The 65734-nt window shown below is 38.2% G+C and overlaps 1 protein-coding gene across 1 annotated transcript; it reads right to left on the minus strand.

Moving 5' to 3' along the window:
• Window positions 1-16187: 16187 nt before the first annotated feature.
• Window positions 16188-55557, minus strand: LOC118751476 (protein lingerer-like). The gene is made up of 4 exons (XM_036486312.1): window positions 55367-55557; window positions 52531-52687; window positions 19454-19684; window positions 16188-19336 (listed from the first exon to the last, which is right to left on the minus strand). Exons 2-4 carry the CDS (start codon window positions 52574-52576, stop codon window positions 17496-17498), a joined length of 2118 nt encoding a protein of 705 aa, XP_036342205.1. The 5' UTR covers window positions 52577-52687; window positions 55367-55557; the 3' UTR covers window positions 16188-17495.
• Window positions 55558-65734: the final 10177 nt, after the last annotated feature.

The following is a 65734-nucleotide window of genomic DNA, read 5'->3' on the forward strand; positions in this document are numbered from 1 at the left end:
TAATGCAATGAATGGAGTGTCATATCTTAAAAGGTTGGGAGAATTAATGAAAAAAACAAACATTTTGTGGTCTTATGTTTCCTTCAAACCGCATTGCTATTTTTTCTAACTCTTCCTTTTGTTTAGCGCTGTAACCGCTTAAGTTATATTATTTAATTTATACATGTGAGTTATTTTCAATGAGCATTTTTTCATTTGCTCCTGAATTTTGGGTACATTTTCTTATAGTACCTCGCATTATTTTTTATATTACATATCTATGGCTGAGTGGAAGATCGACCTATCAGCAGCCAGTTCGAAAACGCCCTATCTCAGAAAAATTTTCAACAACGATCTATCTCAGAAAACTTTTCAAGAATGCCCTACTTCAGAATTTTATTGAAAACACCCGATCTTAGCTGCCGATTCAAAAACGCCCTATCTCAGCTTATTTTCAATGTATTTTCGTTTGAGATAGGGCGTTTTTGAACCGGATTATGAAATAGGGCGTTATTCAACCAAATTCTGAGATAGAGTGTTTTTCAATAAAATTCTGAAGTAGGGCGTTTTTGAAAAGTTTTCTGAGATAGGGCGTTTTCGAACTGGCTGCCGAGATAGGTCGATCTTCCACTCAGCCATCGATATATACACTCCGCTGTTCGCTGTCGCTCTTCTATTGGTAATAGTAAACCTCCGAGTGTATTCTGTCATGAAAACAGCTTCTCATAAAAATACAATTGCCGTTCGGAGTCGGCGTAAAACTGCCCTTCCCCTTTGTGTGACAAAATCAAGGTGCACGCCCCATATGGGAGGAGAAGCTAGACCAAACACTAACATATTGTGTAAGCGCCAATCTGTATATCGTCGTTTAAACTAAAAAATCGCGTATCGTGGTTCTGCAAAACCTCGTAACTGACATTTGTGCCAAAAAAAGATTTTTGCGCACCGGAAGCTCCTATCATGAAGCCCTTAATCATTTATACTAAAATTTCGATACTTAGACATAAGAGATAAATAGAGATAGAAGAGATAATTAAGTTTAAAATAGGGAACCGTTTTGAATTATGACAAATTTTACTCTCTCCTATAAAATTTAGGCAACCTCACATACAAGGTTTTGCATTTTCTTGATGCGCGGTTTTGTACTTTAAATGACGATATGTAAAAGTATTGCATACATATTTTGGTACCTTTTCAAGTACCCTATGATTTCAACTTATGCCAAACGTTTTTAATATGAAAGACAAAAAAAGTAAACAAGCAATTTCTGAACAAAAAACTATTTATCCACAAAGATGTTTGAATGGAAGCATGACACATTTGAAAAAATAGCAAACCGCAAGGCTTTATTGGCAGTAGGTCCTTTTTAAAGCACATTAAAAATAAAATAAGCTTCTAGTTTCGAAGTTAGCACTAAATGAAATTTTTTTGTTTCTTGTTTACAAAAAAAATACTTGCCAAGCATATACGTTGCCAAGTATATAAGTCAGAAATGTTAAACATATGTGACCTGGTCTACGAAAAGGGAGCTTACGTGCGAAAACTAGTTTTCTGTGAAAAAGCTGTTAAAAGTAAGCAACTCGTTTCGTCAGTTTCTCATTATCTCGTTAATTGTTCTCCGCGCCGGACGTCCAGTAAGTGTTGTTGTTGGTCCAGTAAGTGTTGTTGTTGGTCGGAATATTATTATAGTTTTATTATTATTATTATTAATATTATTATTATTATTATTATTAATATTATTATTATTTTTAGTACACTTCTAAGCAAGTTAGGATTTTCTGCTTTTCACCACGTGAAAAAGCATCTCATCTTCCATCCGAATCAACCAAGAAGTGAAAATTGATTTTTTGACACCTAAGCCCCCTTTCCGTAGACCAGGTCACATATATCGCTTTCATTCATTTCTTTATAGAGTTGGTGCTTCTTTTATAGGAAAATTCATACGGATTATGAACAGATTCATACCATGTAAATGCACCATCATATATGTAATACTCCTATATTGGCAGTAAGAGCTAGTACCGTCCAAAAACACTACAGTACAGATATATCAATAAACACGTACGAAAGAAAAGGAACACATACGTTTATAAATAAACATGTACACGACACATTTACAAAAACGGCACTCAAGTACACAATACATTGACAAAACCAGTACTAGACTGTCTCGCTTTGATTTCGGAATGCTTATGACGCATTTACATGGTATGAAGCCATATGAACTGTTGATACGTTAACATAGAGGGACTACATGTTCTAATGAGGAATTCAATGATATCGAGTGGGATGCATATAATAAATTTGTTCATATGAAAAGTTATGGGGAGATACTGTAAACATACTGTTGTGATACTGTTAAGCATATGAAATTATAGCAAGTTGAATTTTCATACATCTTCCCATAAAAAGTTTAACAGATGCAGAGATACCAAGGGGGGTTTTCCCATTTTGATGCCTTTTTAATATAAAAACCCACCGAAAAGGAGGAAAGCGGCAACTCCGCCATTCACATACATGTCAAAAGTATGAATTTTAAAAATTAAAAACAATAAACAAACAAATTCAAAACAAAGAAATTCTTTGTAATAGAACTTTTTGAATAGAAGCAACTCACGTATAGTGGACAATCAAAATACAAAGCACTATGATAACAAACTTAAAAACAATACATTACAGAACATTTTAATGAGCTTTATATCACATTTAAGTAAAAATAAGCCTATATTTTCCAAGCTGGCAATGAAATTAAAATGTGTATTTTTTAGATTTTAGAACAATTAGTGTATATTTGCAAACTACTGCAAAGAATGGAGTGTCACATCTTAAAAGGTTCAGAGAAATAACGAAACAAACAAACATTTTATGGTCTTATATTTCTTTCACACCGCATTGCTATTTTTTCTATCTTTTCCTTTTGTTTAGCGCTGTAACCGCTTAAGTTATATCTTTTAATTTATACATGTGAATTATTATCAATGAGCATTTTTTCATTTGCTCCTGAATTTTGGGTACATTTTCTTATAGTACCTCTCATTCTTTTTTATATTACATATATACACTCCGATGTTCGGGATAGTATTTTAAATATACCAGCAATATATGTAAAAGTAGTGGCGGCTGTTGTAGAGCATTACGCAGCGCCTGAGCTCAAGCCCAGTTTCCCACCAACATCAAAATATAAAAAACAAAAGATTTTTTTTCTTATAGCGGTTGCGCCTCTGTTGGTAATAGTAAACCTCCGAGTATATTCTGTCATGGAAACGACTTCTCATAAAAATACAATTGCCGTTCGGAGGCGACGTAAAACTGTCCTTTACTTTGTGTGACAAAATCACGCACGCCACATATCGGAGGAGAAGCTAGGCCAAACACTAACATATTGTGTAAGCGCCAATATGTATATCGTCGTTTAAAGTAGAAAGCCGCGTATCGTGGTTCTGCAAAACCTCTTAACTGACATTTGTGCCAAAAAAGATATTTGGTCACCGGAAGCTCCTGGCATCAAGCCCTTAGCCATTTATAATAAAATATCGATACTTAGACATAAGGAGAAGAGGTAATTAAGTTTAAAAGAGAGAACCGTTTTTAATTAGGACAAGTTTTACTCTCTCCTTTTATTTAAATTATTTTAATTTAGGCAACCTCACATTCGAGGTTTTGAATTTTTTTGATGCGCGGTTTTGTACTTTAAACGACGATATGTAGAAGTATTGCATACATATTTTGGTGCCTTTTCAAGTATAAAATCCATTGAGAAACGGAAGAAAACGGCATCCCTATGATTTCAACTTATGCCAAATGTTTCGTAAACAAGCAATTCTGAACAAAAACCTGTTTTTCCACAAAGATGTTTAAATGGAGGCATTACAAATATGGAAAAATTGTAATCCAAAAGGCTTTATTGGCAGTAGGTCCTTTTTAAAGCACATTTAACAAGAAAATAAGCTATTAGTTTCGAAGTTAGCACAAAATGAAATTTTTTTGTTTGTTGTTTACAAAAAAAATACTTGCCAAGTATATAAGTCAAAAATGTTAAATATATATCGCTTTCATTCATTTCTTTATAGAGTTGGTGCTTCTTTTATAGGAAAATTCATACGGCTTATGAACAGATTCATACCATGGTTAAATGCACCATTACACATTGAGATGTTAGCTTACTACCAATATAGAAGTATTACATATATGTGCACCATAACCTATTACAGCGCCGCTGAGGGCAAAATAAAGGAAATTGTAATATTCTAAATTAAGCAAAAGAATCAAACAATGTTTTAAGTTCGCATAGAAAATGATTTCCAAGCTGTTTTTAAGATTCATTTGAATCCCATATGTTTTCAAATATACGAGCCTTAGAACTTTGGTATATGTGATAGCAAATTCACGGCCTATTTACAAAAAAAAAGCATTAATGTTTAATATGACGTTTTGCTTTGATATTTTAAAAATCGTACAGATTTGAGAAAAAGTTCATCAAAAGAGGTTTTTGGCACTTTTTGGTTTTTTTTTGAAGATATCAAAGATTTGAGCTTGGATTCTTTACCTGACTTTGCCACATTCAAAATTCTGTATCTTTGGTTCCACTAATCGCATCGTACCCAATTTGTATACCCGAGCGCACTTGTGCACAAGGGTATTATAACTTTGTTCGCATAACGGTTGCTTGTAACAGCCAAATCGTATCGAGATAGATACAGAAATGTATACATTTTTCTATATCTATCTCGATTCGATTTGGCTGTTGCTTAGAATGAAAAGAGAAATCGATTAAGCTATCTGTCCGTGTACACGATAACTCGAGCAAAAATTGAGATATGTCAACGAAATTTGGTAAGTTGGTTGCCCTTTATCCAAGGTACATTGGGATTAGAGATGGGCGCGGGACCCACGGTACTGATTTAAAATTGGCCCGGATGGGCGGTATCGGGAAGATCTGTAAAAATATGGCGGGCGGGACGGGACCAAAATCCTTTCCCGACAATCCCGATAAAACCGCAACCCCCGCGAATTCACAAAATCTTCCTTAAAACGATGTTTGAAATATTCACTTTTAATGTTTTATTGGGACGAAAAAGAAAAAAATAATAGGAAGATGCCAGATATTTCATTATTATTTTTATATTAAAAATTAATTTGAAAGACATGAACATTTTTGTCAACCTTCGATCGGTTTGCAAACCTCGCCACACACGTTGAAATCTCAACCGATCGTTTAAATTTGTTGTCCGTTTGTAGCCTGCTTTAGAGATAGATATCGGGAACCACGGGACTCGCGGTCCAATTCTAAAAAAACATCGGGATAGGCGGGTTCGGGACTAAAAAATCGAATGTCGGGATGGGCGGGATCGGAATTAAATCTTTAGTCTCGTGCCCATCTCTAGTTTGGATTGAAAACGGGCAAAATCGAACAATAACCACACCCACCTCCCATATAACGGTAATTTACATAAATACTAAAACTGCGATAAATTAGTAACTATTTAAGCGAATTTACTCAAAATCGATATATGCAGTGACCTCTTACCAGAAAATTATATTTAGGCAAATTTTTGGAAAATGGGCGTGGCACCGCCACTTACGCCTACGTATGTGTAGGTATCTCGGTACGTGGTTTATCGATTTCTACCAAATTCGGCACATTTCGCAACCTGGGCGCAAAAAGCAATATGTTGAAAATTTTTGAAATCGGGCTAAAATTACTGCCACTTACTAATAACGGTAAATTTCAGAAATGCGAAAACTAAGATCTTTCAATAACTAAATATGCCAACTTACAACAATCTTTTAACAAGACACAAGATTATTGATTTTTGTTAAATGGGCGTGGCACCATCCACTTATGACTACATAAGTATATATCAATAACCGCCTTACCGATTTCCACCAAATTTGGTCCAATTATTTCAATATAATAATAATAATAGATTGGCGCTTACACATATGTTAGTGTTTGGCCGAGCTTCTCCTCCGATTTGTGGTGTGCGCCTTGATGTTGTCACACAAAGCGGAGGGACCTACAGTTTTACGCCGACTCCGAACGGCGATTGTATTTTTATGAGAAGCTGTTTTTCATGGCAGAAATACACTCGGAGGTTTGCCATTGCCTGCCGAGGGACGACCGCTGTTAAGAAAAAACCTTTTTTCTATATTTTTGCGATGTTGCTTTGACCAGGGTTTGAACCCAGGCATTGTGGAGTGGAAGCGCGCACTGCTTACCACTACACCACAGCGGCCACAACAATATATCATAGCTTATTATTGAAACTGTTGGACATCGGGAAAAATACTCCTCCTTATCATGCAGTTTACTGAATGGTGAAAAAACGATATTTAATACATGCGCCGGGTGTATAAAATTCGGTTTCCCCGAACTTATACTTCTTTACTTGTTATATAATATTTTTGTTTTTCTTGAGAGCTGGAAAACATGCTTTAGGCTCAAAAGTTACATTTTCCCTATATTTTTCCCGATGTCAAACAGTTTTAATAATATGCTATGATGTATTAAAATAATTGGAGCAAACTTGGTGGAAATCTTTAAGGCGGTTATCGATATATACTTATGTAGTCATAAGGGGATGGTACCACGCCCATTTAACAAAAATCAATTAGTTATTGAAAGATCTGAGTTTTCGTATTTCTGAAATTTACCGTTAAGTGGAAACAGTGGCGTAGCCAGGGGGGGTAGGATTCGGGGGGATATATCCTCCCCTTCGTCAGTGAAATGAAACTTTTTATATTTGAATTAATAACACAGTACTATTTTACCCTTCCGATTTATAGTTTTTTTATTTCAGACTGATGAAAAATTATCTTTTAATGAATAGATAAAATTATCGGTTGGTGGATTATGTATTTATTATATATGTAGAGTCGTTGCGCTGGGTATCCAGTTACAGTTGCATGGCTATACTCAATCCCGACTCTTGCGTCCTCGTTCGGCACTCTGGGCAACGTGAGCAACCCATGTGCGAGATGCGGTAGCCAATCCGAGTGGAGCCTTGGGTCACGGCAGAAAGAGAGGGAGCTTCGGTGGGGCCACTCCGACTTATTCGGTTTAAGGGCTCACTGAAGTCTGCAGCGTCTGTTCACCAGTAGGTGCGGCTGCAAGCGGGTGTCTGCTTGAAGCAAGCGGCTCGCTATATAAACGTGTATTTGGTTGCGAAACCACCCTCGTCCCAGCAATGGGTTGTGCGCTGCGTTTGGGACCCGCCACGTAAAAACCATTTCCAGTGAAGAAGCAAGGCAAAGCCTCGGATGACACCCCCCCTTATGATGACGACCACGGTAGACGTTTAAAAGACTACGATTTGAGGGCATGCACCTGGAATGTCCGGACCCTTAATGGGGAAGGTGCCTCTGCCCGGCTGGTTGATGTCCTCGTAAGGACAAAAGCTGACGTCACCGCCATCCAAGAAATGCGATGGACGGGGCAAGGTAAGCAATGTCTGGGGCCTTGCGACGTCTACTACAGCTGCCATGTAAAGGAGCGCAAATTCGGAGTTGGATTTGTGGTGGGAGAGAGACTCCGTCGCCGAGTACTGTCGTTCACCCCGGTGGACGAGCGTCTGGCCACAATCCGCATCAAAGCGAGAGCAGGATGAGGCATCCAAGGATCTCTTCTATGAGGGCTTGGAGGGCACGTACGAGCGCTGCCCCCGACATGATATCAAAATCCTGCTTGGCCAGGATGGGCAAGGAAGGGATCTTTAGAACCACCGTCGAGAAATTCAGACTCCACGACGAAACGTCCGACAACGGATTGAGGCTGATCGACTTCGCCGAGGCCCGAAACATGGTAGTATGCAGTACTAGGTCCAAGCATAAAAAGATCCCTCAAGCTACGTGGCTGTCTCCGGGTCGAAAAACAAGAAACCAAATCGATCATGTTGTGATAGACGGAAGGCACGCTTCCAGTGTTTTAGACGAACGCACTCTCCGAGGTCCAAACATCGACTTGGACCACTAACTTGTTGCCGCCAAGATACGCACCCGCCTCTGTGCAGGAAAAAATGTGCGCCCAAATATGCAAGGAAAGCTTAACGTCAAAAGGCTGCAATCACAACAGACAGCAAGCGCTTTTGCTACTCGACTCTCACACCTGCTCTCAGAGAGCACTCTTCAACAAACCGAAATATGCGAGCAGTGGAACCACATTTCCCGCTCATTAAGTACCGCCGCCGAAGAAGTAGTTGGATTTCAGCGAGCCCGAAAGAACAACTGGTGTCAGGAAGCTGCAGAGCAAAAAAAATGCCGCCTACAGGGCCACGCCTCGATCGGGCGCAACGCGTGCTATATGGGACCGCTATAGGGATCTGAAGAGGGAAGCGAGACGTATTTGCCGCAATAAGAAGAGAGAGGCCGAAATACGTGAGTGCGAAGAGCTTGAAATGCTGGCCGACAGGAAGAATGCCCGAAAATTTTACCAGAGAGTTAGGCGACTTACGGAAGGTTTCAAGACCAGGGCGTACTCCTGTAAGAACAATAATGGCGACCGAATAATCGATGTCCGGAGCATACTTAAATTATGGAGGGAACACTTTTCCGCCCTACTAAATGGTAGCAGCACGGAAAGTTGTGGAGAAGAAGAACCCAAGCCCGCCTGCCTGACTATGACGAGGTACATATAGCAATAACACGGCTGAAAAACAACAAATCTGCTGGAGCTGACAGCCTGCCAGCTGAGCTATTCAAGTACGGCGGCGAAGAGTTGATAAGGTGCATGCATCAACTCTTGTGCAGAATATGGTCAGATGAACGCATGCCTGACGACTGGAATGTAAGTGTGCTCTGCCCAATCCACAAGAAAGGTGACCCCACCATTCGCGCCAACCCCCGCGGGATCAGCCTTCTAAGCATAGGTTACAAGGTCTTATCGAGCGTATTGTGTGAAAGACTGAAGCCCACCGTCAATGAACTGATTGGACCTTATCAGTGTGGCTTTAGACCTGGCAAATCCACCATAGACCAGGTATTCACAATACGCCAAATCTTGGAAAAGACCCGCGAGAAAAGGATTGACCCTCACCACCTATTTGTCGACTTTAAAGCCGCTTTTGACAGCACTAAAAGGAGTTGCCTATACGCCGCTATGTCTGAAATTGGCATCCCCTCAAAACTCATACGGCTATTTAAAATGACGTTGAGCAATACCACCAGCTCCGTCAGAATTGGGAAAGGCCTCTCCGAGCCGTTCGCCACCAAACGAGGTTTCAGACAGGGCGACTCCCTTTCGGGTGACTTCTTTAATCTGATGTTTGAGAAGATAATAAGAGCTGCAGAACTGAACCGCTCAGGAACAATTTACTACAAGAGCGTGCAATTGCTGGCTTATGCCGATGACATCGACATCATCGGTAACAAAAACCGCGAAGTCTGTTCTGCCTTTTCCAAGTTGGATAAGGAAGCAAAGCGAATGGGTCTTGTGGTAAACGAGGACAAGACGAAGTATCTCCTGTCATCAAACAAACAGTCAGCCCATTCGCGCCTTGGCACCCACGTCACTGTTGACAGTTACAATTTCGAGAAAGTAGAGAATTTCGTTTACTTGGGAACCAGCATTAACACCGATAATAATGTCAGCATTGAAATCCAACGCAGAATCACTCTTGCCAACAAGTGCTACTTTGGACTGAGTAGGCAATTCAGGAGTAAAGTCCTCTCTCGACGTACGAAAACCACGCTGTATAAGCCACTCATCATGCCCGTGCTGATATATGGCGCAGAAGCATGGACAATGACAACATCCGATGAGGCGGCTCTTGGAGGGTTCGAGAGAAAGATTTTGCGGAAGATTTACGGGCCTTTACGCATTGGCGACGGCGAGTACCGCAGACGATGGAACGATGAGCTGTATGAGCTTTACAACGACATGGGCATAATGCTGCGAATTAAAATACAGCGGTTCCGCTGGCTTGGCCATCTCTTTCATGTCATGGACACCGACGCTCCAGCTCTGAAAGTATTCAACTCGGAACCCGCTGGGGGTAGCAGAGGAAGAGGGAGGCCCCCACTGCGATGGAAAGATCAGGTGGAGAAGGACTTGGCTTCACTTGTCGTTTCCAATTGGCGTCAGTTGGCACAGAAGAGAAACGACAGCGCCAAAAAAGAAGAAGAAGAAGGATTATGTATTTGAATATTTACGAAATACACTAGGCCATTTTGCTTAGTTTTCCACAATGTTGGGAAATAAAATTATTCCTTCAGTACGAAATCTATACAAAAACTGTACTTTTCGACTGCAAATTGCATCGAATTTTGAGTTTGCTGATATGCATGCATGCATACATAGATTCCCTTCAAGACCAATGATTTGATGGTATTCACGGGAAAGTTTATGTAGGTACGTTTACACATTTTGCACTTTTAACATAAATGTCAAGGCAGATATTTTAAAATACACTTCTTAACAAACAAATTTTTTTAAAGTAATTATGAATGGATAAAAGAGACATCTTCTTTGAATTCAGTACTAAAACTTGACATTTCAAGTGCTTATCAAAACTGTATGCATGTTAACTAGATTCGCCATTTATTTTAAAATTATATAATTTTAATTATTTGTTCATAAAAATGCAGTTTACACTTTAACAAATCCCTTATAAGTGAAAAGTTTAATCTTTGCGCAACATTAAAAAAATCAACAAACTTTCATAAAGCTTTTTAATTAGACTTCCTAGAAATACATATTTTAATTATGCAGTTTTGTAGCCCGATCAATTCAAATAAAGCGCAAGTTTAAAATACATAGCTGCGACTTATCGTTGATTTTTAATATTTTTTTTGTTTGATGAAGGCTCAATTTCTTCATTAAAAAAGTCGTCGAACATAATTAGATAATATGGAAGAATGTTACCGACATCGTCAAAAATATGCCATACATCAACTGTAAATCACAGTTACTTTAAATTTGCACTTTATTAGACTAAAATTCAATGAGCTAAAAAACTGCAAAATATTAAGAGATAAAATTGAGATAGAAAGTTAGAAATTTTTACAAAAGTTTCTAGATTTTTTTTTAATGTTGTTCAAAGATTAAACTTATTTTCATTTAGTGTTTGTTAAGGAATAAACTATATTTTTATAAACAAATAATTCAAATTAAAATATAATAAAATAAATAGTCAAATCTAGTCAATATGTGAGTGTTGTAAAGTTATGATATTTAAGAACATCCATTTCTTAATTAACGATGGCACTGTTTCTATATGAAGCTGATTTCGACATTTTGTTTTAATAAAATTTAGTATCGAAAATATTCTTTCAAAACTTGCCTAGGAATGTGATATAATGGTTCGTTCAAAAGCTTTTTACAAAACTTATAAAGGCAAAAACAAAAAGGCGAAGACAAAAAGGGAGTAAAAAAATTTCCCGCAGTGAATTTTCAGATTTTTAAAACGGTATAGTAATTTAATTTTTTAAATTTAAATAAAGCATGAAGACCCCATGGAATACACGAGTAGAAAAAATATATAACGGTAAAACTGGCACATAAATAAATATATGAAATATATGAAAGAAAGCACTCAGGCGACGCCTCTAGCCATTGTGTGTCACAGATTTAAGTTATCGATGGACATTTTTTTTTCATCCTCCCCCCCCAAAGCCAAATCCTGGCTACGCCATTGTGTGGAAAGTGGCAGTAGTTTTAGTCCGATTTCAGAAATTTTCAACATATTGTTTTTTGCGCCCAGGTTGCTAAATGTGCCGAGTATAGTAGAAATTGATAAACCGGGTACCGAGATACACATATGTAGGCGTAAGTGGGCGGTGCCACGCCCATTTTTCTAAAAATTTGCCTAAATATAATTTCTGATAAGAGGTCATTGCATATATCAATTTGCGATAATTTATCGCAGTTTTCGTACATCTGTAAATTATCGTTATATAGGTGCTGGGCCTTGTTCTTGTCTGATTTCAAAAATTTTCAACGGGTTTCTTAGTGTGGCCCTAAGCAATGCTCGCTCCGAGTTTGGTGGAGATTGGTGAAGGTTATACTGAGATATAGCATTTCATCATAAGGGGGCGGGACCACGCCCATTTAAACAAAAATTTCATAACTATCTTATTTTATGCCAAAATTCTACTTCAAATACCAACTTTCAACAATTTTGATCCAGTATTTGCGGAAATATCTTAGTTTTTGCATATTTCGAAAATAAAGTTATATGGGAGGTGGGCGTGGTTATTGCCTGCTTTTGCCCATTTCCCCATTTTGCCATCCCAACCTACCTTGGATAAAGGGCAACCTGCTTACCAAATTTCGTTGACATATCTCAATTTTTGCTCGAGTTATCGTGTACACGTACAGACAGACGGATAGACATGGCTTAATCGATTTCTTTTTTCATTCTGAGCATTTATGTGTACATTTGTCTATATGCGTTATGCGAACAAAGTAATAATACCCATGTGCACAAGTACGCTCGGGTATAAAAACACGCTCAAGAAATTAAAAACAAATTTTCTTTAAAAATTTGTTGGTCCATTTACAGTTCTCTAGAAATATATATATGCAAATATTTGTTCAAGAAATTTTACAGCAGGGTAAAGAATATTTTGAAGGGAGAGAAACAATGAGAAATATTTCTTGTAATATATCTTCAGCTGGAAACTAAACTTAAAAACAGGAAATTGTTGATATTAAATTTCGCGCTTTTTTAATATAAAAGAATATTTTAATATGTATATATAATGTGAAAATTGAGAACATAAAATCGCGCGATTTTTTATTACAAATTTTCGCCTGCGGCACTTTTTTTGATATAAAACCAATAACTAACGTGATTTTCGTGTCCGATGTATATAATAAACCGTTGCTTGTATCCACATCGTGGAACCATAGAAAACGTCGTGTCTAGTAAAAAGATTCTCAGCTATAGGCGTTGAAAAGAAAATAATGTAGGCAAAGCCGGCTTCCATGATATTCTTTGATAAAAATCCCTTTGGTAATTTCTCTTGCACATTCCAAATTCTTTTGGTTTACAAAAAATTAGGGTTTTGTCACTATACAAGGAGTGACATAATCTCAAATTTTAAAATTTGAGTTATTATGCCACTTGGGGCTATATCACATATACCCCTCTAGTATTTCAAAAATAAGCTGTGTATATTCGGTTTATGTTCAATCAATATGCTTTTGCTTTTCTAGAATTCATGAGAAAAAAAAATTGTTTACAGTGGTAAAACATTCGAAAATTAATTGACTATTTTTTCTAAAGAGGAATATTTCAAATCAGTCCAAAGTATTGCAACTTATACTTACACTACTACATTCAGTTAAAACTCGGATCGAACCGGTTTTATTTATAAATGACATTAATTTGGCAACGTCCGGAAAATATAGAAAAGGTTGTTTATTCAATATGTTTTATTTATTCATTTTTTTTTGAACCAAGTCCAAATATATGTCCACGTAACAAAATAAAATAGGTATTAAAAAAGAAGAAGGTGTTCAAGCTCGCTTAATGCGGTATACTACTATCTGTCAGGGTATAATTCTCATATGGTTAATTGCGCTGTTAGCCCGTATCGAGAACGTTACCCGTCTATGCTTTAAGGGATATAACTTCCAGATAAACTGCTAACACCGTGAAAACGCGTTGCCACCGAATGGTAGTTGGGTTTTGGAAGAAACTGTATCATGGCAGACATGCCATCGGAGGATTACAACTACCTGTCGGAAACCGCTCGTTTAGGGGAAACAACTATTTCTATCGCTTCAATTGATACACCTAAATAGACACTCGCTGTGTGGCACCTCTACCCAAACGGCTACCGCAGTCCCCAACCGAAGAATAGTAGTGATCCCACTCATTAAAAAATTATTGATATACATACAATTTAAGATCTTTTTAGTTTGTTCAAACATTTCTATCGATCCTTGAAGTGCAATATATGCAAGGGGACAACGTTCGCGTAAGTTCCCCCTAACGTTGTTTCAGTTGTTGTTGTGCTCTTAATGATAACACTTCCCAAATTCTGCTGAGTAAAATATTGTATCCGATTATTTCAATTTTTCCCGTAGAATCCGAATCTCACCGTACAGATATTGGATTGGCTATACTTTTGGAGCAACCTAGGTTTAAAGATGCCGAAAAACGAGCTTTTGGACAATTTTCAGCCTCTGTAAAACAATACATTGATGCAATATATCTGTCTGAGTGGGAGGATATAAAAGCCTAAACACTGCCGTTTAATACTAAAAATCAAAAAATTATGATCCGAACACTGAAAGCAATTGGAAACAGTTTTTGTATACGAGTACGCACGATTTTTTTAACTCTTGTTTTGCCCGTTTTTGATCAGTTGTGTTAAATTAATCTAAGGCGCTGGAAATTTCTAAAGAGGCTGAAATTGAAGCTCAAACCTTCATCTAAAACACAGGGCAACAAAATTTATGTTGACTAAAATATTACAGCCGGTCCTTATAGGATTTGCCCCCTAGAACCCACATCTGATCTTAAAAATTTTTAATTGGCTCTAGTTTGCAAGCAACTGGGGTTTCAAGGTGTCTTCCTCATCTTCATTTCCACTGCTAGAGTTAGTGTCCATCGGTATTTGGTGATTAATCCATGAAACCTCGAGTGTGGATAAAGGCCAGTTAACCATATTTTTTGATTTTGAGTGTTAAAGGGAAGTGTTTAGGCTTTCATATCCTCCCACACAGACAGATACATTGCATCAATTTATTATTTTATAGAGGCTCAAACATGTCCAAAAACGCGTTTTTTCGGCACCTATGAACCTACATTCCTCGAAAAATAGAGCCCATCTAATATCTCTTAGGGTCAGATTCGGATTCTACGGAAAAAATCCTTTAAGAATCGGCTGTAATATTTTAGGCAACATAACATTTTTAAATTTTGTTTCCCTGTCTAATTGTCTCCTACCGCCGTATTCTCACGATTATAACAAAACTCATCGCATATCAATTGATTTAACTACTGCGCCTATAAGTGTGCCTAAAACAAGTAAGAAAGTCTAAGTTCGGGCGGAGCCGAACATTAAATACCCGGCGCAAGTATTAAATATATGTTTTCCACCTTTCCGAAAGCTACTGCTACATGATAAGCGGGTGTATAAATATTAAGTAAACTAGCATCCTTAAATTTCGAAATATTGAAATTTCAAGCATTTCTGAAATTTACCGTTATATGAAAAGCGGCCGTAATTTTAGTCCGATTTCAATAATTTTCAACGGTTCGCTTTTATGTGGCAAGCACAATAACCACAACGAGTTTGGTACAAATTGCTAGAACGGTTAGCGAGATACATATATGTGATCATAAGTGGGCGGTTCCACGCCCATTTTCTAAAATTTTATCATAAGCGTATTTCCTAATAAAGAATTGTTGCAACCATCAATTTTGAATAAATTAGCTTTAATATTTACTGATTTATCGAGGATTTCGTATTTCTCGAAATTACCGTTATATGGGATGTGGGCGTGGTTATTGACCGATTTTAAAAATTTTCGGCCATTTGGTATGCTGTACCAGGGTCAACAACTGTGCCAAATTTGGAAGAAATTGGTGCAGCGGTTACCAAAATATGCACATGTAACTATAAGTGGGCGTGGCTACGCCCATTTTTCAAAAATTTTTAATGTTCTTATTTCTCGTCTAAAAGCTATTCTAAATTTCAATTTTGAGTGAATTATCTTCAGTAGTTACTAAAATATCGCAGTTTTCTTATTTCTGAAAATTACCGTTATATGGGAGGTAGGCGTGGTTATTGTCCGATTTCGCCCATTTTCAATACCATCCGTCCTACGCCCAAAAGAAGTGCATATACGAAGTTTCGTTAAGATATCTCAATTTTTACTCGAGTTATCGTGTGCACAGACGGACGGACGGACGGACGGACGGACGGACGGACGGACAGACAGTCACCGCTTAATCGATTTCTCTTTTCATTCTGATCATTTATGTATACATTTGTCTATATCTATCTCGATTCGTTTTGCCTGTTACAAACAACCGTTATGTGAACAAAGTTATAATACCCTTGTGCACAAGTGCGCTCGGGTATAAAAATTGGTTTAATGCGCTCTAACAACGACAATTTTCTATGTTACTGCTATTACTTATTCGAGTGCGTGACAACGCCGAACCAATGTTTATATTACGCGTCAACGTTTTAGGCTCAGCAGTAAAATCAATCGATATGTGATGAGTTTGGTCATTTTTTTGGAAACCGGGCGGTTAGTCTTTGATTTGTTTTGCCTTACTCAGCATAGCTTTTCGCCTTGACTGCTATTCTCGCTCTCACTGCCGTCGACGTCATCTGCCTGTCTTTTTGTGAGGTTCTACGAATACTACCCAAAACGGCGTCACCGTGAGTAAAAACGCAAATACACACATACACTTACATATCGTCATATAAAGAACAAAACCGCGTATGTGAGGTTGCATAAATTATTTTTTAGAGAGCAAAAACACTCATATTTCAAAATGGGTTTCTATTTTATAACGCAAACGCATTTCTGGCTCGTATATTTCAGGACGAATGGATAAGGATTGAGCCAAGAGTTTGTGTGAGCAAATCCAATTTTTGGCAGCAAATGTCAGTTACGCGGTTTACCCAGTTTTGTACTTTAAACGACGATATGTATAGTTTGTGGGCCCAAATGCATCGCTATTGATAGTATCGCGAGAGTTAGTATCTCATAGGTATCACTCCGTGTACCTCTAAGAATTAGAGATGCAAAGGTGGGCCGATCGCGTACCGCTAACCCTCTATTTGTCGATTTGACAACATCTACCATTCTGACACGTCATAAGATACATTTTTCACATTGCATAGTTTTGTTTTCTTTCTTCAAACTCTCTCATTCTAAGTATTTAGTGCAGTGATGCTCGGAGAGTGCTTTTACTCTGTGCGCGCCCATATAAAAACTATAGAGGGCTTTGGAGAGTTCCGCCCGCGGGCGCTGTTTTGAGCATCACTTATTTAGTGGCATCACACCGGGCTAATCTCTCAATTGCCGGAATATTGTATTCTATCCTTCTTGATGCTTATTGCAGGAGTTAATATCACATACGCGTTGATCGTGTATTCTTAATTCTGCTTCGAATCTTTAAAATTACTGTCCCAAATCATGTCAATTATACGTGTAAATGGATATCTGGTGAGGCTCTTGCCTTTTTTTTTTAAATATTTACGACGCTTTGAGTATTTTGCATACTCATCAATATAGTTGTATGGGCGTTCTGATGTTAACAATTTGAGTTTACTTAGAGTTCTTGTTCTCCTGTTTCGTCTTATTACTTAACAATTAATTAAGAATGCATAGATTTTTCTAGTAATGAACCACATTGCTACTTATATTCGGATTGCGTTGAACTATTTTCATTATGTTCAAAACCGTATACGAATTGGTTCGTTTCAATTAATTTAAGTTACGTTTGTTGGTGTTTTGACCGTCTTTGCCGTGTACTTGCGTTCTGTGAGCTTAGCTTTGCGTTCGGTGTTATCTAGGCGATCTTTAGTTTATCGCTCATGAGTGGTTCTCACGCATTGCTATGATGTTGGGCTGCGGAAGTTTGTTGCTGCTGTTGTTGATGGTGGTGTAGCACTGCACTGTTAGTCGTCGCTGTCGCAGAGTTGGCGACAGTGAGAAAGTTGAGTGCACGCGCGTCGTTGTGCAAACGAAGCGCTTGTTCCAGGCGGTGCTCCTGCAGGCGTATTGCCTCGCTAAGATCGGAGGTCAGCTGTGACTGTTGCGACGCTGGGGCCGTTGATTGCTGTAAGCTGCCGGCAGCATTTAGCTTCTGTTGTTGTTGCGACGTTGTGAGCTGGTGCTGTTGTTGCTCTTGATGTTGCATCGCCGCGTCACTGTCGAGTTGTTGCTGATGCTGCGTTTGATGTGCTTCCGCTTTGACCTGAATCGAGGAGTTGTTTTGCGTTGCCGCGCTTTCGCTACTACCAGCGGACATTAAGTTACTCGGGCCGGTTACGGAGGTATGTGAGCCCGAACCGCCACCGCCGATGACACTGTTTGACGCGGCCACCGATGCCGCCAGACGAAAGGCCGCCTCCGTGTGTGAACGAAGTATGGCTTCGGCATGTTGATGCATACGTAGTGCTGTTTCGGGGGAATGTGGCTGCTGCATTTGGTTGAGATGATGATGGTGGTGATGATGGTGGTGAGAGGCGGGATTTTCCAATGACGCCGTTGCCTGATGTTGAACTTGATGGTCGCTGCTGGCTGATGGCATGCTGTGTTGGTTGTAATTGGCGTGGGTTGTCTGCAGATTGGTCGTTGCGTGGTGCTGCACATGACCGTGAGCATGTTGGTCAAGCTGCTGGTGCATGCCGCTTAGTGAGTCTACAACACCCATGCTGGAGCGCATCATGGTGTCGCGCATGGCAGTCATTGTCGCAACCGCGCTAACAGCAGATGCATCTGCCTGCAGGTTCGTCATTCCTGTACGCGGTGAGGTGGCACCTACCCGGAGCCCACTGGACGAAAGCGGCGTTGCGCTCGACGTTTGATTGTTGTCAATGGCGGATACTTGTTGCTGGGTTTGTTGCTGCTGCTGCTGATTCTGCTGCGATTGCAGCTGCTGACTAGATATATTGCTAATCATATTGCCAGCGCTGGATGCAGACCCACTGCTACCACCGCCTATACCAACTCCACCACTGGCTACATTAGCACCGCCGACTTGCTGCTGGCTGACTTGGTTGATGCGCATCGCTGCAGCCAAGTTTACAACGGCAGCTTGCACACTTGATCTGGTGGAGTCGACGCAGCCGACCGGCGATGTCATACCCATGCCAGACACACCACCAACGTTTACACCGCCGCTCACTCCCACGCCACTTGCCGATGCAGCCACAGCGGCTGCTGCGGCTGATGCTGCTGCCATTAGTGACATACGGTTGGCCACGTGCAGGCCCGAGTCGACGCCAACCCCATACTGACTGGTCAGGTGAGGATTACTGCCTGTGCGACTAAGCAGCTCATTGATTTTGTTGCTGTTGCAGTTGTTGTTATTGTTATTGTTATTGTTATTGTTATTGTTATTATTATTGTTTAGCAAGTGTATGCCACTACCCTGGTCCGAGGCAGCAGACGATGACAAGCGTCCCGTCGAAGAGCATTCCGAGTTGGCCGAAGGCGACGGGCACAAAGAATTCGAGCCACCACCATCGCCCAACAATGGCAGCAAACTTGCACCGCCGTTACCACCACCACTACTCGGCCCACAGCCAGCTGATGCGGCTAGTGTGGCTGCCAGTAAGGAGTCACGTTCACGCCTCTCTGCCGCGGCTCGTGATAAAACATATTGCGCTGCAAACTGATGCTTAGGATCCATGCGCATGTGTTCCATGTGTGTGAGAAGACCTGAATAAAAGGGAAAGACAATAGATTGAAGTTATTCGTATCTGGAAAAAAGAATAACTTTTTTCTTACTTCTTTTCTCAGAGCGTTTAGAAAATAATCTTACTAAATTATGCTTACCGTTTTCGTGTGTGAACACCGCCTGGCATACCGAACACGGCCACATGCGCAGGCTATTTGTGAGCTGTGTTGTCTCCGGATGGCAGGCCAAGTGCTTGCGCAGGGAGCCCTCGTTTACGTAATGCTTACCGCAGACCGGACACGGATGGTTGGCAGTGCGCCGCTTGGCCAGATACACATCGTTGGACGTTGATTGTAAACAGCCGGAACCAGAATTGTCTATGTAAGGACCTAATGCAGAATGAAAAATAAAAATTAAAGTGGTAAGAATCCGAAATGCAAAATGCAATTATTTGTGTTGCATTCCCATTAAAACGTGGCATAGTGCTATCTGTACGTACATGTGTAGCAGGCCCGGCCGCGAGGGGGGTGGGGTTGGGGGTTTAAACCCTCCTATGGAGGGAAATCTTTCTTTCTTTGCTAGAGCTTATAAAATATTGCAAAAACCGCGTTTTTTTGAGACTTTGACCTCGTGGGAACTTTGTGCTTACGGATTCGTAATCAGCACAAAAAAAATCTGCCAAAAACAGCTTTAACATTTGCAGTACCAAAATGTTATTATATTTTTGTTGGGCTGTGTTAAACATTAAAAAATAAGCACCTGCGAAAAATTTGTTAAAATCGGATATCGGAAAGACGCGTCTCAAGGCCCTAAAAATCAGCAAATACATGGAATTTTTCACAAAGCGGTCAATATTTTGTCTATAAGTCAGTGGGAAGTTTAATATACATATGTATTTAAATGGCACTTGATGGAGTTTTGTCCCCCGATATCAAAAATAGCTACAGTAGTTTAAACTTCGCCATCTTTAAAAAAAAAAATTTGGGAAAAAGCCGTGAGGCCTTTTGAAAAATTCAACATGGCGTCTCAACTAAGGCATCTAAACTAACCGTAAATTAGATTTTGCACCAGAGAACCAAAAACTAAAATAGAAAAGTTGCCTACAACTTTGGCATTTGAATATGCTACGCATTTTTATCAGAAATTGTTGAAATATGGCGGAAACCGTACAATGCAAAAACTTTTCGCACTTCTTGCTAATTATTTACAATAAAAGTGATTTTTTTTAAGTTTGTATAAAATTATAATTTTACGTGGAAAGAACCTCAATAACTTTAAAAGTTGTGAGGTTCAAAAATTGGTTAGCCATATTACATCGGATGGCAAAACTACTTCAAGTGCCATTAAAATATGTTAAATTTCTCACAGAACTACAGGCAAAATTGCATGACTATGCTGAACTTTGGGGCATTTCGAGGCCCGTCTTTCCGTTTCCGTTTTTTTGCAGAGCACGTTTTTATGAACAAAGGAACATTTCTCGGGGGAGTCTTGCTTTGTAACTTAACAAAATTTTTTTTCATACAACTAAGGAGCAGGCATGGACAGAGAACGAGCACAAAATGGGTTAGCTTTTCTCAATATTCATCGCAATCTGGATGTAAATGTTTACTCAGTATTAAAACTATTTTTATCTATACCTCGGTGACTTTTCTTTGAGTTTTGCGAAATTATATCCACAATTAAATACAATATGCTGAATACTATAAATAAAACAATGATATTCTTGGTTGTTAGGAATGACTTTACATAAAATGATGCAAATGGAAAATGGGCAGGCAAGTCAATTAGTTTATGCAACGTGTGCGGGAGCACACAAGCTATACCGGGCAGTACACGGGAAGATACAGACTGCACCAAAAACTCATGGATCTAGGTTAATGAATTCAAAAATTAATTAGAAGAAAATCGTTTTTCTGAACGCGCGGATTTAGGTTTTACCCTACTCATTTTACATTTAAGGAGGGAAGGAAGTCAAAGTTTTCCGAAATAATTATTCGTAACCCGAGTTTTTATGGTCAATTCAAATATCTGAAATTGCAGATTTTAACAGTTTCTAAAGTGTTTTTAGTTCATTATCTAGTTTATATAAGTATGTGCATACATAAAGAATGTACACGAAAAAAACTGGTCACAGTTAAAACGTTCTAAAACATAAATATATTAATGGAATTCAAGGATATTTACATATATTTACATCTAAACTTAGTTTTATTGAAATTCGTTAAAAAAGAGTTAATTCTCCTTGTAATAAGCAAACGATCGCAATTTTGACTTTATGTCCTTCATTAGCCCTTGCACAGAAGTTTCAGTGATTTCCTCGGAAACCAGCTGCCATTTATTTTTGAATTGTTGTGCGTTTTTTACAGCTTTGTGGGTCTTAAGAAGTTTGGATTTCATAACGGCCCAGTAGGTTTCGATCGGCCGATGCTCTGGACAATTAGGTGGATTCACCTCTTTTGCTACAAAATACACTTTGTTTCTATGTTACCATCCTAAAGCCATTTTTCCGTAATGACATATCGCGAGATCAGGCCAAAAAAGGACTGGATCTTTATGAAGCCGTATAAGAGGTAAAAGTCGCTTTTGCAGACACTCCTTAACATAAATTTCTTGGTTAATTGTACCAGTGCTTACAAAAGGATCACTTTTGAAGCCGCATTGGCAAATTGTCTGCCAAATGAGAAACTTTTTGGGAAATTTGTCAAACTTTTTGTTTTTATATTTATCTGCAACATTGCCTCTTTTATTTGCAGTGTGAAATTCGCGGCCCCGGATTTGTTTAAAATCGGCTTTTACGTACGGTTCGTCATCCATAACAATACAGCCAAATTTTTGTATGAGACTGTCGTACAATTTCCGAGCACGTTGTTTCGCCAACAAATTTTGCTTACCGTTGCGGTTAGGTGCTGCATTCACTTTGTAAGAACGTAGTCCTGCTGTTTTGCATACTTTTTGTATATACGAAGACGACATGTTTAATTTTTTGCCGACATCTCTTACCGAAAGTCCAGGATTTTTCTTAAAAGCAGATAACACTTCCTTTGCCTTAATTTCGCAAGCAAATCCCATTTTTCTGCCACTACCAGGGTTCCTTTTTAAAGATAAACATTCATTGTATTTTTTAAGCACATAAGTAACGGTAGACTTTGGAAATTTTAGCTTTTTTGCGATGTCGTTATGGAACATGCTGGGATTTTCCAGCTTTTTGCGCAGTATTAACTCGCGATCGATTTCTTTCTTGGTCCTCGTTTCTATATTGATTTTTGTTACTAAAAAGAAATGATGCAGTAAGGTGGAAAATGCTTCCAGCTTTTTAAGTGTCTACCGATTTTTATTTTAATGTTATGATTAACCGAGCTATGCTTGGTTATGTGCGACCAGTTTTTTTCGTGTACATTCTTTATAAGTGTTATAACGAATTCGAAATATAAATACCTTATTTTGCTTAAAAATTTTTTTTTAGAACTTAATCTTATTCGTTGTTTTTATTAAAATTTCGGAAAATGTAAAAACAACCTTACGTCAATAAATGCTCAACTTTAAAAAAATATAGCTCTTCATTTTAGCTACTATTAGTATTATTTAGCTCTTTTTAGCTCTTCTTTCGGCCGTTTTAGCTCCAAACGAAATTTTTCTCTGGCAACACTGTTTCTGCCTTGAAAAAGCTTCACACCCCAAATTATTATGATTTCTGTTATTCGGCTTTATATTAAAAAACACGAAAAATCTATTAATGTTTGATTCACTTTAGAAAGTACAGTTAGAGCAGCGTACTAGTGCATTAAGAGTTTGAAGAAATTGTCATGAAGAACTTCAAATAGCGAATATGGGCCCAAAAATTGTTTAAAATTCGAGCTGGTCCAGAAATTAATGCGCGAGGAATAGAGGACCTAAATTTAATGGAAAATATTCGAGAATGGTTGTTTTACAAGGACACGCAGCGAGTTGTTGATGTTTCAAGCTTTGTATACAATTAGTATAGAAAGCGTGAAATAGTAATAGTATAGAAATAGAAAGAGAGAAAGAGGAAAGATTACATCTTAATACACTATTTTTTCTTCAATATAATAATCCTCACTAATATTATAAATCCGAAAGTGAGTTTGTTTGTTTGCTACGCTTTCACACTTTAACTACTCAACCGATTATCATGAAATTTTGTACACTCCTGTCATTTAGCCCAACTTAAAATATAGAATACATTTAATCTCGATTAGAAAAGGGGGCGTGGCATCCTTACTAATATTATAAATCCGAAAGAGAGTTTGTTTGTTTGCAACGCTTTCACACTTTAACTACTCAACCGATTATCATGAAATTTTGTACACTCCTGTCATTTAGCCCAACTAAAAATATAGAATACATTTAATCTCGATTAGAAAAGGGGGCGTGGCACCTCCCATACAAACGGAGTTGTTCATACTGCATTTCTCAGGAAATATTTTTGGTACATTAATTAGTATGGAGATATATAAAATCATTATCTACTCATGGATAAGGGCTGCCACCTTTTACAAAAAATCAAATTCAACTTCAATTAAGGGAGTTATTTATTTGAAAATTATATTAATAAAAATGGATGTCAAGAGGCTTAAAAAATCTGTAGTTTGAATGTATCTTGAAAAGGGTTGCCACCTGTTTGAAAAGTCAAATTTAAATTTATCTGAAGAATTAAAATATGGCTGTCAAAAGAAATATTGATAAGAAACTTTTAGTTTGAAAGTTTTGAATAATATTGAAGTGTTCCACAAGGGTTGCCACATTTTTTAAATTAAATTCAATTAGTTTAAATAAAATATTATAATACTAGCAGACCCGGCAAACTTCGTTCCGCCCAAGCTTAATTTTATCATTGAAACATTTTGGTCCAACATTTTCACCAACAATTCACGTATACGATTTCCATTGGCACGCTCATCGGCTAATATTATGGTCTGGTGGTCTTTTGCCGCCTTAAATAACCTAACGAAAGTGTTATGTCCGTGAAGAAGTTCTTAAAATTCTCTAATTGTGCAGCGTTTCATAGAACGGTTAATCTCACAACGAAATTAATTTGAAGAACATTTCCTCTTCACTCCCTGGCGGCAACAGTGATCCGGTTCTATAGTGAATCTGCCCCAGAAACTTTATAGTATAGTTGGTGGCAACTTCAAAATGGATGCGTATAATTGTTCTACAGAAATCCAATATACATGGACTTTGTATGGGAGGTGCCACGCCAAATAAAAAAATAGCGATTTCTTTTTAGCCTATAACCATCATTGGGACGTCTGAGGTAGGTGTCCGAAATTTCAAAAAAATCTGTAGGGCCGTTCTCGAGCTTTGCGAACATAAAAAAAACGGCTTTCAAAATATATATTAGTATAGATTGGTAGGGATCGAAATGGTTTTGAATATGTATCACAATATGTATGAGTGTCACACGAAACAGGTTTGAAAAGGTTGCCAACTGTTCAGAAGGTTAAATTCAAACTATTAATAATTTAAATGAATTACTACAATATGGGTATCAAAACTACATGTTTAAAATCTCAAATTGAGTTCAGGGGATAAGTTAATAGAAAAAGTATGATAAGTGAGAAAGAATGTTTTATGCAGTTTGAAATTATTTTGAAGATGGTTAAACAAATTTTAAACCTCCTGTTTTTTAATTGAGTTTTCTTGAAATAAATTTTACTCAATGTAGCACGTAGAAATTTCGTACACTCAGCGAAGCGGGTGAGGGCGTCTAGTATCAAATAAATAAAATTAATGTGAAGAGAATCAAAAGAATATTCCGAGAATGGCGGTGTTTCTTAAAAAGCCGTAAAGAAAAAAGCGTGCAAAGATAACTACTTCTTTTTTGACACCTTCGTTCGGAAAGATAATTTTTCAAAATTGGGTCAAAGAGTTATTGAAGAAGAAAAATTCTCTGGAACGCTTTTGTGTCACTCACCTTCAAATTAATTGTATTAATGTCCGTTTACTTTTTATTGAAAATCTAGGTAATTTTGATAACAAAATTGTTTTTGTTTTTTAATTTCAATAATGTAATTTTATTTCTTATAAACAGTGTGATAACAAATTTGACGTATTTCTTTGGGTATCTTGTGTAGTTCTTATGACTATAATTCCTTCAGCGCAAAATGCTTATTTTAATACTGAAAATAAAGAAAATATAACAAATATTGTTTGGAAGTATCTTTGCGTTAATGGCCTCAAATTCCCCTTTTTATTGGTACACTTACAGACTCAAAAATAACAGGTTGGAATCATATGTGATCGGTGCATAACATTCTTAGTATAGTTATTTCAAAATGCTAAATACATAAAACTTTGTCTAAAATACGACCATGAATTTCATGCACACATAAGGGCTTTTTAGATCTTTTGCGCAGAGTGGTGAAAGAATTTTAGCATATATACTTAAAAGTGGTATTTACATGGATCTCAAGCAAAAATCTGATGTTCGTAAAATGCTTGGAAATCGTGCGTGGCACCGCCACTTCACCAATCTGTACAAAATTAGATATACACATTGCGCCTGACAATTGAAAATTTTAAAATCGGACAAAACCCTCCCTCTAGAAATATCGCTAACTTTGAGTTTTCGAAAATTACCGATTTTACTTATAATTTTTTTAGCATGTAGAAAGTGAATGGTGCAAGAATTTGTTGTTTCCTCAATGGATTTCAAACAATTCGATGCGTTATTTAGTCAGTTTAGAAGTCAATAAATGGTTTTATTTCCATTCGTCTTTATTCCATACATCCTAGGTATGAAAAAAATGCGTCCATACGATTTTTCCAAATATGTATGTATGCTTAAAAAAATACTCGCAGCTATAAACTTTAAGTTTGTTTTTCTTATGCAACAAATCGTGTATTCTGTGTATTCGTTTTATGTTGTCTACCTGCATTATCGTGTGATTTTTTGTTGCTAGCGGTACAGTATATTTTGCTTTGCTGCCTTTGTGCTTAAGTGCACATGCGAAATGCGCATCAGCGGCATTATTTTTAACATATATAAGAAAACTGCTCCGATAGATGCATTCAACATACCTGCACATTACCGATACCTGCCTTAAAAATTTTCAACTATTATCAATTATCAATTACCTGTACTGGCTCTACACTTACCCTAATTTTACCAGCTTTTATTTATTTTGCTCATCTCGCGGAACAACGAAAACGGCTATCATTTTATGTAGTTATATAGATAATTGGATACCATTCGAAAAAAATGTCGCTTGCAGAAATTTCTACGTAGTAAGTGCTCCTCCATTGTTTGGTTTCATAGGAATTTTGATACCTTCCTAATTGAAGTAGTAAAGAAAATTCGATTAAGTGCTTTTTTCGGTTAAGCACAAAAGTTTTTCGTGCAAAGAAGGATGGGCAGCTAAGCAAAATATACTGTACATCAAATACACATGCAACAACAACCACACTTACGCAAGATACAGCGAATACAAAGAAGTGCGAATTCCACTATTATTCAACATGTTTGGCGTGAAGCAGTCGATAATACTATATAGTATGTAATACATTACCGAATAATGTTACGTAATTAGGGATGTTGCGATACTACTGATATAATCTTGGTATCGATACTTTGGTTTCGATACTGGGTAAATCGGTATTCGATAATAAGGTGACGATACTATTGATACCCATATGGGTATTTTCTTTCGATACCGCTTAATATATCATAATAACATCAATATCAATATCATCTTCTTAGAAGCCATATTGTACCTAGAATTCTATTTAAGTATATTCCCTGATTAGTGACTCTATATTATCGTTTGCGCGAAATTTTATTTCCTATGCCCATTTAATACTAGTATCGATAATTGTATGGCATCGTACTGTTCTCAAACCGTATAAACACAGTAAATATACAGCGTAACGACATTGATTTGTTATACCCGAGCGCACTTGTGCACAAGGGTGTTATAACTTTGTTCACATAACGGTTGTTTGTAACAGGCAAAACGAATCGAGATAGATATAGACAAATGTATACATAAATGATCAGAATGAAAAGAGAAATCGATTAAGCGGTGACTGTCTGTCCGTCCGTCCGTCCGTCCGTCTGTCCGTCTGTGCACACGATAACTCGAGTAAAAATTGATATATCTTAACGAAACTTGGTACGTGAACTTCTTTTGGGCGTAGGACGGATGGTATTGAAAATGGGCGAAATCGGACAATAAACACGCCTACCTCCCATATAACGGTAATTTTAAGAAATACGAAAACTGCGATATTTTAGTAACTACTGAAGATAATTCGCTCAAAATTGATATTTGCAATGAGTTTTAGACGAAAAATAAGAATGTTACAAAATTTTGGCAAATGGGCGTAGCCACGCCCACTTATGGTTACATGTGTATAATATTGGTAACCGCTGCACCAATTTCTTCCAAACTTGGCACAGTTGTTGGCCTTAGTACAGCATACTAAATGGCTGAAAATTTTAAAAATCGGACAATAACCACGCCCACCTCCCATATAACGGTAATTTTCAGAAAAACGAAAACTGCGATATTTTAGTAACTACTGAAGATAATTCACTCAAAATTGATATTTGCAATGAGTTTTAGACGAAAAATAAGAATGTTACAAAATTTTGGCAAATGGGCGTAGCCACGCCCACTTATGGTTACATGTGTATATCTTGGTAACCGTTGCACCAATTTCTTCCAAACTTGGCACAATTGTTGTTCCTGGTACAGCATACCAAATGGCCGAAAATTTCTAAAATCGGATAATAACTACACCCACATCCCATATAACGGTAATTTCGAGAAATACAAAATCTTCGATAAATCAGTAAATATTGAAGCTAATTTATTCAAAATTGATGGTTGCAACAATTCTTTACCAGGAAATACGTTTATGACAAAATTTTGGAAAATGGGCGTAGCACCGCCCACTTGTGATCACATATATGTATCTCGCTAACCGTTCTAGCAATTTGTACCAAGCTCGGTATGGTTATTGTGCTAGCCACATAAAAGCAAACCGTTGAAAATTGTTGAAATCGGACTAAAATTGAGGCCGCTTTTCATATAACGGTAAATTTCAGATATGCTTGAAACTGCAATATTTCGAAATTTAAGGACGCTAATTTACTTAAAATGTATACACCCCGGCTTATCATGTAGCGGTAGCTTTCGGAAAGGTGGAAAACATATATTTAATACTTGCGCCGGGTATTTAATGTTCGGCTCCGCCCGAACTTAGACTTTCTTACTTGTTTTTATTTCTGTTTTTACGCAGAAAAGTAAAGTATGGAATCACATTACCAAGATTGACAAAAGCTCGGTTTAGTGCAACGTCTGTTTGAAAAATCTGAAATTTTCGTACATAGACAGCGTAACGACATTGATTTGTTTTTATTTCTGTTTTTCTGTTTTTACGCAGAAAAGTAAAGTATGGAATCACATTACCAGGATTGACAGAAGCTCGGCTTAGTGCAACGTCTGTTTGAAAAATTTGAAATTTTCGTACATAGAACCAGTGTTACCGTTGACAAATTTTCGAAAGTCGCAAAAAGTGTCACAGCCGAAAAAAAGTGTCTTGAAGTAATTCGAATCTTTTATACCACGTAATTTTACCTCTCGAAACTTCTTGGAGCATATTCATAGTCGAATTAAAATCGACTTTTAGGCTAGTTATATCTTATTGACATAATTTTCAATGGAAAATCTGTCAAAAAAGCTTCACCTAACATTAGACTCGACTTTATTTCATCTACGATTATTACCCATTATTTTGATTAAATTGCTAATGGAAATCATTTTCTGCAAAAAATACTTTTTTCTCTTAAAATAAAAACCGGTTGATGAGGGATATATTAAAAATACGCAATATTCATATTTTGCATTTATTATGAAAACAAAATTGCAGTTAAAAAAGTACTTACATCAATATAACACAAAAGCAACATTAGTAGATAAGAATTATTTCTACAAAGTTTAGCCTTTTAAGATTGTATATAAATTATCGCCGATTATTTGTTTGTACCAGTAGCCGAGAAAATGAATTTAACACAAATAACTTGGTGAAATCCTAAGCTAAAAATTTTGGCATAATAAAAAGGTTGAAGTCAGTGAAAATCCTGCCAGATATGTATTTTTTAAGCACCTTCAAAAAGTAATATTTTATAAAAAAATTGTCAAAATGTGTATATAAAATTTTTAAATTTTTAGCTACTTAAGCACCCTGCTGGTATATGGCAAAAAACATGTGATTAGTTTAACGGGACTTAGACAAAAAAACAATAGAAACTAGTAATTATGCGAGTTATTTGCGTAATATACATACTTATTAAAAATATAAATCTATGTATATACGAAAATAAAAGTTCCCCCCCTCCACTTTCCCATTAGCAACTCGCAATCGAGCAGGTTTTTCATTTAACAACGCTACCCTTACGGTCGCGTATTTTTTAATCGACCTTAGTGAACTCGGATAAATAGCCGAGTTGTGTTGTGTGACGAAATACATGCACGTCATTTAAGCGAGTGTTCTTTTGTAGCTCGGTTGCAAAAGAATGCACCTATAAAAATTATTTTTAACCTTTTACCATCCTTAGAACGCCTGCCATCATAATACTACTGGGTGGCGCCGAATGAGCTATATGGTTTGAATTCTTTATAACTTTTTTAATTATTATTTTTTCATTTTTGTTTTTCAGAAATTTGTGAAAAAGACTTGGGGAATTAATTATCAATCATTACACGATCGAACAACATGCAGAAATAATTTAATTTTATTTTTTAAACCAACGGTCTATTGTGTTGACACAGCGTGCATATCGTCGTCATTTTAATGTGCGCATTGCACCAACAGCGTCAGCAATAAACCATTTGATTGGAAATTTTCGTCAACATGGGTCTGTAAGAACCCTTCCTGGTGCCGAAAGATCAGCTATCGTGCGGTGTATCCTCCGAAAGGGTAATTGGCCCATATTTTTTTGAAAATGAAAGTGGTGTCTCAATCTCTGTCAACGGTGCTCGGACAATGTTGGAAAATTTTATTAGGCCAGCTGTGGAAAACCATCCAAACTTGTGGTTTCAACAAGATGGAGCCACAGCACATACTGCACGTGCCTCAATGGCTTTGTTAAGGGACATATTCGGCGAACGCATTATTTCGCGCACTAGCGATTTTAACTGGCCTCCACGTTCACCAGATTTAACAGCTCCTGACAGTTTTCTTTGGGGATATTTGAAAGAAAGAGTGTACGTTAACAAACCAAGAACTATTCTCCAACTCCAAACCAACATTCGAAATGAAATCATGGCCATTACACCCGAAATTCTGCGAAAAGTTATGGAAAATATGCTAAAAAGAGCACGTATGTGCGAGCAGAAAATGGACATCACTTACAGGATATCATTTTTCAAAGCTAATAGCAAAAAATGCCCCAATAATATACTGTATTTAAAAAAAAATTATAATAATCGCATAAATAAAAAACTTATAAACCATTTAAGCCATATAGCTCATTCGGCGCCACCCTGTACCTGCAAAAATGTCGTCAGTGACCCCCTTCAGAAATTGTGTTCCGTATATTTACTATATGAGGCCTTGAGCGCCAAAGGAGCCCAAAAGGAGAGGTATTTTATTACAAAGTTCATTGCACCTACGTGATGCTGCATATTATAGTAAAAGAAAACTACTAGGGCGTGCCGGGGCATTTTAAGGTGCACCTCAATTTATTTTGAGATATCAGTTAGCCTACTCTGGCGCTCAAGGCCTCATATATAAATTTACACATTTTGCTTTTCGTTTGGTATGTGGCATTTTATACACCCATATACTCATGTAAGTTGTTTAATAAAACATTGAGACACTACCTCTCTCAACTTAAGGGTTGCAAATAGTCTAGCTAGCAATCTAACAAACTCTTATAAAAATTATGCGACTAAACACTAATATAAACTTAAAATGATTTTTTTCCTTGCTTCGGCACGCATATGTAATAGGGCGGGTCGATAATTAAATTTTTCTCAAATCCCTTGGTTATAGTGAAAATATATTGTATCATGAAGTCAATATTAGTCTTTTATTTTAATTGTAAGAGCCCGCGCATCGCTCGCCTAGTGACCCACAGCACACTAGTCGAATAAGACCAATTCTTGTTGAAAATTCTGGGTTCAGCAAAAAGGTTTGGTGCATATTATTAAATAATAAATCCATTAACGCAAAAGATAAAGTCAAATATCATTTGTCGCAGCCCTTTAGCTTATCGTAATCTCAAAGCTATCTTTTTTCAATAAAATTTTAATGGTTCTCTTGATAATTACTCTGGCCTATAGTCAAAAGAGGTAAAGAAAATCATTTATATTCCTGGCGTGCATTTAGGTCGCTGGTTCCAAATATTCGAATCTTTGTTATACCCGAGCGCACTTGTGCACAAGAGTATATTAACTTTGTTCGCATAACGGTTGTTTGTAACAGTCAAAACGAATCGAGATAGATATGAACTGAAAAGGGAAGTCGATTAAGCCATGTCTGCCTGTCCGTATACACGATAACTCGAGCAAAAACCATTGGTACGTAGGTTGCCCTTTATCCAAGGTAGGTTGGTATTGAAAATGGGCGAAATCGGTCTGTAACCACGCCCACTTCCCATATAACGGTATTTTTGAAAAATGCATAAACTGCGATATACTTATCAGTAAATATTAAATGCAAATTGTTGAAAATTAGTATATGGAGTAGAATTGTGGTACAAAATAATATTGTTTTGAAGTTTTTGGAAAATGGGCGTGGCACCGCTCCCTTACGATGAAACGCTGTATCTCCGTAGCCGCTCCACCAATCTCTACCAAACTCGTTACGAGGCTTGGGTAGGGTCTAGCTAAGAAATATGTTGAAAGTCTTTGAAATCGGGTAAAAACCACGCCCACCTGCCATATAACGGTAATTCACAGAAACACGAAAATTGCGATAAATCAATAACTACTGGAGCCAATTCACTTAAAATCGATGATTGCAATAACTACTTAGCATAAAATTAGAATATTATAAATCTTTGGATAATGGGCGTGGCACCGCCCACTTATGACTACAAATGTGTATCTCGGTAACCGATTTATCAATTTCTACCAAACTCGGTGCACTTAATAATAAAATTACACCCGCTTCCCGTATAACGGTAAATTTCAGAAATACGAAAACTCCGATATTTCTATGAGGATGCTTATTTACTCCAAGTTAATAGTTACAACAATAAATAAGACTGCTATAGACTTTTAGGAATTGGGCGTAGCACCGCCCACTTTATAACTACAAAGGTGTACCTCGGTAACCACTTAATCGATTTGTACCTAACTAGGTTCAATTATATCATTAAGTCTAACTCTGCATATTATCGGAAACGTTTGAAATCGGGTAAACATCCCTACTTATCATGCAAAGGTAATTCAGGGAAAGTTGAAACTACGATATTTGATACCTGCGCCGGGTATATAAAGTTCGGTTTCGCCCGAACTTATACTTCTTTACTTGTTTAATATTATCTTTATTTTGCGAATTTTTGCAAGTTTAGGAACAATTTCGGCAGTTCTAATAGAATAGCCATTATTTGCCATCATCGTGAATAAATTTTCGTTATGCAAATGGGTATGGAAACAAAGAACAGGCACAACTTCTAGAAACACTAATTAGCTTACTTACGTTTATGCATACAATATAAAAATGCAAATAGGGAAATTACAAAAAATTGTGTCCAATATTTTGTTTATTTTAAAACAATTTGTTTATAATCTGAACGATTTTCATCATATTATTATCATAAATCGGTAACTTTAATGCCGATTTCGTTTCTACCGAAAAGTGCAACCTTCTCTTTGCCCTCTACGCACAAACACTAAGATGAGGGTGATGAGAAGGCAACATTTTTTGTAGAAACGAAAACGCCATAAGTCTCGCCTTCAATTTGGTAATTATTACGGCCCCTATTATGGTTCACAACTCAACTTAGCGTTGAGTTAATTGTATTATGTTTTTTTTTTTTTTTCGTAGGAGAGGGAAATGCTTTATGCACTGGCCGGGGGGCGCTAGTCTCTATACTACCTTCCCCGAGTGTGGGACTCCCACCGAAGCGTGTTGGGCTACCCACTAAAACCCAAACTCCCACCGCTCGCGCAAGAATCCCGCATCTGGCACCGCAATTCTGCATGTCTTCAGATGCAGGAGCGCGCTGTTAGAGCCTTGGGGCTGCTCTTTTGTAGGGGCGTTTCATTCGGGTGTCCTCAGTAGACAACCGTCCTCTCGTTTGCAGCGGAGTACGAATTTCACGTATCTCGCAACTGCTTCCCACTTTTCTGCGCTGGAAATCATTATCCCAACTATGTTGTCCGGAGTAATGTCTCCGTGTCTTTCTTCCAACATTCTGCGCGAAATCAAGAAGTGTTCGCAGGTGAAGAATGTGTGGTACACGTTATCTTCGACGTTTCCACAGTAGTGACAGAACGGTGAGTCCACCCTTCCCATTCTATGAAGATATTCTCGGAAGTAACCATGACCGGTGAGGAATTGCGTCAGGTAGAAATCGACTTCCCCATGTGGTCTGTTCAGCCATGTTTGAAGGTCGGCTATCAGGGAGTGTGTCCATCGACCTTTTGTGCTCGCGTTCCAGTTTTGTTGCCACTGCTGGATCAGTTGCTCGCGCGCCCTTGCCGCGGCAGCTGCTCCACCTATCTCGGAACTGAGATTGTAAATCTCTTTTCGCTCGTAAGCAAGTAGCTCAATTGGCATGACGCCAGAAATAACTAGAACCGCGTCCGCGGACACTACGGTATGCAGAAGCAATGCGTAGTGCCCCTTTGCGCTGTACCGAAGACATTTGAATCCGGTATTTTTTGACTTTCAATGCGTCAGCCCATATTTCTGCCCCGTACAGGAGCACCGATTGGACCGCGGTCATCAGAAGCTTCCTGCGGCATGGCTTCGGGCCGCCCACGTTCGCCATCTGCCGGCTTAGAGCCACCGTGCTCTGCGCAGCTTTTTCACATACTCCATGGATGTGTTCCCAGAATGTGAGTTTGCTGTCAAGCTTCACCCCTAGGTATTTTGTAGACCTAGAAGTCGTCACGAGTTGAGGTCCGACCATTATGTTTATAATTGTTGGGATCCGTTTCCTGGTGAGGAGCACGATCTCCGTTTTGGCTGTAGCCAATTGCAGACCGTGATCGCTCATCCATCCACTGACGTTGCGCATGACCTGGTTTAGCTTGAGCTGTGCTAGCTGGACATTTCTTGCTGTTATGACGGCTGCCACGTCGTCCGCGAAGGCGACAAGGAAGGCGCTCTCCGGAATTTCCGTGCGCAACAGACTGTCATACGTGGCGGTCCAGAGGTCCGGGCCGCTCCGCCGGTTATACGTCTCTTTCTCTGACCTTGTGTTGTGTCGTACAAAAGCCAACGGTCTCTGAGGTAGTCCCGGATCATATCTAGCAAGTATGTTGGAACCTTGAATGACCGTTCCAAGGCCTCCAGCATATCGTCCCATCTTGCCGAGTTGAAGGCGTTCTTGACGTCCAGTGTCACTAGCAGCACTATTGGCCGCGCCTGGTGGCAGGCTTCTTCGGGCTTATGTACCGCCTCGACTACTTCGCCAATTGCTCCTATAGTTGAGTGTCCCTTCCTGAAGCCATGTTGTCGGGGTGAAAGGCCTCCCTCGCTTTCTATGGCTGACGTCAAGCGTATTTTTAGCAGACTCTTCATCATTTTGCCTGCTGTGTCTAGCATGCAGAGTGGCCGGAAGGATGAAGGAGAGTTTGGGTCCCCTTTGCCCTTGGGTATAAGCACCAGTCTCGCCTTCTTCCATTGGCTTGGGAAAACCCGGGCCCTAAGGCAGCTGTTGTACATGTTAAGCGGAAGATCAGGGCTCGTTTCCGCTGCTAACCTGATTGCCTCCGCTGGTATGCCATCTGGGCCTGGAGCCTTGCCGGCTTTCATGCTTCGCAGGGCTAGCTTCAGCTCGTCTGTCGAAAACAGTGGTTCCTCGGCTTACTCCTCGACGAACACTGTGTCGGCTCTTAGTGAGTGTGTGGGAAATAGCGCATCCACTATATTCTTAACTCGGGCCTCTTCCATCGCCTGTGATGATGTATGGAACTTTTTCATCACTATTTTGTATCCCTGGCCCCAGGGATCGCGATCCACTTCGTCACATAGCGCTTTCCAGCAGTTCCGTTTACTCTTCTGTATCTCGGCCCCAAGTGCTTTCTTAGCGCTTTTGTAGGCTGCTGCTCTGGTCAGCGCCTCGGGTCTACCACGAGCGCGCGTTGCGAGTCTCCGCATTCTATGGCAGGCCCTTCGCAGCTCAGCAATTCGGTCATTCCACCAGTATACCTGCTTTTTACCTGACCATGCTCTCCTCTGTGGCATTGAGGCTTTGCATGCCCGGTGAATGCAGCGCATAGTTTCTTCGACCAGCTTAGTACAAGACTCCCTGTTGTGGATCTCTCCCGTTGTGGGTGAAATGCCTTGGGAATCTGCTAGGAGTGACGTATCGAACTTGCGAACATCGACCCTAGACGGGTTCCATCCTGGTTTCCTGCGAGGGGTACTACGTGTTTGCCCTCGCGTGATGACAGTGACTTGGAAGGTGATGTAGTTGTGGTCGCTACCACTCAGGTCTTCCATCACTCTCCATCCGTCAGCCCTTCGAAGAAGGCTTTCTGAGACCAGGGTTATGTCAGGGATAGAGTATCAGAAACCCGGCCTTCGATATGTAGGGGTCGTTCCGGTGTTGAGGATGGTCAGGCCAATGCGGGCTGCCATTTCAAGGACCAGTCTTCCCCTGGTGTTTGTTTGGGGCATACCCCATTCCACGCCTCTTGCGTTGAAATATCCAGCAACAATTATGTGGCCGGTTATATCGCGCAATTCGTCTTCAAGGTCTTCGAGCTTTCCCCTGAAGACAGGGACTGTGTCGTTTGGAGACAGGTAGCAGCTCACCAGAGTGATTTGCGCCATTTTAACCCAGACGTAACAGCGTCCGACCCCGCTGCTCTCGGCGCGATGGTTGGGGTTAGCAATCCATATCGCGGCCGAGTCTGATTGGTCAACATGCCAGGTTTCCTTTGTTCTATAGAGTTCACTGATGATGACAGCGTCTGCTCTTTGTTCAAGAACCAATTGGTCCAGCAGGTCATCAGCTACCCTACTCCTGTTCATATTGCCTTGTATAAATTTAATCATATTCTCCCAAGCTTTGTCTTAGCCTCAGCAAGGGCATCCCTGAAGGCCTTGCACGCTCCCGACCCGGGAAGGTGATGGGCATTTTTCTGTCCATCTCCTGCCGAGCACAGGTAGCAGCTTGGGCTTTCTTTACATGCAGAGGCTATGTGGCCCTGCTGACCACATTTCCAGCATGAACTGCTTCTGTCTGGGCTTTTGCATGCCGCCTTTTTGTGGCCATACCCCAGACAGCGGAACCACCTTTGGACATCCGCGCGCTCTCGGACGCGGCAGATAATCCAACCTACTCGCAGCTTCCCCTTTTCAATAAGAGTCCGGCCTGGCAGTTCGTCGATTTCCACCACAGCCATTCTTTGTTCTCGCGAGTTTACAGCGAGGAGAGAGACGCGGAGTTGGCCATTCATCTTGTCTCCTAACTCCCCGCGTATAGCGTTCTCCACTTCTGGGGCCGTGGTTAGGCAGTCCATGCCCAGAACTTCTAGACGTAAACGTCTAGTGAGAATACGGGCGTCTCCAAGCTGGCCAATGGCAGTGCACACATTTTCCGTAAATGCTGAGTGGTCGCCACAGCGCTCCATTTCGATGAGCACGCCGCCTTCGCGGGTTTTCCGAACAGATCGAATTACGGTCTCCGTCTTCTCGGGTTGGAGCTTACCACGTATCGTTCCCAGCACCTCTGCATAGGTTTTGCCTTCAGCTGGCTAAATGATTAATTTGGCGAGACTCTTCTTTTTTCTCACCCTCTTCTTTTTTTTGCGGCTGGTCGCCTCGCCCTTATTGACCAAGGGTTCACCTGGCGCTGGCCCTGGCTTGGGCTTTCTGCTTTTTCCAACCGTTTTCCATTGATTGTCTGGTACGGTTTTCTGTGCATTGTTATTATTATTACCATTATTGTTAGGATTATTAATAATAATGTTTTTACTATTATTATTATTAGTAGTAGTATTTTTTTTCTTTTCCGGCTCGCCTGTAGGGGAGTCGGATCGAGTTCGACCTCTCTTGTGCGAGCCAGGGCCAGCCTTCCGCAGCTCGGAAAGGGTAAACCCCTTCCGGCGCTGCTCTCGGAGGTAGCTTAATATATTTAAGCTCTCCTCGATTTGGGCCATACCTGTTTTTATGTCCATGTACACATTCTTCTGCTTAGAGACAGCGCTCTGCATCTTCTTCAAGACGAGCCGAATCTGGGCCAATTGCTCATCTTCATTGCCTTCGCAAGTTCCCAAGCTTGCGGTGACATGCTTGTCGCTGTTTGCAGCAGCCGGCGTTTGAAGACGACTATCCCGGCTGCCGGGAGTTGGCGTTTGGCAAGGTGTAGCCTTCTGCGCCACGCCGGCGGCTTTCTCCGTGCTCGTGGTGCCGGCATTTGCCTGCAGAGGAGTTTTTGGCGGGGAGCGCACGACTCTACTGTTCTTCCTGAATGCGCTGCATTCTTCCTCCATAACATCGACGTTGGTTTCATTTATTGGTTTTATTTTAATCAATTCCAATCAATTGGGTCTCCGCTTCAAGCCGCTATCTCCACACGTAGCACAGTCGCTTTTAAGTGTCCCGAAGTTCCCTTCTCTCAAAGGAGCAGGCCATCGCGAGGGTTGACACAAGTCCTTATGGGATATTGTGTTCAGAGCCAAGTTAGCGCAAAACCAGGAGTAAATCTCAACTGGACCTGTGCGGCCAACTAAATGGCGACGTGTATTGAACGTACTTGAAGACCTGCCAGGGTTTTAACGAGACGGAGGCGATTGCAGCATTAGCCCACCAGCCATTTCTGTGAGGTGTCACCCTCACATACTAAAGTGGCGGAATACTGCTCTCGCCAGCCCAATATCAGACTAATCGTATACATGCTCCAGTATGCCATGAACAGGATCTAACTGGTCTCAATCCTGGGATGCTTTTTGGGAGGCGGCATCTGTTCGCCCGGACACAGGAGATTCATCAAGCATTTCTGATCTTTTAAATCAGGCCCTCGTCTCCTGCCGCTCTTGGTCTGGGACTGCTTATTGGTTATTCGCAGCTAACCTACCGGAGTAGGCCGTTCACGATCCGCCCTGTGTGACCCCGGTAAGGTCCTGAGCTTAGCCCTTACCAATTGTATTATGTTAATGTATGTAAATACTTATATGCTTGAAAAAACTATTAACTTATCAAACGATTCCTAATCTTTGACAATATATGATTGACTTCATTCACAACGATCTTGAAAACTGACCAAATCGGCGTGACCAAGTCCATGGCGGTTTTAGTATTATATGAACATCCGAAAACAGTAAAACGTTTGAAATAAATCTCGTCTCACTTTTTTGTATTTTTCACTTGGTTGCTGAAGTAATGAAAAATTTAAAACTCATAAGGGAAAATTATACTTTTTGTAAGTTTAATCTCAATATCTTAAAAACTTGTAGACTTATTGAAAAATGATAACTGAACGTAAGGTACTAATTTTAATAACCCTTAATTTGATATATTATAACAATTAACGCATTCCATAGATATCACAAGCCAAAGTTTCATTTTCAAAATTCATACACTTTGATTCAATTGCGCGGGCTAAAGATAAGTTTTAAATTAATCTTTCGTGGCCAATAATAATTTGCTTAGACCTAAAACGTCATAATATTACTATTATAATACGGTCAAATACCTTTTATTTTCCCCCATACAAAATCGACCCAGCCTAATATGTATGTATGTATTAAAAATAAATAATAATTTTTAATTTAAATTCCTTTTTTAAAACGGACTATTAGAGTGTCACTGTAAAGGCTGGTTTTCATTATGTCATATTTTGACAACAAAATTTGGCGTCATATTTTGACACAACCTTCTTTCTTTTGTCCATACCTTTACCGATGATATTATGGGACAAAAACTTACAAATACCCGCTTTAGCAGCTCATGTACACTGAATACCTATTCTGATCTAAAGTAGAGGTTCCCAAACTTGCTTTTCTCGTAGACCTCTTTCAAAACTTTACTGGTTTGGGTGGGTGCTGGCCTTTCTAACATATTCCCATATTCATCAAATGTGAAGATTAGATCTAACGATGAAAATTTGCATCGAGTGTGAGTTCCAAAACTAAATGAGGAATGGCAAAAATAAAAATAAAATATTTTCTGCGTTCTATTTATTAAAATAATAATGTGACTACACACTTGCAAGTCTATAAAAAACAGAGCTAGTAAAGCCATCAGAGTAATATCTCGCGCTGAGGAGTTATATTTTTTAAGAGCACTCCATAATTTCCTCACATATTTGGGTCGCTCCTGAATTCGCATGTGACGTATTTGTAAAATAGTTCATTTGTGTTGATGGCATCATTTTTATTTTTATCGCTCCGAGTTTTAAAGTGATATGAAAAATATTCATCGCTCTCATTTTTAAAACACAAAGTTTGAAACATCAAAACCAGAAAGCTTTTTACGCCAAGCTTTAAATTCAGAAACTGACAAAAGAGAAAATACCGAATCTAGAAAAATCGATGATAAACAAGCAAACAAGCAAGCCAGATCATCCTCTTCAAGGCAGGATGGGCAAATGGAGTGGTCATTTGCCATGTGAAGTGACCAGTCAGTAGTCCAACAAGTGGTCTGCAGTCCCGTCTTCTCAGTGAGAGCAAAAAACTAGATAGACCTTATGATATTGAAGGCAACATGATTTCTGTTGTTGTTGTAGCGGCTACAACAACCCCGCCCAGGTCGGTTGGTATCTCAGTCGTTGTCGTCAAGTTCCACTAACGGCAGCCCTAGGAAGCGTGCAGCTTCTGCGGGGTTGGTCCACAGGGACAAGGCCGTTAGGGTTGTCGGGTTTTCCGGGCATGCGAAGAGATGTTTCGAGTCATGTGGGGTCTCTCCGCATGCCGGACACTCATTTGGCACATCCTCATTCAATCTACTCAGGTAGGAGTTTAACCTGCTGCAGTAGCCGGAGCGAAGTTGTGCAAGTGTCGTTCGCGTCTCCCGAGGCAGATGAAGCTCCGTCTCGTCTGAGTCCGGGGGCGGTATGCCTAGAATGGCATTCACAGGTCTAGAGTCTACATAACTCGAGACTGACTCCCTGTGAATGCCGTTCAGGGCCAGTCGGTAAGCTGTCGGCTCCAGAGGTTGCTTGATGAACCTCTGGACTTCGTCCGTCAGTTCACATAGATGCCTCCTGACGTGCCTAGGCGAGGGCTCATCTGCAAGCAGCTGTCTGATTGGGTGGCCACTTCTGTGGCTCCCGACCAGGAACTGCTTGCAGAGCATGATGTTGTGCTCCTTTACGGGGAGCATTTGCGCCTCGCCGTGAAGATGGTGTTCGGGCGACATCAGGAGGCATCCTATCGCTGTCCTGAGTGCGGTGTTCTGTGCAGTCTGTAGCTTCATCCACTGCGTCCTACTAGTTCCCGGCGACCACACTGGCGCTGCGTAGTTCAAAACCGGCCGGCCTATTGCCTTGTACGTTGCCTGCAACGTTTCTTTGCCTTTGCCCCAAGTACTGCCGGCTAGCGACTTGAGGACCTTGTTGCGGCTCTGTACTTTATTGACAATAGCGGTTGCGTGCGCAGAGAAGGAGGGCAGGCTGTCGAATGTTACTCCGAGTATTTTGGGGTTATTCACCATCGGAATTGGTGTGTCGTCGACGTGAATTCCCAGCGGTAGCCTGACCTCCTTCGTCCAGGTTGTGAACAGGGTCGCAGAGGAGTTCGTAGGGGAGAGGCTAGACACTTTGCAGTGAAGAAGCGAGAAAGTTCGGAGAGATACCCGTTTACTTCCGAGCACAGGTAATCAATTCCATTCCCAGTCGCCATGATCGAGCAATCGTCGGCGTAAGAGACAATCCAGACTCCCTCTGGTGGTTGAGGGAGCTTTGAAATATAAAAGTTAAACAGTAGCGGGGAAAGGACACCACCCTGTGGAACCTCCTGTTTTATTTTCCTCTGTTTACTCGTTTTGTCTCTAAACATTACCGACGAATGTCGACCACTCAGATAATTTGCCGACCACCGTTTGAGCCTCTGTGGGAGAGAGGAGGCCTCTATATCTTCTAGTAGCGTGGAATGGCAGACGGTGTCAAACGTCTTTGACAAGTCCAACGCTACTAGAATCGTTCTCTCACAGGCACGGTTTCGGTTAAGGCCACGAGTTATCTGAGTGTTTATGGCGTTAAGTGCTGTGAAATTTACGGAAACCATGCTGATGCTTCGCTGGGGTCAAGTGGTTTGTGAAGTACGGGAGTAGCAAGGCCTCGAGTGTCTTCGCTACCGGGGAAAGGAGTGTTATCGGACGATAAGAATCTCCTTTGTTGGCGGGTTTCCCCGGTTTGAGCAGTGGGACCACTCTCCCCAACTTCCAGATGTCTGGGATGATGAGAGTGGCCATAGACAAGTTGAGGACCTCCGTTAGGCACGCTACCCCCGCAAGACCCAAATTTTTCCGTCGGAACCCATGGCTTTGGAGGCTTTCGCCTTCCCGATGGCCACCTGAACTTCACCGCAAGTGAAAGCAAGGGGGGCACAGGTTGTTGGCAGTTTGTGCAGCCTTTTGGTCACTCGACGCTTGGCTTTGTCCACCGAAGGATGCAGTATGAACCGCCGGCTAAAATAGCTCGTGCATAGCTCCGGATCCGATGAAGCATGGTCGCCGAAAGAAATTTCGACTCTGTCGTGGTGCTTCGTTGGATTGGACAGCGACCTCACGGTTGACCAAAGCTTGCTCACACCAGAGGTGAAGTTACAGGTCTTCAGATGCTCCTCCCACTTCTTCCGCTTATGTACGTTTACTAGTTGCCGAATCTCCGCGTTGAGATCCCTGATACGGGGATCTCCGGGATCGGCCTGAAGAAGGCTATCACGCTCATCGGCTAGAACAGCCGCTTCGGCAGGGAAGTTTGGACGTGGGTCCGTTATACATCCTGCCGGTATGAAGCGAGCTGCAGCAGCAGTGACAGCCCTGCGGAACTTACGTTCACCGAGATGGACGTCGGTTGGTGTGAAGAGCGCTGTGAAGGTGTTTATGGTAAACCCCGCGTAACCTTTCCAATCAGCTTTAGAAAAGTTGATATAGGTCCGGTGTTTGGCGGAGGCAAAGTCGGTTGGTTTATCTATCGAGATGACTATGGGTAGGTGGTCTGATGCTAAAGTCAGCATAGGTTGCCATGTTATGCTGTTTATCAGACCAGCGCTGACTATAGTGATGTCTGGCGAGCTACTGCAGTTACCCATAATCCTGGTGGGTGCGTCGTCGTTCATTGTGCAGAATGTCGAATCGTCTATCTGCTCAGCCAAGTCTGTTCCCCTACGATCGTTTGACAGGCTTGAGTGCCAAAGGTCGTGGTGTGCATTAAAGTCATCTACTACCATACGGTTTTCACCTCTGAGGAGCGCACCTATATCAGGGTGATATCCTGCCGGGCAGCAGGTGACAGGGGGTATGTATATGTTAAATATTTCGAGCTCAACATCGCCTGACCGGATAGCGATGCCCTGACATTCTAGGGTGGTATCCCTGCGGTCGATGTCTGCTTCAATAAGACGATACTGCACGGTGTGGTGCGTGATGAACGCTAAGCCACCACCATTATCTCGCTCGCGATCTCGACGGTGCACGTTGTACCCGGCGCAATTCAACAAAGTTAAATTGCTGTGCAACTTCGTCTCTTGGACCGCAGCTATCAATATACCATGCCGACACATGAAGACGGTTATCTCCTCAATCTTGCTCTGTAGCCCGTTACAGTTAAATTGAAGGAGCTTCATGTGGGTCGGGAGACGTGTCGTGATGTGGGGTGTAAGTGATGTGTGTGTTCTTACCGCCGCTGGCTGTGTGCGCTGCTGAGATGGTTGCCGCCCTTTGGTGGTGGCGGGAGGCATCGCAGTTGGGGTCTGCGACCGAGCAGCGCAAAACTGGCCCTCGAATTTCCCAGTCCGATCTCGCGTGGTACGCAGACCTGAGCATGCCCTAAAGTGGCACCAGCCAAGGCAGGTGTTGCACTTGACTGATGTCACATTACGGAATATCCTGGTCTGACATACCGTACAGATTGTAGGGGGAACCAGGAGTTGATGGCGGCGGCGTGTGGGTGGTGGTGCGGTTGTATGTGTTATGTGGTCTGTTGTGGCTGTGGTATGGTCTGTGGTGTTATTATGTTGTTGTGTTGTGGTGACTGTGTGAGGCTGCTCGGGTGGACTAAGGTTGGCCGTGGAGGCTGCTCTGTTTGAGCAACAGGGGGCCACGTACGAAGTGGTCCACTGTCTATGTGTCCGTAGTCCTGAGTAGACTCTAAGGTGACTCCACCCCTCGCAGGCATTACACTTGACAGAGGTGGAGTTATGGTGTACTCGTCTCCGGCATACACAGCAGGTGTAGATTTCTGGCCCTGGGTTTGACTCGATGCCAGGCCTGAGTAGCAGAATACGTAGTGAATGTAGCCCTATGGACGAACAACTTCTGAGATACTTCGCCGGCCTAAACGGGGTTAGATCGCCGAAACAACAGCCATTGGTCGGGTAAAACCCGAGTCATTCCGGTACGTAGAACCGGCTGTCATGGGAATGTATGTTCATAGTCATCGCTGAACGAAGTTTTCACCCAGTTTCTGATGGTCGCTTCGATAGTCGAAGTGGGGAGTGCTATAACTGGTTGCGGATCGAGAAATGCCTGGTCTAAGCTAACTGTCGCCAAATGGTCAGATGTCTGATTGCCAGGCACTCCCGAGTGACCTGGCACGCAGAGTAAAGCAAGCTGGTTATATATGCCAACATAATTTAGGCGAGACTTGCATTGTCGAACTAGTTTGGAAGTACTTATTTAGAGAGAGGGCTGGCCAATGCCTTAAGTGCAGCTTGGCTGTCACTGCATACAGGTAAACTCCTTCCCCTCCCCTTTTTTTCTACCACGTAGTCTATGGCTTTGAGGATTGTGAACATTTCAGCTGGAAGACCGAAGAATATTCCGTAAGAGAAAAGTGAAGTTTATCCCCATTAACTTCGAAAAAGATCCCAGGTCCTGGCCCAGAGTCAGTGTGTGGGTTCGGGCTCAGTGCTAGAATTAAACCAGCATCCCCCCTCAGGGAACTCAGCATTACAGACACAAGCGCTCAAATAACTGCCGCCAGCAATTTCCGCCTCGCCGCACTCAGTGTTATACGAACATCCGTTTCTTTTTAGTCTACAGGTGGCCTTTAAGGCTTCCCCACGTATGGAGACACAAAGTGCAGCAGTGCGTCAAGAGCACTATACACTACTCAAAAAACTTACAAGTTAAATAAAAATGCTATCAAGCAAACATTTGGTTCTTTACTATCGAAACGTGATACCAGCCTTTTTTTTTTAGCGCCAACGTAGACCCCGTTAAGTCTCTCGTGGACACCTGGGACCCCCTGGGATCACTTTGGGAATCACTGATCTAAATCAATCAAGAGTCCTTTTCTTAGTCACGTTTGACAATATGTTTTCACTTATTTGACGACAAATGCCATTTAATACGACATAGTGAAAATAAGCCTTAAGTATTCGATTTTGTTATTAACAAGTAATATATATGAAAAACAAGTAAAGAAAAAAAAGTATAAGTTCGGGCGAAACCGAACTTTATACACCCGGCGCAGGTATCAAATATCGTCGGTTCAACTTTTCCTGAACTACCTTTGCATGATAAGCAGTCCCGTCGAGAGGGAGGGGGGAAAGGGTTGAATCACCCTGGGCCCGGGCTTCTTAAGGGGCCCAAAATCTCAGAACCATAACTTTTGGTTCTATTTTTTTGAATGTAACTGCTCCTTCGTTATTGGCCAAGCGCTTTAATTTGACACCCCATTTTTGAAAATCGAACCAACGGTCCAGATCTTTTATGCGGAACAAAAAATGCCTTCGGGTATTATTTTGAACCTCATTTTTTAAAAGGTGGCAACTCTTTTCGAAAAAGTTAAACCTTATTGCACACCTAAAGTCAGAGCCCTTTGATTTGACACCTCATTTTTGAAAACCGAACGATCGGTGTGGATCTGATGGCATTGATTATTAAATTATTTGAATGCAATTTTTGATCAGGTGGCAACTCTTTTCGAAAAAGTTAAACCGTATTGCACATCCACAGACTAAGCGCTTTAATTTGACATCTCATTTTTGAAAATCGGGCGAACGGTACAGATCTTTTATGCTGCACAAAAAATCCCTTCGCGTATTATATATAATAGAGCAAATGATCATATGGCTAGGGCTGCCAGATATCTCTGTTGCCAAACCGGGACACTTAAGGGAGGGCCTCTCGCTCCCTTCCCTTTCATTTCGACGAGCGAAAGGATGTAGTGAAATTTTATTTTGACAGACAAAAACAAAAACATAAAAACATGAGATCATGAGATCATTACAACGTACGCCAACAAAACAAAACAACTTATCACAACTAAAGCACAGAGAATTTTTCACAATGCATGAACCTTTTTTTATTCTTTATGAAAAAAACATAAAATAAAATAAATAACATTCTAATCAGACTTTTTATAAAAATTTTTAAAATGAAGTTTTGCAGCCCATTAATTTTTAGTTGATTTTTGGTATTGTTTTTACTGAGAGTTTCATCATACAAACTATGTTCGATAATTCTTTTTATATGGAAGACACTGTCAGCAAAAAAAAATAAATGCTAAAAATCAACGAAATTTGCTGGCAACTTCAGACTTGCTACATTTTCAACATTTTTCTAAAAGATCTAATTAGAAATTGTGATCTGATGAAAGAGCCTCCAAGCCAATAATTTTTTACGGCACTGTACTTATAAGTACTCTAGGTTTCATGAAAGAAAAAAATTTAAGATAACATTAAAATATCAGTCATATTTTTCGTTGCTGTGAACTTGTTTTAAAACTTCTGTCTTTACCTTAATATAATTGTAAAACTCTGTGCACGTCATTTTGAACGTATTTAGGTACATATACTAATCATCAACTATTGCTTGTGCAAAGTTCAACTATCTCGAAAGTGACTATTTCACAAATTAAACCGATGCACTGAGAGAAAGAAGTTTAGAATTAAAAAAGCGTGCTAAATTAAAAAAATACGCATATGAAAGAGCACCAACCCAACTCGTAATACATTTAAGTATAAAAATTTTAGTATTTAGTATAGAAATATTCAATTCAAATACGCCCATATTAAAATGAAGTGATTTGCAATTACCCATTGCTTTTTCATAATTAAGTTAAAAAAATATTTAAATTCTATGCTGGTTGTAATGGGAATTGAACCCTGACCCTCTGGAAATTGTGGCAAGTATCTTCGCGCACTCAGCTACAGCCAGACATGTAAATGTGCATTTAAATGTTGTGTTTGAATCAACACCACGCGTGCGTGTTATGAAAGTATTATTTTTAAATACGAACATTTTTAAACGATAATCAAATAGAAAATATTCATGTTTACTATGCGTTATTTCCCTCAGTGAATTCACAACATTTTTCTGAATATTACAACGCGTTTTTTCTCTTAGTGTAGTGATTTTTTGAACTTTTATTCAAATTTGTGCAATCAAATCAAAAACCGGGACACTAAAACGAAACCCGGGACATTTTAAGGTTGGACCGGGACACCGGGACAAATCGTCTAAAACCGGGACATGTCCGGGAAAACCGGGACGTCTGGCAGCCCTACATATGGCCCAAAACGCGTACTGTTACAATACGTTTTGGCTAACAGTGCTTTTCAGATACCTCTGAAACTCGCTAGAATACAGCTTTCGGATAGTTTTTCTTCTTGCATCTGAAAGCATAAGTATGTGGCAATATTTAATATATACATAAAATATATTATATCTCCTGTTTAGGAGTATAAATAAAAGTTTCAACAGCGGACTGTTACATTACAAATTTTGGAACTACTTTTTAAAGCTGCTTTGTATTACCAAAAAAGTTTGCTCTCCTTATATAACTCAAGAACTACGTATTTATTGAACTGATAAAATTAATTTTAAGGTCAATAATGTTACGTTACCTGTGCGATATACATACGTGTAGATTATAATTAGGTTTTTAAATGGCTTATAGTCTGTTTTATGTAATAAGTAGCATGAATTCAGTAGACTTGCGATCAAAAGAAATTGCATTTGTGCAGCTGTCGTTTCGGAAGTACGTTTCTGCGTAGAACTCGAGCTGGAGCTTACAACTGCGCCAAGATATTGAAGTTTTTCGCGGTTAGGCACACAAAAAACGGTTTTAATGGCCACTTTTGTTTGCTCTATGCCATTTATTACTATTCCTACTCTTCAAAATGCGCCTTCGAATGGTGCTTTATGAATCTTCCTTCAGAAACTATGGCCAGTTGAAGATGGCGTAATGAGTTAGAAAGCATACGATTGGTTTGGCGATGTTAGATTCGACAACACGACAGTTCAGGTGGCCGTAACTCTTGAAGGAAAAATCTTATAGCACCATTCGAGAGTGCATTTTGAAGGATAATAATAGTGCTAGAAATACTTGAAATAATTCTAATCGATTTTTACTATTTAATCAGAAAATCTTCTTCTTCTTTTAGCATCTTATATTACATTTACATTGGACCAAAATGCGTGATTTGAAATCAGTCATTTGAAGGTGTTTACACTGCTTGATCGCATTTGCTTTGACTTCAAAGACAAACCAAAGCTTTTGTGGAACTTTTGTTTCTGAGTGCGTTCAATAAAATAGTACGGCAATTGGAACGCATTTGTTCGTGATTTTGTGTAAATGCGTCGAAATGCGTCATTCTGGAAATGTGAATTTGTATGGAGAAATGCGTGATTTGGCCTCGCATTTGAGGTTTCTCGCCCAAATGACGCATTTGGGCTCAATGTAAATGTAATATTATTTTGCTTCTTTCGGCCTCGTTCCTTTTTGGAATTGTATAATTCACGCTTTTTTTTTCTACGTAATTTTTATTTTCTGTGCCTAGTAGAGTTAGAAAGAATATAAATCTTAACTATGGATCAATACCATGTTGAATAGCTTACCATGTTGCTTTCAAATCAGCCCTATCTCTAACTAAATATAAAATAATTTTACCTGAAAATTCAATTAGTATAAAAGACTTATTTACGTTAGAAATAGTTTTGCACCGAAAACACATGGATAATTATAGGTATATGAAGCTGTATTATTTTATTGTGAAGAAGAAAGCCAGATTTTTCCATTTTTTAGCTTGGTGAATTCCGCGCCAAAACACTTTTCGATATTTTTGACTGTTACATTACATTAAAAAATACTGCCGACTTCATTTTCATATAGAAAGCTAATCGCAGATTTTTTCGTCGAGTACTTTTTTATTAACTTCAAAGTAATACAAAGCAAGCGTAATTAGCAAATATATCGCAAAAAAGTGGTGGTATTAAAATTTAAACTAACCTTTAGTTTCATGTTGTGCTTTTTAATATTCATTAATTTAAAGGTGTCTCAGGATTAAGTGAATTTTCAGAATATGTATGACCTAGATATAATCAAAAATCCGCGAAGCCTGAGAAAAAATTGTTCCCCTCGGTTTCGTTTTCGGCGATTTGGGTCATATACTTTTAAATTAATTCAATTTATATATAAGGGCCCGTGATTTTTTAGTCCCGGGCCCGAGTTTTCTCTCAACGGCCCTGATGATAAGTAGGGATGTTTACCCGATTTCAAACGTTTCCGATAATATGCAGAGTTATACTTAATGATATAATTGAACATAGATAGGTACAAATCGATTAAGTGGTTACCGAGGTACACCTTTGTAGTTATAAAGTGGGCGGTGCTACGCGCAATTCCTAAAAGTCTATAACAGTCTTATTTATTGTTAGGAGAATGTTGTAACTATTAACTTGGAGTAAATAAGCGTCCTCATAGAAATGTCGGAGTTTTCGTATTTCTGAAATTTAACATTATACGGGAAGCGGGTGTAATTTTAGTCCGTTTCGAACCAAGGTTATTAAGTGCACCGAGTTTGGTAGAAATTGATAATTCGGTTAGCGAGATACACATTTGTGGTCATAAGTGGGCGGCGGCAATTTCGTGTTTCTGTAAATTACCGTTATATGGCAGGTGGGCGTGTTTATTACCCGATTTCAAAGATTTTCAACAGATCTCTTAGCTAGCATCGAGCATCGTACCGAGTTTGGTAGGGATTGGTGAAGCGGCTACTGAGATACAGCATTTCATCATAAGCGGGCGGTGCCACATCCATATTCCAAAAATTTCATAATATAATTATTTTTTTACTACAATTCTACTCCACATACTAATTTTCAACAATTTGCATCTAATATTTACTGAAATATCGCAGTTTTTGCGTTATATGGGAAGTGGGCGTGGTTACAGACCGATTTCGCCCATTTTCAATACCAACCTACCTTGGATAAAGGGCAAGCTACAGACGGACGGACAGACGGACATGGCTTAATCGACTTCTCTTTTCATTCTGATCATTTATGTATGGCTCATTCCATCTCAAATCACCCAGGCCGGGGGAAAGTGAGTTTAAGTTTGCGATAAAACTCACAGGGATTGTTCCTTGAACAATTTAAGGAGAAACGTTTTTTTTTTTTGCTCAGAAATGCGAATTTTTCGAATAATGAATTTTTTTCTTTTTGAGTACGAACGCTTCTTTTTTCCTCTCTTAATTAGCAACTTTTGATGAAATCACTTATACCTGCCGCAATTTTTTCTCTTGAAAAATTTTCCACTTAAAAATTTTTTGATAAAAAAAAAATTACTTTCTGAAAATATGCCATTTCAAAAAAAAAATTGGAAAAAATCACAATGGTAGCTCTGAGTATTGCGCAATATTTAAGTATAATGTTATGGGGTGCACTCTACAATAATTTGAGTAAAGAATTTTTTTTTACACCGAAGTTGAGTAAAATGAGTACATTACCAATTTACAAATTTTTTAAACTTTTTTGGAATTTTTTTGAATATGCAGTTTTATAGCCCATTAAATTTTAGTATAATAAAGTGGAAGTTTTAAGAGATTGCAAAACAGCCGTTAATTTTTTTTTTAATTTTCTTTGAAAATGGTTTTAGGCCTTTTCATCGATAAATAAAAAGTGCAAGAAGCCGTGAGCATAAACAATATTAAAAATCAACGCAATTTTGCAGTAGCTTAACAACTGAACTTTATTATACTCAAATTTAATGGGCTACAAAATTGCATACTCAAACAAATTCTAAACAAAATTAATTTTTTTTTTTTTTAATTGTAATGTACTCATTTTACTCAACTTCGGTGTAAAAAAATTCATAACTCAAATTATTGTAGAGTGCACCCCATAACATTATACTTAAATATTGCGTAATACTCAGAGCTATCATTGTGAGTTTTTCCAATTATTTTTGAGATGGCATATTTTCAAAAACTATTTTTTTTAATCAAAAAATTTGTATGTGGAAAATTTTTCAAGAAAAAAAACAAATATATTTTTTTTCGTAGGGAATTTTGATGTGTGTATGTGTGATTTTATCGATAAAAATGTTTTAATTGCGTATGCATGTTCACTTTGAGCAAATTGTGAGCACTGGTTGGGGAAATCTTCGGTAGATTGGGCAAATCGCTAATTGGGCCCCAATTGGGCCAAAATTAGAGCCCAATTCGGAAAAACTTTTGGCTCTGATCGGGCAACCTCAAAAAATTTCCAGCAAGGAAATTTTATCATAATGGGCAACAATTTTTGCGTCCTCAACTGGCACGAAATCTGCTAGCATCATATAAGTGCATATTCAGAAAAAAAAACCATAACTCGAAAACGACGAATTTGGGCATATTGTTACTCGTACTGAAAATAGTTTATACTATTCCCTTATAGACAAAAAAGTTTGAGAGAAAAAAAGTTGTGGCAATTTGAAAAAAATCAATTTGAAAAAAAAAATTTTTTTATAAACAATAATTAATTATTAATAAACAATTACTGATGTTTAGTTCACTAGATCGATTCAGTAGATCAATATCTGCAATTAAAAAAAAAAAAACGTTAAAATCCTTGCTTTTTTGCGGCAGTTATAAGCGATTTCATCAAAAGTTGCTATTGAGAGAGGAAAAAAAGAAGCGTTCGTACTCAAAAAGAAAAAAATTCATTATTCGAAAAATTCGCATTTCTGAGCAAGAAGAAAAAATACGTGTCTCCTTAAATTGTTCAAGGAACAATCCCTGTGCGTTTTATCGCAAACTTAAATTCACTTTCCCCCGGCCTGGGTGATTTGAGATGGAATGAGCCGTATACATTTGTCCATGCGAACAAAGTGCACAAGTTCTCTCGGGTATAACAAATAAATGCCGTGTTTTAGAAAAAAAAAATTATCGTCTATGTCGATATAGCGATATCGATAAAAGAATATCGGTATATCTACTATCAATATACATATCGTCACTAGACACGAATAAAGGCGCGCTAGTGTTTCGACGGCGAAAAAAGACGCATACAAAAATTTTACGAAAAAAGGCGCTTAAGATAAACTTCGGCGAAGAAAGACGCCTAACCTAGTTGACGGCGAAGAAAGACGCGTAATCATAGATTTATACTTGGCGAAGGACTGTCACTTCAGCACTATTCCCCAAAAACTATTAACGGAATGTACATACTATTACACCCGCAAACATAGTTGACCGCGAAAATAAGTTTACGCGTCCTTCTTGGCCGTCAAACATTTTAACGCGTCTTTCTTCGCCGTCAACTATGTTAAGAGTCTTTCCTCGCTGAAGTTTTTTTTTATGCGCCTTTTTCGCGGTCAACTTTTGACCTCGCGCCTTTATTCGTGTCTAGTGACGATATCTCTTGCTTTCCTACCCTTACTAATACTATAGTGGGTCTTTTTGACCTTAATTTTGAAGCTCATCTTAATTACATATGTATATTGAAAATGGAGCTAAACTTTGGATGATTTTATAGCAAGGTACCAAAAAGTATTGCTCAGCTCTTGCTGAAAGGTAAAATTATAAATAAATATCCTTATAAAGAGCGTGTGGGATCTGAATTTATTTTGTATTCGTACATACATATACTGCATTCTTAAAATTCTGTCGTGTCTTTTAATTACATCAATTACGTAAAGGATACTTACTACTCGGCGCTGGCTTCTCCTTGTGCGCATGCTTCATGTGCTCCATCAAAGCATCGGCGCCCAAGAATAGTTTGTGACATACGGGGCAAGAAGTAGCGTTGGGGCCGCCAATCAAAGCCGCATGCTGCTGCAAGACACCAAGATGCAGCTGTAGCTCCTGTTTTGATTTTCATTTGGGGTATTCATTTTAATGGTTTTTGTTTGTTGGCGATTCGTGTTTTGATAAGGTTTCCGGTATTAGTTTTGTAGAAGAATTTCGATTTATGGTATTCATTTATTGTGTTTAAATGTTTTGATGGTTTGTGGTGTGGAACGAGAGTGTGAAAGGGTGTAAGTTGTGGTGAATATGTCAACCGGCATCGACGCAATGAAATTGAACAAAAATAAAAAAATTTTGATTTTTGAATATGCTGGGGTCGTTTGATTATAATTTTTTCTCTTTGTTTTTTTTTTTTTATAGGTTAGTACAAACTTGCATGTACAATAAGTATGAGGATTTTTCGCCAACAGCAAAACACATTAAGAAATCGCAAAAATCGTATTAAAGTTTTTTCCAGAAATTTCAATACATTTCCTGAGTCGTATCCACATGTATCCATTGTACACAGGCAAGGCTGAACTCACCTACTAACGGTCTCATAATTAAGCAACTAAAACTCAATCAACTCTGAGATGCTATCACATGCACATACATACAATTGCTTTATGTATGATATTTTCTGTGTTACCAATATGGGTGCTCACCTTGAGTAGCATTTAGGTGTAACGTTGCTACGTAGCAATCTAGCACATGTTTTGTTGCTTTTCCAATTTTACACCTAAAATGCTACTCATCGTGAACTCCCCTAATTAATCATATGTACACATGTATGGAACACACATACATACACACAAGTGTAATTACCCTGCAGAGAAAACCAAACTAGTGAATCAAATTTGTAATTCAGTACTGGTTCTTTATTGCCAAACCAGATCCCCACCATCCCAAAAGAGCAAAATGCGGCACTTTTACAAAACTGCTTTATTTTGCTGTTTAAAACAGCATATCGTTAGCTTAAAGTGAAAAGTTGCTAAGTCCACTTTTTCAAGAAAATTATACAGGGTGTTTGACAGACGATTGAACATATGTACATAAATGGGGGTAGTTAGGCTGTCTGTTATGTGTTCAGCCCCAAAAATTTTACCTAGGCTCCTTTTTTAAAGATTTTTTGCCAAACACTATATTTTGATGCAAGAAGCAAAAACAATTAAAAATTCATCGTTTTCTAAAAGATCTTTTTGTAAACGTTTCTGTTTAGTTATAAATACGCAATTTCGCTAACTTCGAAATAGTCACACAAAATGTGATCCAAAATCTGTCACAAAAAAATTAAAAATTACTCATTGTGATCCAAAATCTGTCACAAAAAAATAAAAAATTACTCATTAGAAATCTCTATCTAAAGTATGCAAACCAAGAGCAGAGAGAATAAGGGATGCAAAACGAACTATGCAGATCTCATCTATTGAATTTAGAACTGGTTCGGAGCTATCGAAATAAGAACACAGAACCGAAACCACCTAATAAAAACGTACAAATTTAGAAGATATCTCTATGGTTTTGTTTCAGCCTTTTTATTTTAAGTGGGAATATATTTTCAATGAGATTGAGAATTATTCTGTGGAATTTTATAAGATTACCTAATTAAAAGCTAAAATTAGAAAAAAGCTGGTCTGTGCTGACGCGTCCTCGAGCCTGGGACCTATATGAAATTAAAACAGTGTCGGGCATTTTTAGCTTTCCCATAAGTTGTATTCGCTACTACGTATATTATAAGCTAACTCGTAGTGGTGGCGTGGTGGTAGATGGTTGGCTATGGGTTTTGGGCAACTATTGATTGTGTCGAAAGTCACTTTTTGTCGATAGGGCAGCACTGTCTATAGTCGCGATAGTTTGCCACATATTTCGCTAATGAGAATGTTTGTATGTTTAATGTATTTGGGGTGTTAATCCATCACACAATATCTGTTAAAAGTTAAGTTGTATTTTAAATTCAAATAAAATCAAGACCCAAATAAAAGAGCTCACTTCAAAAATGTTTATATATTTATTAAATAAGTCAGATATTTTTCTTCGAAATTCAGTTGTGAATCGACAATAGGTTGACAGGGAAATGACAAGGTTGTTAAAATATTTTAAATGGCACTATAACAGCGACTCAAATGGATATTAATAACAATTGTACGTGTTTACAGAATATGTTATTTTTTATCATACACGGAAATGAAAAATAATACCACTTATTGTTAGCTATATTTCCTGTAAATCGGAGAATCTTATAGTTTTTAACCGCAACTCGACCCGGACTACTAGACCCGGACATTTGACCTTCCAAACCGTAAGGTTTATTTTTACCGTACTTATGTACATATATACATAATAATGGATGGCAAATGAGCGATGTATAAAAAACCTACGTCGGAATTTTATTTTATGCTACGATTTTTCACGTCATTTACTCCGAAGGCTACTAACTAATTTAATTAATTTACACGGTTTTTGAACCAGTTCTTGGTCGGAAAGGCAGTTTTTCAGTGGTAACCCTGTTCGCAATATAAGATTGTGTGAGTGTGATCGCAACTGAGTTAAAATGAATTTAAGAACCAAACCAGTTCGGCACTAGTGCGTTTCTCCACAGGGTAAAGTTACATATGTGCATTTGTTCGGCGCTTAATATTTGAGTGACCAATTTCAACTAAAGAAAACATTGGCTTTGGGATATTCACTAAAAATAAGCCAATTAAATGCTTTAATATTCGGATATGCCTTGTTGTTTTTGTCAACATCATTACTGACCTTCGAAGTGTGTGTGCGAAGGCTGGACTCTGTTGCGAAGCCCTTTCCGCAGATATTGCAATGAAAGGGACGATTTTTGGCGCGTTCCACTTGTGCGTCATGATTGCGCAAATGTTGTTGCAAGTTTGATAATTGAATGAAAGCGCGTCCGCAATCCGGCAAGTGGCATTTATATGGACGTTCACCTTAAAATAAAAGAGGAAATGGTTTTTGGTCACAAAAGTGTAACACTGACTTGGCTATGTGTGCATATTAGGGTGGTCCTTAAATTATTAAATTTAAATTTTGTATGGATCACCTAAGAGTGGCTACCTGGGTTAGACAAATTTTAAGCTTTTTAAATCGCATAAATTAAAAAAAAAATGTTTGATTTTAAATCTGACAAATTTTACATATTATTGAAAAGTATTCATGTAAATTGGTCAGCATCAACGTCGAGTTCTCGCGATAAAAAAAAATCAATTTCCAACCCTGGTAGCGACCCTATTTCAATTTTGAAATTTTCGTGTACGTACAACAAAATAAGTAGTGCCCCGTGATTTTCATATTTTAATGATCACCCTAGGGTACATATTTATATGAAAATACTATTAAACTAAATTCTACGGGTCAAAGGCTTCTCAAAACATTACTTTTTACGTGTAATTTTATTAACGATACTACATAAGTAATATGGCCTCATTAGATCAATTGAGCATAATCGGAATGAGTAGGCATTCCGTAATAAAACGATAACAACTTTATTAAAAAACTGGCCTTTAATATTTCTTTCGTAAAAATAAAATGCAAAATTTGGTAAATACTTAAGAAACGAATAATTACGAATTATTTCATTCATACTTTATAAATATCGATACCGAACGAAATTAAACTAAACTTAAGAATTTGAGTGTATTATTTCTGGTATTGAAGTAAGCGTAAACAAATCCAACTTTCAAGACTGAAAGCTAAAATTTCGAAAGTTATCTTAAAATCAGATATTTTTTACTTTAGGTTTTACCATTTACAAACTCATATGATATGTTAATTTGCTTTAAATTTGATAAGACTGATTTTCGTAGTCTATTATCTCTTTTACGTTATTTAAATGGTCAGTGGAGAGAACAATTCGTCAGCATCGTAACCAGTGTTGCCATTTAAGCCATCTTTCGTCTAGATTTAGCCGGTTGCGATAGCAAACAGCCGGAGAAAATTCGATTTAGCCGGCAGTCGATTTGTTCGCCGTTTTGCAAAAAAAGTAGCCGATTTCGCTATTTCCCTATTTTATTAAAATTTAAATATATGTACTTATATGTAAGCTTCCATTTTTTAAAATTTGGCGATCTAAAATCTATTAGAAACTGCTAGCCTTACCTCGGAGAAAATTTTCATGTCGGACTGTGTTAAGTATATACAATTTAAGGAATTTTACTTAATCCGAAAGGTCTTAAAAATACTTTATGTGAATATACAGTGACCCAAATATGAACTGGGACGCGACATTTCAGCTTATTATTTTTTTATGAAAGTATAGCTGATTACTTACAAACACCATTTAAATCCAAGTTTCATATTTTATGCAAAAATTATGAAAATTCTGCATTTTTTTTTAATTTAAAATCTTAGTATAGTTATTTATGGTAGCTGGCACTTACCGTTGATTACTGACAATTTTTTGTTGACTTAAGTAACCAACATTTTTGGGCACCGTGAATATTTTAATGTAATCTGAAGAAAATCCCTCTCTTAAGTACCTCCCCGCTTATTTACCCAACCCGCCTAAGTACCTAAATTTTTCGTACCCCATTTACCATTTTACTTATGATTTTCCCCTTTTAAGTGCTCCAGCAACACGTTCAGTAAACAAAATTCTAAAAAATCAACGGTAATTTTTAGCCACTTGAAACTTGCACATTATTACTCTAAAACTGAATGGGCTATAAACAATTCTGAGAAAAAGTTTGATATTTTGATGATTTTTTTAGTGTTCTAAAAAATTTTACGCTTAGGTTTATATGGCATTTATTAGGCAATTAACTGTGTTTTTATTGAAAAATCTTAAAAATTAATAAATAAGCATAAGTGGCAAACAACATCATTTTGAATTTGGTCCGAAATGAGAGATATGTCCAACACTGTGTGTATGTATAAATATGTATAATTAATGACTTTAAAGAACTGAATTCTTGTAAAAATTATATAACGATGCTTTATCGATTTTTTTAAAGAATTTTTTTTATGTATTTATGTGTTTAAATAATGCTACGATCTTAGTTTTCATTAAAAGTTCATGCTTTATTCAAGAACTTATTTATATAAGTTAACAAGAAGATTAACTACATCAATAATTATGTTCGCTTAAGTACCCGCATCGAGGTACTTAAGCGGGCTCTTTTACGTACCCAACCCGTCTAAGTACCTCAAAAAACTGACATTTTTCGTGAGGTACTTAGCGGGTTTTACTGTATATGGTGTTTTTTGAGTAATCACCTATATTTTCATAAAAAAAATGATAATAAACATTAAATAAACTAAATAAAAGTAGTCAACACTTGCTAAAATCTCGCCTCCCATTTTATATTTGGGTCACTGTGTTCTTTCCAAAGAAGGATGTAGCGGGGACTTTCTTTATACAATTTTTGTTATGAATGGCTTAAATTTAAGTGCGAAGTTTTATTTGCAACACTTAGAAAATAAGGAATGAGAATCAAAGAGCACGAATATCGATGTGAAGCAAAACTCTATGGGAAGACAATACCTGTGAATAATTGTATCATGGTGCCAACATACTTTATTGTTGCTTATTATTGCTCTGAGACAGGCATGTGAGAGAGTGAGTAGGGCATTAAAACAAGTGTTTCGAATATATAGATATAAAAATACAATTCTGCTATTTTAATTGTTCGATATAAATTAATGGCGTTTTCTTTTTTCGAAATAATGTTGGCATGTTTTCTTCAGCCCTTTCATTTTCTGAAAATGTTGCCCTCCGTCTAGGCAAAATACGTTATACTAATATAGCCATTTTTAGGACGAAAAGTAACCTAGTGCAAATATTACAATGTAAGGCAAATTTTTTTAATAAAAAATAAAACGCCATAAGTTTGTAATTTATCTCTTTTTTCTATATTTAAGAAATACAAACATGAGTTCTGATGCACCTATAACGTTTGTTAAACAAAAATAATTTGTAATAAATTTACCAGTCTCTGTTTTTGTGATTTTCCAATTTTTCTATATCTTGAAAATCGTGTAAATGACATAGCGGCCATGTGTACTATCCGCATGTGAAATCCATGTGAAAATCCGTAAACTTAAAATTGTAATATCTCAGCGAAGCAACAAGATATTTGAGCAAACTCAACGCCATTTCAAAGAGAAAGACTTGTACTTTAACACCTTTTTTGTATTTTTTTGAGAAAAATTACTCTGGCTTTTGCACTTATTGGTTAGAATATCTCAAAATCCTGATGTGATAGAGCAATTCTGTGGCCAGATTTGAATTCAGCGCACCGAAAACCTTCGGGAAAGTATAGTCTGGTTTCTGGGTAAAAATTTTGTCAGCCTGTGTTACTTATCTGCTAATCTGAAATGTATCATATATCTGTTTGTCAGCATCGATGATAAAGCTAATCATAAAAAGCTATTTAAAAATAAGTTACTTTACAACGACGTCTACTCAGACAGTGAAGATGAAAAGTGTGCCTTTAGGTGGCAGAATCTTTTGTGTGTTTGTAAAATCCTTTTTTTTTTTGTTATTTTAATAGTTTAATAATGTGTATTTATTTATTCATCTTCCATTTGTTACACCCGTCACAAAGTCAAGTCCCACCCGTCAAAGTTGAATTTGGAACATATAATCTATAATTTGAAATAGAGGTAAGCAACTTCAGCGCAAATGTTGAAAATGTTTATTTCACTATACAATGAACTACTTAAAACCATAAGCAGAGTACATAATTAGCAGAAAAACTCTGATACAAGTAGTAGCTAATTTGGTTTGCGTACCCGTTAAACCCGTCCAGGGTTGGGCACGATGCACTAAATTTTTAATGCACTGGGCATTTAATTACCGCCATTCGATTAGTGGTAGTGAGATTTGAAATGCATTACCACTGTGTGCATAGTGGTAGTAACAAATTGGTTTCTGGCGTATGGTTAGTGGTAATGAAAAATTATTTTCACTAGCACTATGTACATAGTGGTAATGCATTTCAAATTTCACTACCACTATGTAGTTAGTGGTTATAAATTTTTTAACAAACCTGTTGTAAGGAAATGGTTATAAAATATTACAGATCACAAATTTTCCTCAATCTGTGAGCCAGTGTAATTGTCAGTGATAGCGAAACTTTCCCTTACCGCTAACCAGATAGTGAAAGTGAACACTTTATTTCACTACCACTATATGTATTTATTTATTTATTCAATTAGTAGTAATCTAGATTAACACAGTTACTTACAGACTACTTAGAAATAGAAGGAGTTATACATTAAAACTCATTGCATTTAACATTGATGAAATTTTGATTGGTGAAATTTTAAATGCACTATCACTAACCATATAGTGGTACTTAGTGAAATTTTAAAAGCACTACCATTAAAGCCCTAGTGGTAGTGAACATTTTGATTTAATGCAATTTGCCAAACCTTGCACCCGTCACAGTGGCTAAAATTCATATAACTCATTTGGATTCACTTTTTTTTGAAATTTCTAGGCATTGAGTCTACCTCGGAAACCTAACATAATATAATCGTTTTAAAGAACTTTGTATTATAGTTTAAGAACTAAACCTTAAAATGTAAGTTCAGAAGTCACACCCGTCACCGTGGAATGAGCCATATCTAATTTTACGATAAAATGAACAAATGTTAGTGAACCTTTGTCTTTAATTGTCTTAAGCAAGATGATCCAATTTTTCCCTGTTAATTTTTGGGGACCAAAATTAAACGCAATATTTGGCTGATATTTAATAAAAAGGGAAATATTCCTTTTAAGTTTTTTGTCATTCATAAAAAGCGAAGTTAAGATTAAAATGTGGAACTGAAAATTTCCGCAAAAATACAAAAAGTCAAAGAAATTTAAAAATAATCTGAAAAAATTTGTTTACGAAACTTCAAAATATTCTGTTCACGTCTTTAAATATTACCGCCTTTTTTCTGTTCAAAAACAATCAGGCTAATTTGGCATTTGGCACAAAAATATGAATAGAATTTACTTGCTCAACATAATATAAATTTCCTTTTGTCATACCTTTTTTAATTCTCCATTTCAAAATTAATTTTATTTACGGCCCCTGGTAAAAAATGTTTTCCACATGGCTTCTTTAACAAATCAAGATTTTAATAAATGCAATGTTTTGGAAGACAAAATATTCATAAAATTGAAATATGTAATCTCTTTTGTTTGCTATATTCAAAAATGTGGAAACTTCCAAAAAATTTTGCCCTTCACCGGTGCAAAATGTGTTTGATGTTACACTAAACCCTGTAAAAAGGCATGTTTTTGCCTTCTTGCCCTTGTCTAGTTCACGCATTTCATAATATTGTCGTTTTAAACAACCATATAATTTCCAGGGCAACCATCTCCCCTGACAAAGCTTCAGTGGGCAGAGAATGTGCCTTTTTTGCCTTACAAGAGTGCGAAATTTTAAGAAACGAACACACAATTTTCTCACCCTTTGCCTTTAATTTAGAATCGAACAAAAAAAAGAGAAAGGGGCAATCAAAAGGCCACATTTTTTGGTAGAAACGAAATCACCATTAGCTTTCAAAATACCTAATATCCTCAACTCATTCATATTATTATTTCCAAAAGTTTTGTTTTGAAAAACTATTGCAAAAGCAGTATACTATCTTTGCTTTCCAAATCTAAATATAAATTTATTTACGCTCTCAAGAAAAAAAGTATGGCTGTCGCAACTGAACAATTCTTTAAGCAGCTTGATATTTTTATTAATTTTCTTATTTCTACAAAACAGAATATTCACATTTTTTAATGGTGTCCGTTTCTACCAACCAATGTCGCATTTTGATTGCCCCTTTCTCTTTTCGTGTTCAATTCTAAAATAAAGGCAAACGGTGGACAAATTTAGTGTTCGTTTCTTAAAATGTCATGCCGTTTTACAGGGTGGAGTGTAACATTTAACACATTTTGCAACATGCAAGGGCAACATTTTTTGGTAGATACGAAATCACCACAAGTAAATGAGTTTGAAGAAAATGTTTATACTCTTTTTGTAAAATGCAACTTTTTTTTATTTTCACTTTCACAAATTTGTTTTTGCAAAAAGGTGGAAAGAACACAGCCCCATTATCAACGTGAAATTAATGGGAGACTGATGAAATTGCGATTTTTTTATAAAAAACAGAAGCAAAACTAAAATTTATTTTCTGTACAATCATAAAAGCGTGTTATTTTTCGATTTTTTACTTCTTTCTAAATAGGATGTTTTTCGAGTTCCTCTAAATAAGCGTTTGTTTCAGTGACCTCTTCATTCGACTTAAGTCCCTTACCGGCCAGCCCTTTCTAGTCGCTGCACACAAGCAAAAATTGACGATTTAGCTGGACAAAAATAATTAACTAATAAAATTGATTAGAGATGCAGGAAATTAATATTATGCGATGGTTTAAAACAATTTAAGCAAAAATAACAGCATTCGACCTTTGCGAACAATGGTTTTACCCACTTTGATTTGAAACATGATGCTTACATTTTGATATTTACATGAAATAAATAATAATAACAGAAAAATATAGTACTGGTTGACCTTGGACAACACGGGGGTCTCGTAACAAATTAAAAATTTGGAGATTCATCGTTTCGGTTTTGTATTTTTGTATTTCTTATTTTCTAATCACCTCATGCGAATAGATTATTTGGTAGCTGTAAACGAAATACAATTACTCCTAAAGTGGTGCAAAGGGGGCGCTAAATTTTTGTGAGGGCTTACTAAACGGCTCAACAAATATTTTTATATAAATCAAATGAGGATACCCAGGGGAATAACTATTTTCTTGTTATTTTTATAGAACTTTTTTAAATAACTACAATTTTAAAACTAAACACGTAAACTAATAACAAAATAAAAACTTACTTGTAAAAAGTTCTTCTTTAATGTAAAAATTACTTTTAAAAGTTACACATAGGGTCGCCAGATATTTTAGTGACATAATCAGTACAGTTAGGATCAAAAATCAGTACAAAGCCATAACAATAAGCGAATTTTTAAGCGTCTTTTTCGTTTAATAACAATATAACAACTAAATAACATTAATTTAACAAAAAATAACTAATAGATGAATACTATATGTATTACTAGCAGACCCGGCGAACTTCGTTCCGCAAAAAATTAATTTTTTTATTGAAACATTTTGGTCCAATATTTTCACCAACAGTTCACGTTCATGATTTTCAGTGACGCATTTATCTTGTAATATTAGGGTTTGGCGGTTGTCAGAACAATATTTCCATTGCCGTCTTAAATAACCTAGCAAAAGTGTATACGTATACAAAGATACATACGTAATAGTTTCGGTGAGTTTGAAAGGCGCCAAGTCCCCTTTTCAAATAGCCCCAATTTTCTCTAAGAGTATGGGATTGATTTCATATATCTCCATACCATGTTCACTACCATGAACACTTCCAGAGATATGCAGTATGAAAAATTCGCTTTGTATGGGAGGTGCCACGCCCCCCTTTTCCAATAACCGCAATTTTTCCCCATGAGTATACGCTTGTTTTTACATATCTTCATACCATGTTCGAGTACTCTACCATGAACACTTCCAGAGATATGCAATATGAAAAATTCGATTTGTATGGGAGGTGCCACGCCCCCTGCACCTAGCGGTATGAAAACACAGCGTACGGCAGTGCGCGCGAGTGACGAAAGCAGCCACAGTAGCATGCTGAAATGACTCGCTTATATATACACGAGATTTGGAAGTTTTTATCCAGACGTCCAATCGACATGTAACGATTAACCGGATTCTTAAAAATTTGGCTAAACTGTTGCGAAACGAAAAAAATTTGTTTGCTTTTGCCGATTTAAGGGGCTATGTGAGTACACCCAACATATTTCGTGTTATTCTATAGGCCAATACCTTTCAAACGATACCTTATATATTGAGCTCCGGCTACTAGTTGGAAAGATATAGAGCTAAATGTGTTTTGGTTCGTGTCTCTACTACGAGATGCTTTGCGATGTGTGTAGCGTCTGTACGTACCTTCATTTAATTTTTTTCAAACTTTCAGGAATGAAAGTACCAAAAAAAAATAGGAAGGTTTTGTTCCAGGATGTTTCGATTCGTAGGCCTTTGGGGGCGTGCCTGGTGCCTGAAATTCGAAAAAAGCCAATTTTTTAAACTACCACTGAGGTCGCTTGACTTTATCTTTTGCGTTAACGGATTCGTTATCTAATAATATGCACCAAACCTTTTTGCTGAACCCTGAATTTTTAAAAAGAATTGGTCCTATTCGACTAGTATGCTGTGGGTCACTTCGCGGTCGATGCGCGGGCGCTCACAATTAAAATAAAAGACGAATATTTTGCAGGCTTGTTGTTGACTTTATGATACAATATATTTGCACTATTACCAAGGGATTTGAGAAAAATTAGATTTTCGACCCGCCCTAATGATCATTCCTTTTCGGTTTTATTCCGTATTGGAAAAATTATGTGTTTCAATGTACCCATCGATCTGAATATATAACTTAGATTTAGATAACATTTTTAGCAATTTATTTGAGAATAATAAAACATTTAGATTATTGTTTGTATTTTCGTCGATTTTAAATTTGCTACCCCAAAATAATTGATATCAAATAAAACACCTCTCTGAGGTAAAATTTTCGAGTGACGAAAGCTGAGCTAGAAACACATAATTTATGATATCAATTTCGTGACGAAAATTATACGCATTTTTTAACTGCCTTGGAAACGTACGGAAAATCTTTTTTTATTTATTCAGAACGTTGCGAAATTCCGTTTACTGCTAGAAACACAAAATAAAAAAAAACAGAACTTTCGCAACGATTCGTATGAATAAAAAAGATTTTCCGTACGTTTCCAAGGCAGTTAAAAATTGCGTATAATTTTCGTCACGAAATTGAAATTTGTGTTTCTAGTTCAGCTTTCGTCCCTCGAAAATTTTACCTCAAAGAGGTGTTTTATTTGGTATACCCGATCATCCGATTCTCATACCTACCATATATACACAAAAAAGTTCAGAAAGGTCGGTAGAGCCGTTTAAGAGGTGTTCGACCACAAACACCGTGAAACAAGATTTTTATATATTAGAAGATTAACGCTCGTATCTATACTTTCTTTCGCCGTATAATACTTTTTATGGATTCCAAAAATGGATACTTAGGTTTTTTCCAAAATACTGCATTTATACTTTTTTGCTGTCTAAATTTTTTAATACAGTGTTCGCGGAAACACGTTTTAAAAATGCATATATATACTACTAGTCGCCCGCGGATGCGCGAGGCTTCGCCACGCCATGAATGTATGCATATGTATATATATTTACGTATTTGGAGAATCATATGTCATCATGTACTTCTGTTATTATATACATAAAAAATCTTGTCTAAATCCGTTCAGTAGCGTGGTTAAAACTTCTCGCCATTCCTTTATACTATGCATAGAAGATAGTAATTTTAAATAGGTGGCAACCCCACTCAAAACACTTAAAGTTTTTGCACATGCGAAGGCCACGCACTTTCATTTGGTATCTCATTTTTTATCCAACGAACGGTGAAGATCTTATAGTTGTTAAACAGGTGGAAACCTTACTCAGAAAAATAATACATTACTACACATCCAGAGGCTAAGTCCTTTCATTGGACAGGGACGGTGCAGAACTGACGCGGTCGCTTATTAGAATTAAATATAGTAATTTTCTTAACAGGTGGCAACCCTATTAAAATTCTAAATTAAAAACGTTACTCTCCTATCGATACAGAATATATTAGAGAAAATCTCATCAAAAGCCGTTCAGTAGTTTTCGAGATTACCGCTTACAAAAAATCTCGACCTTCCTTCATACTATGTATAGATGTACATACATACATATATTCAAATTAGCGAGGGAGAGAAGAGGAATGAAATACGCGAAGAAACTAAACAAAAATTTTGTGTTTCAAATATTTTTGACTGAACACTTAAGAACAATTATAGTGGGTGTATGTACCAGACAACAGCATGAGTTTACTCACTTCCATCTAAACAGTATAAACTCATTGCTGTGAACTCTATAAGGTGAGTAAGAAACACCGTACAAACAGTGAGATTCATAGTTAGTTTTGAAATCAATGTTTAGCTGCAGTGTACTCATTTGATTTCAAATATGGCATTGATATACTCTTTCCAAATCAAGTC

This window comes from Rhagoletis pomonella, unplaced genomic scaffold (genome assembly GCF_013731165.1).
Source record: "Rhagoletis pomonella isolate Grant_MI unplaced genomic scaffold, Rhpom_1.0 Rhpom_scaffold_00729, whole genome shotgun sequence".
In the NCBI taxonomy this organism is placed as follows: domain Eukaryota; kingdom Metazoa; phylum Arthropoda; class Insecta; order Diptera; family Tephritidae; genus Rhagoletis; species Rhagoletis pomonella.

Excerpts from the sequence above, each read along its gene's own strand:
- LOC118751476 (XM_036486312.1), bottom strand. The coding sequence starts at position 52,576 with ATGGAGCACATGAAGCATGCGCACAAGGAGAAGCCAGCGCCGAGTA. Across the intron at positions 19,685-52,530 it reads GGAGAAGCCAGCGCCGAGTA|GTCCTTACATAGACAATTCT; the intron begins GTAAGTATCCTT and ends ATTCTGCATTAG. Across the intron at positions 19,337-19,453 it reads GGTGTTCACACACGAAAACG|GTCTTCTCACACACATGGAA; the intron begins GTAAGCATAATT and ends CCTTTTATTCAG.